This window comes from Rhodamnia argentea, chromosome 3 (genome assembly GCF_020921035.1).
Source record: "Rhodamnia argentea isolate NSW1041297 chromosome 3, ASM2092103v1, whole genome shotgun sequence".
Lineage (NCBI taxonomy): Eukaryota > Viridiplantae > Streptophyta > Magnoliopsida > Myrtales > Myrtaceae > Rhodamnia > Rhodamnia argentea.
The window spans coordinates 11,822,615-11,887,811 of record NC_063152.1 but is presented as its reverse complement, the minus strand read 5'-3'; the positions used below and the strand labels follow the sequence as shown (position 1 = coordinate 11,887,811).

The 65,197-nt window shown below is 37.5% G+C and overlaps 4 protein-coding genes and 1 long non-coding RNA gene across 12 annotated transcripts in view; 2 read left to right on the top strand and 3 right to left on the bottom strand.

The window, feature by feature from the left end:
- Positions 1–17,199: 17,199 nt before the first annotated feature.
- Positions 17,200–19,185, bottom strand: LOC115753767 (CBL-interacting protein kinase 5). The gene has a single exon (XM_030692558.2). The coding sequence runs from the start codon at positions 18,776–18,778 to the stop codon at positions 17,420–17,422; it is 1,359 nt and encodes a 452-aa protein (XP_030548418.1). The 5' UTR covers positions 18,779–19,185; the 3' UTR covers positions 17,200–17,419.
- Positions 19,186–21,585: 2,400 nt separating this feature from the next.
- Positions 21,586–32,557, bottom strand: LOC115753775 (E3 ubiquitin-protein ligase BRE1-like 1). Of its 2 annotated transcripts, XM_030692578.2 has the most exons (19): positions 32,381–32,557; positions 32,122–32,283; positions 31,906–31,999; positions 31,421–31,651; positions 31,136–31,297; positions 28,319–28,512; positions 28,155–28,238; positions 27,955–28,074; positions 27,674–27,860; positions 27,418–27,578; positions 27,266–27,337; positions 26,161–26,237; positions 25,101–25,295; positions 24,621–24,693; positions 24,356–24,442; positions 22,939–23,076; positions 22,653–22,855; positions 22,413–22,575; positions 21,586–22,052 (listed from the first exon to the last, which is right to left on the bottom strand). In XM_030692578.2, exons 1-19 carry the CDS (start codon positions 32,405–32,407, stop codon positions 21,921–21,923), a joined length of 2,562 nt encoding a protein of 853 aa, XP_030548438.1. In that variant the 5' UTR covers positions 32,408–32,557; the 3' UTR covers positions 21,586–21,920. The 2 variants fall into 2 exon arrangements, with proteins under 2 accessions (XP_030548438.1, XP_048131814.1); XM_048275857.1 differs by lacking the exons at positions 31,906–31,999; positions 32,122–32,283; positions 32,381–32,557 and having other exon boundaries at positions 31,136–31,301; positions 31,421–31,615.
- A 2,163-nt stretch (positions 32,558–34,720) lies between these two features.
- LOC115753774 (U3 small nucleolar RNA-associated protein 21 homolog) lies at positions 34,721–53,729 on the top strand. 3 transcript variants are annotated; one of them, XM_030692576.2, is made up of 19 exons: positions 34,721–34,936; positions 35,057–35,084; positions 35,602–35,702; positions 37,407–37,610; positions 39,183–39,426; positions 39,655–39,830; positions 40,559–40,641; positions 40,817–40,889; positions 41,308–41,373; positions 48,405–48,447; positions 48,993–49,132; positions 49,924–50,136; positions 50,898–50,982; positions 51,191–51,485; positions 51,704–51,965; positions 52,136–52,352; positions 52,457–52,686; positions 52,967–53,116; positions 53,537–53,729. In XM_030692576.2, the coding sequence occupies exons 1-18, from the start codon at positions 34,811–34,813 to the stop codon at positions 53,114–53,116; spliced, it is 2,736 nt and encodes a 911-aa protein (XP_030548436.1). In that variant the 5' UTR covers positions 34,721–34,810; the 3' UTR covers positions 53,537–53,729. The 3 variants fall into 3 exon arrangements, with proteins under 3 accessions (XP_030548436.1, XP_030548434.1, XP_030548435.1); XM_030692574.2 differs by lacking the exon at positions 53,537–53,729 and adding an exon at positions 53,252–53,424; XM_030692575.2 differs by lacking the exon at positions 53,537–53,729 and adding an exon at positions 53,231–53,424.
- A 3,512-nt stretch (positions 53,730–57,241) lies between these two features.
- On the bottom strand, positions 57,242–62,946 carry LOC115753758 (protein MALE DISCOVERER 2). 5 transcript variants are annotated; one of them, XM_048276550.1, is made up of 14 exons: positions 62,478–62,946; positions 61,974–62,308; positions 61,504–61,636; positions 61,287–61,358; positions 60,455–60,598; positions 60,229–60,372; positions 60,003–60,104; positions 59,859–59,914; positions 59,314–59,775; positions 58,896–59,086; positions 58,626–58,758; positions 58,381–58,538; positions 58,084–58,272; positions 57,242–57,951 (listed from the first exon to the last, which is right to left on the bottom strand). In XM_048276550.1, exons 2-14 carry the CDS (start codon positions 62,074–62,076, stop codon positions 57,691–57,693), a joined length of 2,148 nt encoding a protein of 715 aa, XP_048132507.1. In that variant the 5' UTR covers positions 62,077–62,308; positions 62,478–62,946; the 3' UTR covers positions 57,242–57,690. The 5 variants fall into 5 exon arrangements, with proteins under 5 accessions (XP_048132507.1, XP_048132509.1, XP_048132508.1 ...); XM_048276552.1 differs by having other exon boundaries at positions 60,003–60,089; XM_048276551.1 differs by having other exon boundaries at positions 57,243–57,951; positions 59,859–59,920; positions 60,003–60,089; positions 62,478–62,943.
- The window catches only part of LOC125314413, a 9,802-nt gene continuing 7,334 nt past the window's right edge, over positions 62,730–65,197 (top strand). The window contains exon 1 of the long non-coding RNA XR_007197910.1: positions 62,730–62,847. This is a non-coding gene — a long non-coding RNA (uncharacterized LOC125314413). The remainder of the gene's footprint in view (positions 62,848–65,197) is intronic.

Sequence of the window (65,197 nt, the reverse complement as noted above, 5' to 3'; positions counted from 1 at the left end):
CGCCAACATATCTAGTTGGATCTACCTTCACTCAAAAGTTTAAGCCGATGAGATATGGAACAACTATGATATATTAACAATTCCACACCACACCAATTCTCTAATGCGGTAGAAGTCCGATACCTTCACCATGGGAAGAGGAAACCCAAGTCCGAGCTCGTTAACATATCCAGTTGGACCTACCTTCACTTAAAAGCTTAAGCCAACGAGTTATGGGATAATTAGGAGATATTAGTCGCTATACACCACATCAACTATCCGGAATGATCGTCATGTTTAGTTTATCACGAACTTGTTCTATTAGATTATGCAACAACACTTGCAATTGTGCAGGGAATAGGAAAAAAAAAAACGAAAAGAAAAGAAAAGGAGATACGACCAATTCTCGAGTGAGACGAGAGATAGATGGGTCGGTAACCGGCTTTATCCTATCTGGTTTCAAAGTGGGAACTGGTCTTACCTTAGAATTGATCATCCTATCTTTCTCCAACCCCAACTTTGTTGGGTTTCATTCATTTTCAAACACGGACCGAATACAGGAATTTGTTAGAAGAATCAAAGTACAACTAGTTACAAAGCCACGCAACATAGATATATGCGTTTTATCTATTTATATTAGTATTTCTACATGTTATTCAAAATATATTAGCTTATAACTGTTGTCAATTATGATATCGAGGATGTTGTCGCTCAAAACTTTATGAATGTGTTGCACCACCTTCCCTCTGCAAGTGTGCATAAATACTGGAAAAGAAAAAGTTCTATAAAGTTGAACACACAGAAGAAAAGGAAATGCTTAAAGTTAAAACCTGAAAGGTATCATGCGAGTGTTTACAACTAACAATATGGTTAAAACGGATATCCGATTTAAGAAAAAAAAGATTCGGAAGAGTGTGAATTTTATAGCATATTTGCAACATTAAGTTTATTTTAGCAAATACACGAACAATGACACGTAAACATCTCATTCGCAGAGTATAAACTAAAATAAAACAACATAACTATTAATAAGTTATGCTTAATCGTTTCCCCTATTATGTTATTAGATCGAGTGAAACTTTATCACTTAAAGCGGTAGGTGTACTTTACATATTATGTTTATTTTTTACAGGGTGGAATACTTTATGTTTTTATCTTGCTAGTTTATTTTCTTAAATTGCATCTTTTAATTTCTTATTTTATTAATTTTTAATATTATCTTTACATAAAGCAAGTTCATTTGTTAACTAAGTTTTATCATGTAATTAGATTTGACATATTTTCCGTTAGATATAGTTCGATAGGAAAATTGTTTATATTTTGTTTCGTTTGCATATTCTTTTATAAGTATAACTTTTAATTGTACTTTAATTGATTTCATGGTAATAGTTCAATCAATCAATCAAATACGCAAGTAGGAGTTGTTTATTACGGTGTATTGTGTTGTTTCTGTAATATTTTGGGGTTTGATAAAATCGTTTAGTTTTAAATAGTTATGTGGTGTTATCTCAATAGTGACATGATGAGTTATACTTCTCAGTTTACTTTAACTTCAAACAAAATGAACATTTTTTTTGCACCTGAATTATTTTTAAATCAAGGCCATGTTTGTTTCGTGAAAAATGAATTTTTTAAAAAATAATTTCTACAAAAAAGTCACTCATTTCGCTTGAAATAATTAGCCAACGAATATTCATTATCAACAACAATTTGTATCTAAACATATTTTTTATTCATATTGTTAAACAATACAATTAATGTCAATTTCCAAGATTATGTTTTAAAAAATATTTTCCAGATCATTCATTTTCCTCGAACAATTTATATCTAAAACTTCCTTTTCTCCTGTACCCTACTTTTGAGTCAAACTAATCACCCTACCCAAAGACATATCAAATTTTAAATGTTCATTTTTCAATAGTAATTTTTTCAATACTTCTTCGGCACTGTATTCGAGTTGCAATCTTGTGAATAATCACCACTCCCACATAATTTGACGTAAAATTTTTTTCCAAAAAAAAAAACTCTTTTAACGAGTGTCCGAGAGTATCTAAATTAGAAAATTTTGTTGTTATTAATGCGCAGTTTATCTCATGTGCAATAATTAGATTATTTAAAGTTACATATGCAACAAATACTTTCAAAACACTCTTTAACATAGTCCATTTTAAAATGTCCGCGCTACTGTCTCTTTCCTCTATTGGGCAATTTTTTTATTATCTCCAGTCCTTTCATTCTCTTCGAATTGGGCAACAGTCAAAACTAGAAAATATTGTCGAAAGGGCCAAAAAAAACAAAATCGGTCATGCAATAAAAGGTGGTAGTACGACGAACGAAGGGAGCGGTGACTGTTAATCCCGTGAGTGCGTTGACTCGGGAGGAGTTTTAAACATGAGCGGCGTGTGATTACGCGGTGATTGCGAAAAAAAGTTTCTTCCCGAGTTTGAACGGCACGGGAGGATTATGTGACTAATCAATTTCTTAATACGTCTCACACGTTTAAAGGGTCATTGACAGTTCAGTACATCGGTAAACAAAGTAATTTTATCGAATCGAACTATCTCGGTAAAATCTAACATTTTCCCACATAAGCATGACGTGCAAATTGCCGGAAAAATAATGCTAACTATAGCCAAAGTTTGGATGGTTCTTCCCGGGTCTTTCATCGTTGGATCGAAAAGTAATAGATCTCGACCTTTCAAATTGAAATTTGTTGAATGGTTGAGATCTACCTCATTTCAATCCAATGTTTCGACCAAAAAAAAAGAAAAAGAAAAAAGGGTTGAAGGTGAAAGTTTCAGGAGGCACGCGGTCTTCTAAGGACCATATACTTAGCTGTCAATTCCTCAATTATATACTCTTAAAATGTAAAACTCGGATTACACGTTGGTAGCTTAAAATGCTCCTTTGCTTCAGATTACCGAGAGAGCATATATAGTTTAGTATAAGGCAAACTAAGGTTATCTTCTAAAACATTGTTTACTCTAGCGTTAACTAAGACCCGTTCTTTTATTCCGGAAAAAAAAGAACATAATTCTGTTTGCAAATGTAAATTGAATTTTTGTTCCTAGGAATAAATTTCTATTCCTAGGAACATAAACAAGAAGAAAAAAAAAACTAATTTCTTTGTTCTCGTAAATAAAATTAGAAACGATATCATTTTAGAAAGAGTCTACCGCCGGTCACTGTCCCCTTCCCCCTGCCGGATCTCTTTTTTTTTTTCTTTTTCTATTTCGGGAATAGAAATTTTATGTAGTTATCAAACGCATTCTTCCGCTCAGAAACAGTTTCCTGGAAAGAATAAAAAAAATCATTTCCGATCAGAAATTGTTTCCGGGAACATAAACATTACCAAATAGGCTCTAAGTAGATTTTCATTCTTGGCTCACCATTTTAGTGAGATTCTTCTATGTGCTCGGGTTTTACATACTTACTTATCCCTGATAAGAATAAGTAAGGAAAGCTAAGAATAATTCAATGGAAATAAAAAGAGGACAAACTACAAATTGGCCAAAATCATAATTTTCCTATTTTAACAAGAGTAATTTGAGATGTCGCCCCAACCAAAAGTCAACCATACGCCCTTATAAAACCTAAAAGAGTCAACAGAATACTTTATTTTTTATTTTATTTTACATACTTGATCATTTGTCATATGCAGCGACCTTGACTAACTAAACCAAAGGGCAAGCTCATCCGCTCCAAGTCAAAGAGCCCCTCCTTGTAAGTCAGCCGATGCTTCTGAAGGACAGTTTTGAAGCGCCTTCCTTTACTTCCGGAGATGATCCGCTACGTGATCGATATGGATTTTCCCGTGAATGCAGGTCACATGGATAGAATCGCACAAAATTTGCACCGATTCGTTTTTGTCATTTCTCGTGATTTTTCCATAGAATCCACATTTTGCCTTACAACCTCAACTGCTATACACATTAGGTGCTTGATTTTCCCGTGTGAGATTTTGTGGGACCACCGTTAACTGTTCTAAAAACTTAAACTGTTAGATGAAACTGTGATTTAGTATTTAAATATTTTAACACTCACCCTCACACTTAGTCTGTTCTTTTTGCCTAGTACTAACTAAGCGTGGATATTGGCCTCGAAAGATTTGAGTTTAGGACGGTTGTTTAATTATTTGCTTAACGCATTAGAAGGGAAAAGTAAATCCAATTTAGATCAAATTAATTACTCTATGCAACTTAGGTTGCAAGGCGTAGAGTCGGCAAAGACAGAATAAGACCCTCAATCATCGATTGAAAGATGTAAAACTATATTAAAACAATAGAAAGCAGAGAAGAAAAATAATTAGGTTTAGCAAATAATTTAACAACAATTGGTGGTCTCTAGGTGGGCCGTATTCAGACAATAGCCGCGAAGATTTGGGGTCAATTGGCTCGAGAAAAGCTTAATAATCTTTATCTAATTATCGAATGCTTTTCAAAATTTAACGTCGTCTTTTGAAGTATACTAAATACGGGGTAAACGTGTTTATCTTTCTCGTCCAAAATCTTAATTCAAATTATAGTACTTGTGCATTTTCAAGGCCACCCAAAAAACATAGACATGTATTTTCGATCACAATCGGAAAATACCGGACGACTTTCCTTAGTGCATCCCATATCAAAATACTTCATTTTATTCTCTAAATCGATCTTCGAGCTAGATTGATTGATGAAACGGAGAAAATTAGCGAGTAACGACACATGGAGCTTTTTCAGGCCAATGCACACTCTTTACTCTTTGAGATTTATGTCCACTCTTCAAATGAACCATTTGTGCAAGCAAGACTTTAGAGGAGGGTTGATCGTACCGATTTTGTTTTTACACCTTGTGTTGTTTCTAGCTTGACTAGAAAAGAAAAGTTCATTTCCACAAATCCAAAGAGTCGCTAAACGTAGTCAATATATTTTGTCTGAATGAACTTAAAACAGACATACGTTATTGTCAAAAATAAGAAAATGATTGATAGCATTGGAAAAAAAAGAAGAGAATGATAGATGTAATGGGAGATAACCACATATATACAAAGGGCATATAAACTTCACATGACCAGTAATGTGAGATATTTTAACGGTCTCTGAAATTTAACAAATGAGAGGCCGCACATATGAAATAAACCGGGGTAGTACCCGACTCTGATATCACTATCGGAAGTTCAACCCAACTCTAATACCATGATAGAAACTCAAACCCTAGGTGAAGAAAGATAACATGTATATATATATAAAAGAAAAAACCCTGAGTTGCACGTTTATCATTGCTCCCCGCAATGTATTTTTCATAATCCAAAAGTTCAACAAAAAAAAAAACTTAAATTTATAGGTGTTGAGAACCACATATACACAAAGGGAATATAAACTTCATGCGACAAGTAGTGTGAGATACTTTAACACTCTCCGAAATTTGACAAATGAGGAGCAACACGTATGAAATAAACTGGGGCATATCCCGACTTTAATATCATGATAGAAACTCCTACCTCAGGTGAATGAAGGTCACATGTGTATAGAAAATCATATAACTATCGTAAATAGACGATTTGATAAATTAAAAACAATCATCCCCATTAAGAATTATCTCAGATATCGAGTTAACTCCTCGTTCATCAGCCTAAGTTTTTAGCTTTCATATAAATGCTATTTCTCCTTAGAAAGCACCAAATCACGTCGAAGTGGATTTGAGAAGCTATAGCCGAAGTCATCTCCTCCCATCCTGACCGCACCCAACACACAAAAAGTCCACTATACCTGCCCCCATCACATGGCGGTTGTCTCGTTTCCCTTCTTTCTTCTTCTCAATCCAACCTGCCCACGTTCCCACCTTAAATTAATCAAATCTGTTTGAATTCTATTAAATCAATGGCGGGATCAACCAACCCACATGAGTCCAAAACCGAAATTCCAAGGGAATGACACCTAACACACTTCACGGTGTTCACAGACATTCTAGTACGACATCATGAATCTGAAACCCTAGCCACAAAGTGGTGTCCCATCTATCAATCTGTCTTCGCATCTGAATTGGAAATCGTGATTAGTTTTTGTTAGTTACTTTTGAATTGATATCATAAAAAATCTCGAGCCCCTACATATGTAATATCAATTAAACTAGCACATCTATAATAAATTCACCCTTCATTAATTTCTATTAAATTTTTCCGTCAAATTGTTAAGCTAAATGATACATGACAATTGACAAATGTACAAATTTGAGATTTTTATATCTCGTTTGTCATAAGTGTATCGATTTAGAGTTCTTGATCGTATAAATCCAATTTAACGAAAATTAACATAAAATAAATTTATCATAAGTGCATCAATTTGAAATTTTTAGTATTAAAAAAATTAATTTAAAATAAATTTATTGTAATTATATGAACTTAAAATTTTTTGTGATCTATTTTTTTTTCTCCTATGCATGGTATGGTTTAGTGGGTGGCAGTTTTGCTTTAATCCCTGCAGCTTTTTGGGGTGGGGAATCGGGTCATTAGTTAAATGAAGGCTGGGACTCTTTCGGGACTAAACTTGAGACAACTGGATTGCACTTTGGGGAATCGGAATTTTGCTGAGATGTGATGTGGTATGTGTACTTGAATTTGGAATTGGCCGTTGGGAATGTGAACATGTTTACTTTGGAAAGTTCGTTCACTCAAAACTCCTGCAATCCGCTTCGAATCTGTTTATGTCATTCTATCTGGTGAAAGGATCGTGGATCCTCCGACCCTACTGGAAGGGTGTCCTTTCAAGGCTAGTGCATTTTAGACGGTCCATATAGTTTTCATCTTTGTTTTTTCTTTTCTTTCCTTTACTTACTCTTCCTTTGCTTCTTCTCTCTCCCAATGGCAACACAAAGTCTTGGCAGTTGCCACAAGGTCCCCAGCCTCAATCGATTCGAAATTTTGGATTTTGGGTTTGCTTGAGGCTTCGCTCACCACTCGTGTAGCGGTTGCGACCACCACAACTGCGAGCGGCGTTGGCGGTGTAGTGTGGGGGCGAGATGGGCACAACGGTGGCAAGGAGAGAGAAGGAGGGAGGATAGGTTAACTGAAGAGTTTTGAGATAATTTCTCTAAATTGGGATATTTTGATCATTTTTGGGTAATTTATAGCAAGGATCCAAATACAACAAATATAGTAAGGTGAAGGTTTCGGTCCTCTTTCTTGTTGCTTGTCCAGTGGCAAATTATAATCTTCACCATACCATGTGTGGAGGGCGATATATTTGACCCCATTCTCATTCCAAAACATACATTTAGGAGATTTCATTTGCTTTTTAAGAGGCGGAGCGATTAGATTTTTACGGGAATGGTTCAAATTGTCATCTCTATCGCGTTCATATGCATCGGATACACGTAGGACTAGCTCAAACACCAAAGAGGATACAAAGCTAGCCACTTCATTTCTTCGTTGATACTTCCTGCCCTTTCTTTCTTGGCCAATTGCATCATGAGCCGGTAATCCCTGCTCTTCTCCTTCTAAATATCCAAACTAAGAAGGCAAAATAAAACAAATGGTCCCTGAATTTTAACTCAATGTGCACCACAACCCATGAACTTTTAGTTTGACCAATATGGTCCCTGAACTTGAATAAATATAAGGACTATATTGAACATGTTCATTTAGTTCGGAGACTAAGTTGAACATGTTTCAAAAGTTCATGGACCATATTTATCAAATTAAAAATTCAGGGACCACATTGTACTTTAGATTAAAGTTCAAAAATCATATTGGTCAAATTAAAAGTTCATTGACCATATTATACATTAGGTCAAAGTTTAGGGACCATTTATGTCATTATTCTAACTAAGAAATAACAAAACGGTTGAAAAAAATTGGTGAAAAAGTCAAAAGCTCATAGAAAATTTGAGGTAATGAGAAAAATGACAAAAAAGAACAAAAAATGACTGTTAAGTCTAATAAGTAGCAAAGAAATTCAAAACACTAAAGAAATATTTAAAAGCCATATTCAAGAAATGAGTAATTACATCTAATTATACAAAATCAAGACTCATTAAGTTATAAGAAATGACACAAGGAATAGAAATTGCTGGGAATTGAAATAGAAGTACCAAAAGATCCATCAAGCTTCACGGAATAAAAAGTAGCAATCAACAGAAAAAGCCGAGCAAAAGCCAAAAAGTGCATGAAAATCCAAGAAACTACCTCCGAAATAAATGTTCGAAAAAATAATTAAGAAAAATGAATTAAACTTTAAGGCATGAAAATTCTCTATTTAAGGAATTATTTGTCTCACATGATTACCAATGTTTATTGGGAAAAATCTTTCAGGATACAATAAAGTCTTAAAATGAAATACTAGATACGATTATGATATTTCTCCAAAGACTCTAAATAATAAACAATTATAGAATAAATTTTTTATTTTAAGAAAGAAAAGGAAATTGAAAAGTGAAAATTAATGAACTAGAAACGTTGAATTTATACTAGTGAAATATTAAGATCCAACAATCCTTTGAGATTGCATCCTTTTGAAAGTATATTGTGAATAGACATGTTTCAAAATGACACAACTTTTCATGTTTTAAAAACTATAAATTCGAATTTTAAGAAAATGACCGTTGATTAATGAAAGTGTTAAGTGCATCAAAATCACACGATTATGGGTACCGTAGCACTTACCCCATTGATCAAAGTAGAATATGTGCAAAATCTAAATTAACAGAAAAATCATTTCCTAATGCTAAAGGAAATTCGAATTTATTAGATTTGGTGCATAGCGACATATATGAACTTAATGGCATGTTAACTCATGGTAGTAAAAATTATTTCATGAATTTTTGTGGATGACTGTAGTAGGCATTTATATGTTTATCTCCCAAAATTAAAATATAAAACACGAATCTTGTTAAAAAAAAATATAAGGATAAAGTAGAAAGTCAAGTAGAAAAAAAAACGAAGAATATTTAGATAGAGGCGAACAATATCTTTTAATTGAATTTTCATGGTATCATTCATCAAGTTTCATCACCATACGTTTCACAACAAAATGGTTTGACTGAAAGAAAAAATAGGTTTTTAGGAGAAATAATTAATTGTATGCTTTCAAATTCAAAACTACCAATTAATCTATGGGGAGGAGAGGCATATTACATAGTATCATATTCTAAGTGAACAAAACTTGTTCCTAAAGCTATTAAAAGTGTCGTTCTTAGATATACTAAAAAGAAAATAACTTATGTGCTTCTTGATTTAGAGGCCAATGTCATTGTGGAATCAAAGAGATGTCGAATTCTTTTGAGAGTAAATATCTTATAGATTTTGAAATTATTGAAGATTATATTCAAACACAAGATATAGATAATTCAAATACCATAAAAACACAATACATTTTCATGAGAAATAAATAAATGATTCTAAAGACATATATGGATGTAGGAGAAGTAGTAGAGCATGAAAATTGAAAGATTTAGGTCCATATTTTACTACTCATATTTTCCTTATTGAAGGAGACAATAATAATAACGTGACAAAAAAAAAATGCCCTTCGGCATTAAATCTAGAATATGATTTTAAAAGTTCGAATAATATTATGTCTTCTAGATATGCTTCTTTTTGAAAAAAAAACTATAAATGATTAAATGAAATTAATTATGTCAAATAATACTTGGTTATTAGCAATTTATCAAAATGATCTAAATCAATTGGATGCAAAGGGGTTTCAGGAGAAAATATATACAGGCAAAAAGAAGGGATATATTTGATATATATGCTCCTGTAGCACACATTACACTATTCAAATTCTTTTGCGTTAGGCTTTATTTATTTTGCGAAAAATGAGTTACTTGAATAACATTTTCGTAAAAATAATCGCTTATATTGCTAACAAAAATAAATAATTGAAAAAATATTTTCATTACCCACGCAAATGTTTAACCACAATTTGGTGTCGGTAATAAAAATATTTTTCATTCACTAATCATTTCAAACGATAGATGTGATCATTTTTAGGAAAATATTTTTCAATTCACTCATTTTCCATGAAACAAACGGAGCCTTCACATCCATTTATCATCTTTGCGTTCATTAATTGGAAGTCAAAATTACCTTCTAAAATGAGATTTAAATTTACATTGAACAACCATAGGACTTTGTTCTTCCTAGAAATGAAAGGCAGATATGTAAATTGGTTTAATCTATTTGTAGGCTTAAGCAAACACCTAAATAATGGCATGAAAAATTCGATTAACTTATATTGTCTAATGATTTCAAATATAATAGTGCCGATATTTCACTAAAGTGTATGGTGCTTTAGTTTGCTTATATATTTATGATATGCTTATTTCTTTTCTTTCTTAAAATATAGCATGTATTCTCTAATTGTTTCTTTTTTAGGGTCGTTGGAATTGCTACTTAGTATTCTTTTTCTGAGACTTTATTGTGTGCATAGGATTTTTGGTAATAACAATTAGCAATCTTGCTGAAGAAATAATTTCTTAGAATCGGAAATTCTAACAGAATCACTTTTTCGAATCAGAATTGTTGTCATGTAAGCCCTTATACACTTACAACAAAGAATCGATAGGACAGACAAACCAATGTCAGTCACACGAGGTCATATTAATGTGATTTAGACATAGCGTCTCAGTCTGTGAAATCTAAATGCAATTACAAATCGTCCACACTAAATTTCTCAACTCTGCTTTCATTCGTAATCGCCTAAAACATCGCAAACTCGCTTCGATCAAGAAAAGCATCCTTACCTGTAGCATCGACTGCTCAAACTTGAGCAAATCAATAGGGGAGACGATCTCGAAGGCCGAAATCTGCGAAAGAGTCGATCATAACTATTACGCAAGTTCTTCCGTAACGGTACTTGAAAAACTCGGGTGGGCAGAGACAAATTCGACGTGGCTATGGAGGCGGCAGAGCTTAGCTACGACGACGGTTCTGCAAAAGAGGGAATTCAGCCGGGATACTCTCTATGAACTCTCTGCAATTACATAAATTATGCTATGGTTTTGGTGATTCTCAATTGACGCTTGAAGGCGAGCAGCGAATGACTTCCGGAACTGTAGTCGAACTAGATTCTTCGGACTCTCAGGTCTTTCGAGGAGACGGAGCGACGGCCAATTCTCAAGGAGAAAATGCGTAGCATTGGCGATGATGGATGCGCGTCCTATCCCTGACAGCCAACTGCGATCGAGATGGAGTCATGGCGGCATGGGGGCGGCAGAAGCGACGGAGAACCGGAGGCACCGTGACACAGAGCCAAGGACGTCCGCCCAAGGAGAACAGCAGTTAGAGGCAATCTCCTAGAAGAAATTGTGTATCCTTTGACGTGGATTCACCATCAGTAGATATCTTGTTTAGTGGGCTGAAGACACGAACTTGATAGATTGTTTGTAAAACAAACGAAGAGATGTCTTCTCTCACTTTGATGGTTACTCTTTAGCAGTTATTTCAAAGGGATGCAACTTCGAAGGTCATATTTGGTCAGATATGTAATGTTTCTGTTGAATATTTACAACTTCGTCTTCCATTTTTTTTTTCGTTTTTTTCTTTCAAGAGAAATACAACCACTCTTTTCAATTGTTTTCTAGACAAATCTTGGAGAAATATCAGAATTGCTATCTACTATTCTCATTGAGACTTTGTTATATCCTGAAGGATATTTACCGGAAATCATTAGTAACGTTTGGGCCAAATAAATCCTTAAAGGAAGTGTTATCACGTCTCAAAGTCTGATTTCGTTATTCATCCCATTCGCTAAATTTCCCAACAATTTTAAGGATTTAACAATCCAATCGGCCGTAGTTTCGAAAGAGTGCAGAGCGTGCTTCGTTCTGCTATGCTTCAAAGCTGAAGCGACTGGATCTCGCTCGAGACTTTTCGATTGGTCCTTGCTCCGATATTCGGCGATAACCGATGGTTCTGTCGTCGATGCAGTAGCCAATCTGTCAACGAGGTCCAAGCATTGCTGCATTTCTGACTGCTGTGTGTTGCAAGATTTGACCATAATTGTGGTTGGATGGGACGCCTTACTTTCCATTTATTCCTCAGAGAAGGTTGTGGGGTATCACTATCAATGTGTTGGCATTGCTTATTTAATGTTACAATCGGTCGAGCGGATAAGTAGGTACTGCGTACGGATGTTGATTTCTCGTTTAGAGTGTCGTCTATTTTGTGAAGTGAGATTTAAAGTGCAGAAATTGGAAATGGGGTGAGTGGCATAGCTTCGTGTCGGTGCATTGGCCGCTAAGCCAATTGGCGTTTGTTAGGATCTTCACTTGTGAATTTCGAGTTCGATGCTCAATTTCTCATGTTCTTGTTGCCTGAGTTTCACTCCGACCCCATGTTTATGCTAAAGGAGGATGAAATTACTCTTATATACTTGGATTCTCTGCCTAATCTAGGAGAGCTTACTGGTCTGGATTCAAAGTGGGCTTCCAAGTCTTCAACATTGATGTCACAGCATTTACTTGCAGCAGCAGATAGGTATGACCTTGATGGACTCAAGCTGCTACGTCAATGTGAGGCCAATCTTTGTCAAGATGTTGCCATAAATGCCGTAGCAACTACCTTGGCATTGGGCAGAGCAACACAAATGCTTTTCAGTTGAAAGTCGCGTCTCAGATTTGTGGCAACGCCTGAGAATCTGAGGGCTGTGATGCAAACGGACGGTTTCGAGTACTTGAAGGAGAGCTGTCCCCTCAGTCTTGACCGAACTCTTGGAATGTGTGGCAAGAGCAAATGAGCAATCAGTAATCGTTTCCAATGGTCAGAATCCACAGCAAGGAAGGTCTTGTTGTTATGAAGGTCCGAGTGAATGAAACTAAAATGTGGCACTGTGTCTATATATATATATTGGCAGTGTTATATTTAAAATGTGGGCAAAGTAGATGCTATTTTGGGAATTAAAGTTAAAAAAAAAAATAGTGGGAGTTACTCTTTGAGCCAAAGTGATTACATTAAAAAGATGTTAAATAAATTTAAACATCTTGATTTTGAAAAAATGAATATTCCATTTGATACTAATATTTAATTAAATTATAATACTGGTAGAGCAGTAGCACAACTTGAATATAATAGTGCTATAGGGTCTTGGATGTATGCGATGCATTCTACAAGATCCGATAGTATTTTTTCCGTATGTAATTTGAGTATATATACTAATAATCAAGATATAGAACATTGGAATGCTATTACCAGAATTTTTGGTTATCTTAATAGAACAAAAAATTTGGGACTGCTCTGTAACAATTATCCAGCTATATTAGAAGGATACACAAATGCTAGTTAGATTCTAGTATGAGAGATAAATATTCCATTTTTTTATGGATCTTCACATTAGGTGGATGGGTTGTATCCTAGGCGAGTAAGAAACAAACATGCATAACTCACTCAACGATGGAATTGGAATTCATTGCTTTAGTGGCAACTGAAAAAGAGGCTGAGTGGATTAAAAATTTGCTAATGGGCATCAAATTATAGCCTAGTCCTATGCCTCCTAGTTCTATTCATTATGACATTTAGGCTATTTTGGCAAGAGCTTATAGTAGCACTTACAATAAAAAGTCTAGACATATTAATATAAGGCGTGAATAGGTGAAACAGTTGATCCAGGATGGTACCATAACAATTGTTTAAGTGAGGTCAAGCAAGATTCTGGCCAATCCCTTTACAATGATTCTACCAAGAGAGATGGTAAAGATAATTAAAAAGAAATGGGGCTGAAACCCTTTACTTAAAATCACCGGTAATGGTAACTTGACCTAATACCAGTATATCATTAGTTATAAGGTTTAATGAGTAAAAACAAGTTATTGAAAGTGGTTGTTTGATGCTGACACTAGCTCGGACATGAGAAGTCAATATCGTCTGTTATGCTTAGAGGCTGAATTATATTCTTAATGAAGTATAGTACTATTTAGCAATGAGTTTATTAGTAACATAAACACGTGGTAAATACTTTACCTATATGGGCTTATGAGTGTTGCCGCCTCTTACGAAAGCTAGGGTTGCTTTCTAGAGAGCTCATGAAATAGGTATAAGCACAAGGTCATAATAGTGCTGAGCAAATATAAACTTCTCGTTGAAACAATAAATTAGTATATGCGTGGTATATCCGATTCTATTATATAGAGTTTGTCACTTTTATAGAATTTTGAGATGCTTGCACTAAATGAAGGTTTAACTCAAAGAAGACCTTCATTTATGTATATTAATCCGATGAAATTTTTGCTGTATTTTTTGAGAAATTTTATTTTGTTATTTTGTTTTACAAACAAAGTGGAAGATTGTTGGTAGTTCGTTTGTAAAACAAACGAAGATGTGTGTTCTCCCACTTTGATGGTTACTCTTTAGCGATTATTTTAGAGGAATGCAACTTTGAAAGGTCATATCTGTTCAGCTATGAAGAGTTGTGTTCTTCTTAGAATAACGTGTTTGTTCACAAAGGTTTTCACTATTATATATATTCAGTGTTTATGTTGAATATTTACAACTTAATCTTCCTTTTTTGATTTTTCTTTCAAGAGAAATACAACCACTATTTCCAATTGTTTCTTAAAGAGATCTTAAAGAAATATCAGAATTGCTATTTACTATTCTCATTGAGACTTTGTTGTAATCTGGAGGATATTTGCTGGAAACCATTAGCAACGTTGTAGGGCAAATAAATCCTTAAAGAGAGTTTTATCAGGCCTCAAAGTCCGATTCTGTTATTCATCCCATTCGATAAATTTCCCAACATACACAAACCAAAAAATCAATGATTTATCTAGGCTAATTTTTTTTTACATGAAATAAATTTTAAGTGAAAGAATCTATTGATCAAATTTGACTACAAAATCCAGCACCACCTCAAGAGAAAATTAGATTAGAAACCATATAATAATAACCGAAAAGAAATATCTTTTCCAATCTATGTGATAGATTTAACGATGTATATGTGCAAGCGTATGTGATCGTATATAGACAAGTCGTAATGCGGGCGTTTCTATGGTACAGCACAGCTTTATGACATGGAACTTTACTAAGTACAAATACGTTTTACGGCTACATATTCAAGGCACTTCGTTGCGATCAAATTTCAAGTATCGTAATTGCACGATACGATGGTATACCTTGAAAATCTCTCGTGCACCGCCACATTAACGAATGTCCGCTCTGCGTGCATCAATCGCATGATGAGAAGCTAATGACCGGAAGAAGAAATATGTAGACAAACTAGGAAAACTTTGCCGAATCAAATATGGAAATGATCATGACGGACATAAGTTCGAGACATAATGTTAACAGTTAAAGAACTACCCATTAAAAAATTTAGGTGGAATGGATTAGAGCTAGCTAGTAAATCGATTAGCGTAATAAGTTAATCTAATTTTCAGTATATCTGCGCCCCCAAAAAAAAATCGTTCACTTTGCAAATCCATAACGAGTTGAACACCGGATTGCAAAATTGTTGGAAAATTAAAATGGAAGCCCAGTTTGATGTTGGGCTTCAACATTTTGATTGAGATTGTACAAATTGATCATCATCTAGATAGTTATCCTCATGTGACATCAACATATTGCCATAGGTGTTTAATCAAAGTGAGATCCTTTAGAAAAAATTGTGACTTGCATACAATATGTTAGAATGTCCACTTCTAAATTTTGGGTAGAACTTAACTTTGATACCATGTTAAAATGTCCAACTAAAAGGATTAAGTTATAAATGCATGGAGACCGAATGAATATAAAAAGCATATAAATCCCTTAGGTATGTGTTTATACTGTAGCACTCTGCATATAAACCTTGTAAACAAGCAATGTTACCTCAACTAAAAAGCTTAAGTTTATGATAGCCTTTAACACTTTTTTTATTCTATTATAGGGCATCATAGTCATTTTTCTTTTGCGGTATGGTGACAGGATAATTACCAAAAAAATCATGAACCTACTGTTTGGATGTTAATTCAATGGTGAATTTTTCAATTTGACAAATTAAGTCCTAAACATTTTGACAATTCACAAATGCTGAAAATCGTTGAAGTGGAATATCGGCAATCCTACATGGCATGGTTAGTGTTGATATGGATAATTTGTTGCAATTTCTGAAAATAATTATTTTGATAGTTTTTTCCTTTTCTTATATAATCTTGATATATTTTTTTTATTTCCTTTCGCCGACCACGGGCAAGGGTTGTGACACCCTTGTCGACCTATGGCGAGGGCAACTCTCGCTTGTGGCCATCGATCGGCAGAAGAAGATAGAGTAAAAAAAGAAAAATTAAAGGATAGAAAAGAAAGGGAAAAAAAAAGAAGAAAAAAAGGATAAAAGTAAAAAGAATAGAAAATTTTAAATAATTATAAAAATCATCCATGTCAACTGGTCGTTCTACGTAAAAGGACTAGCGTCCATCCTACTTAGCAATTTTCGATCAAAATTAGCTGGAAGAACTACATTGACAAATCGTCACAAAGTTTATGTCTAAATTGGCCAAATTAAAGAAGTTAGGAAGGAATTGGACTCCTTATAATAGGTTTTACGAATTTTCTAGTAATTTTCCCGTTTGGTGACACGGGGTTCGATAACTTGCTAAATTCGGTATTGCTAGTATTTTTCCAGCATTTGGCATTTCGTGTTCTCGACATTCATTTGAGCTTTGCTACGATAGAAGACTGTAAGAAGTTCAGGAGAGAAACTTAAACCCTTCAATAGGTTCTTTTAGAAAAGTCATTTATGTGCTTGGCATCAAAAGCGATTGTACACGCCATAAAAAAAAAAATGTTAGAAGAGGATTTTTAGGAAACTTGGTTAATTGATTTCTTTCACCAATTATTTCACAAAATACGAGCGACTTTCAATCTTTGGCAAGATCATTGCAACAGCAAGGAAACTATGGCTCCATTTATTTCACAAAAAATAGATGATTTGAAAAATATTTTTTTTTCGAAAAATGACCGCTTGTATCGCCTAAAATAATTAGTCGATGAAAAATATTTCTATCGTTGACAATAATTTATGTCTAATAATTTTGAAAAATGATGAAAATATTTATTTTTTTCATTCATTTTGTGAGCGATACAAACGATAATTTTTAAGATTTCAAATTATTCATTTTTCGCGAAATAAATAGAGCCTATATGCGAATTTCCAGGACCAGTTACTAGCTGACATTTGCCAGGGGATGAATGAAATAATTTTGTTAAATTAGGCATTCAAGTGAATGCCATATGGAAATTATGATGCGTAAAAGATCGATAAAAAGCCGAGCGAAAGCAAATAATCACATAAGTTTGCATAAACTTGGGTGTTAGAACTCAAAAAGCCCCTGGTGTTTGACCCCCAATATAGAGTTCCATTTTGCCATAATAATCTACAAAAAAATGGTTGAGAGAGAGAGAGAGAGAGAGAGAGAGAGAGAGAGACCTGGTTCATTTTCCTTGTTAGAGCAACTAATTAGCTCATCTGAGTAGAAGAGAAAGAAAGAAAATCTAAGCAGGTTGAGACTGTTGTGGCATACTTCCATGCCAGACCCACACAACATCCTTCAAGGAAGGCTTCAAGTCATGGTCACAGAACTCCTTGTACTCCAATGTGTCCCCTGCTGTTTTCTTGACTTCCACAACTGAAAAGCTTGGCGTGACCTCGAAGAACTCTGCGTCTATGGCCAGCTGCCCTTTCCTCCCTTCCTTGTTCCCTTGCAGCTTCACCACCCCATTGTTCTTCTCGAACTTGAATTGCTCCGTCGACGCCAGCTGCTCGAACTTGGACATGATCGCCGACACCGGCTGCGTGCTTGTGAACCGTGCCTCAGGCCTCTGGTCCGCGTACTTCTCGAATAGGTTGGACAGGTCGAATCCTTGCGAGAGGGATATGATGTCGAAAGCGTTGAAGCTGGCCGGCCTGAGCGGGCTCATGGGCGGTTTTGCTGCCGTCTTCTCCGATTCGGGATCTGGATCCAACGGCTCGAATGCGGCCTGGATGTCCTTCATTGTTGAGCTGCTATCGACCCGAGGGGACGGTGGGGGCTCGAACCGCTTGAACCCCTTCTTGAACCAACTATTGTTCATGATTTTGTCCACAGTGATCCTCGTGCTGGGGTTGGGGTCAAGAATTTTGGAGAGCAGCTTCCTGACTTCATGAGGGAACCAATGAGGGCACCTGAAGTCCCCCTTGCTAATCTTCCTGTACATCTCCATGAGGTTGGCATCATGGAATGGAAGAAACCCCGCCATGAGAACGAACAACACGACGCCGCACGACCAGATGTCGGCCTTGGCCCCGTCGTAGCCCTTCTTGTTGATGACCTCCGGGGCCACGTAGGCTGGGGTCCCGCATGTCGTGTGGAGCAGCCCGTCCTGCCTCCGGGACTCCCACAGAGCGCTCAGCCCAAAATCGGTCACCTTTAGGTTGCCATTCTCGTCGAGGAGGAGGTTCTCGGGCTTGAGGTCACGGTGGTAGACCCCGCGGCTGTGGCAAAAGTCGACGGCCTCGATCAATTGCTGGAAGTATTTCCGGGCAAGGTCCTCCTTGAGCTTCCCCTTGGCCACCTTGTTGAAGAGCTCCCCGCCCTTGACGTACTCCATCGCGAAGTAAATCTTGGTCTTGCTCGCCATGACCTCATAGAGCTGCACAACGTTGGGGTGCCTCACAAGGCGCATCACGGAGATCTCGCGCTTGATCTGGTCGATCAGGCCGACCCTCAGCACCTTCTCCTTGTCGATGATCTTGATCGCCACGTTCTGCCCGGTCTTCAGGTTCCGCCCATGGTAGACCTTCGCGAACGTGCCCTGGCCTAGCATCCGCCCGAGCTCATACCGATGCATCAACGTCGCACCTTTCTTCTCCATCCTCTATCTCTCCCTATTCTCTCTTCAAATCCAAGACCCAATCAGAAAGATGACACCAATGTCAGGATGAGGATCTATTGAATTGGAACCAAAGCCACTGTCCTGGCTCCATTTTGATGACTCTTCCCCTTCATCTAGGTCAAGGAGGAATCGCCAAATAATTTCCCAGGAAAAAATGGAGAGGGAAAGGGCAGAATTGTGGGGGGGACCAAGGGACTTCGAACCTTGCCAAAAGGCAGGTTACAGAGACAATCTTTATTTATTGTTGTTTTAAGAAGCTAGGACAAAATTTCTAATGAACAGAACACCAGACTTGTTAGCAAATTAAAACCTAAGATTAGCAAATTGTGGGTGCTCCACTTCTTCCACAGGAAATCGTTGGGTGATTTCTCAGGATTCTAAACATAGCAATCGATGTGTCAAATGGTTGTGCCTTAATTTAGAGAATGTAAATGGCTGTTAATTTACTTGCAGTGTTGGCTTTCATAAATTCTAGGAAATTCTAAGCTCAGCCAGACCATTCACCTAAACAAAAAGAAGAAAGTAAGGAAGAGAAAGCAAATCACAAGGAAGAATGTAGAGGCAATATGTGGACAGCACTTGGAAGATGATACAGTTTGAGTAGTAGAATATAAGTAGTGGTGGAGAAGAGCTTTGGAAATGGCTCCTGTTATTACAGGGACTGGAATATAGACAGAAAACTCCAAATTCAAGCTGTGAGAGAGAGAGAACCAAAAGTTGGAGGGAAAATCGCAATATCGACTTTATGACTTGATTGCACTTTTTTTGATAAATTTCTAGTTGATAGCACTCTTTAGAAATTGAGTACTTTACAAGTTTTAGGATTTTTAATGTACTTATCACAATTTTTTTCTACTTAATTGTCCTTATTGACTCATAGTTGGACTGTGACCAAATGTTCGAGAGATAATAATTGGAAAATATAAGTTAACACCACTTTTGGACTTATAGATATCCACCACTTGTAGAGCTTTGGAAGATGACAATCGGCTTATTGGGTCTTCGAAACTTACTGACTAGATATATTCGCCTCTATTCAGTTCCTGCCCAACTTATAGAGAGATCGAAGAGCAGTTTGTGCTTACAAATTAACGTGCAAATTGAATAGAAACTTACTGACTAAATGAGGAGGCTATATTTGTTATATTCAAGCTTTCATCTAATAGCTTAAGCTTTTAAAATAGTTGGTTGTGGTCCCATTAAACCTTTCAATATTCGTTGAAATTCGCTAAATTGTAAGTGGGCATTTGGGAAATTTGATGTATCAATCAAGTGTATATTTTGGATGAAATGAGTTCTTATTTCCAATGGATTTTTCTTTTCATAATCCAGTAGTATGGCCTGACAATAATTTCCAGTAAGCTCCTCCTAAAGCTCCTAGAAAGACCCACATGGCCGTGGATTGGTGGCGGGAGATCCTCCAAAACTGGCTCAACCAATGGGTGTCAAATGACAGGGCCAATCAACGTCGTTTTCCTAGGTTCGAACCAACCACTCCAATCGATGAGGTCATGTTCCCATCAATTGGGCGGCGCCAGGTCGCGCCACGGCGCATGTCGTGGTGGGCACGTGGTGAGATCTAAGTGGTGGGACGGACCGTAGAAGTTGGAGCCACAAGTATAGGCTTTTGCGACTCTGGTGATGTATCGACTTCAGAAAGCTTGGATCCAACGCCTTGCACAGTGACGGATACCAACCCGTCCCGGGTCCCTGCAGCTGCAATGTTCCCCTTCAAACTTTGTTTGGTTTGGTTGATCATCATGAGAAGGAGATTTGGATGGTGGTAATGCCAGTGTACAGCATCGCTTGGGAAAGCTTCACGGCCTGGCGGTCAGCATAACAATAACGACATTTGTCGATATGCCGCCGCCTATTTACTAAGATCATCATAGATTATTAATGCGTGCATTCCATTATCACATAAATATTCCCCCATGGCACACCTAGAGTATGAGGCCGGAAATTGCAGAGGGACAGGACCCGAAGCGGTGACTGCTACAAGAATGGAATATTCCTAAGCATTCGCTTCGGAAAGAATTTGGCACAATTCGACGTGTGAGTTTTGTTAACGAGTGTTGTCGGATGCGTGTTGAATCTTATTTAATGTCTGCTAAGACATATTTCAAAATTGTGTCCATATTTTGGAAGAGTAATTATTACCAGTGAGAGAGAGACACCCAAGCCTCATGCAGAATACGAGACTGTCTTGGGAACATTCCTTTCGGGAGAAGCATATGATCAACCAATTCGTTACAGATTGTATCAAAGTGGTTCGTAAATTATGGTTATACCCAATGAAACAACGTGCTTCATGAGCATTGCTGACCGCGAAATGATCACTCCCCTGAGGGGTTATACCTCCGGATCATTCGAAATGATTTTGAGGTAGAGCCTATGTGAAATAAGTCGATCCACACGCTCGCGCGTGCGCACAAGTTGGTTGCAATCTATAGATGCATCGCTCGTCTTGTTTGGTTTTAATGTCAATGGAATCTGATCCTCTTTTATTTTCGTTCAATCAAGTCCTTGATTTGTACAATTGGTCCTCTAAATTTATGTCCAACTATCAAATGATCACAAAATTAGCAAACAACCCGCCTGAAAAGGGAGAAAAAAAACCCCTATTTCGACAGTATTAGTTACAACTGGAATACGAAGTAATAGAGCACACAAATTAAAAAAATTTCGGAGAACTTGATTGCGCAATATAAAACTTAAGGGAAGGGAATCCAAGCTACTATTGACAATGATGAATGTACTATCCCTTCCTCTCTCTCCAAACATGCCTGTTTCTGCTCTGGTGTCTGACTTAAAATTAACCACGGTTACACATCGCAATAATCGCAGTCAATCCCACATTAGATAGATCCTGAAGGTAATGAATTTAAAAAGTGAATGTGCTCAAGGAAGCCAAAAGACCAGCTCTGGTCCTAACGGTGAGAACCAAAAGAAGCAATGGTGCTCAGCAAGAATGAGCAATTTAGCAGTTAGATATTTACAAGAACTTGCCAAAACAAGACAAGTGACCGAGCAAACTTCTGGTATCGCCTTCTTGGGTATTCAAGCGGTTACGGATCATTCACTACAATAGTTTTTGCAGCGCAAGTCTCCCAATGCTGTGTCAGAAATAAACAGGCTTGACGTCGTTAGGCCCGAAACTAGCCCCACAGGATGGGCATTTGCGATGACGAGTTTCTGTTAAGTTCTGAATGCAGGTGTTACAGAATAGGTGATAGCATTTCGTGATGACAACCTGAGGATTTAAAAACAAATATCAAAAGTAAGATTTCAAATGCAGCAGGATAGGGGATGGAACTTCCTGCAACAAAAGAAGATGGCAAACTCTTTTTGGGCATATCCCAGTCCTAGAGCCCACTTATAGAGTTAACATACTCTACAGTCTAGAGATGGGGTTAGATTGACAAAACACTCGCTTCCAGCTACTAATCAAAAGCAATGTAAGAGTACAGAGATTATAAAGATTGATAACGACACTGTTGTGGCAGATTACACCTACAATTTTTTCAGTATGAATCATAAACTTTTAACCTTTTATTCTCATTAACATGTCAGCTGGATTATTCTTCATTGCGATTATGGACCAAAAATTTACCTCTTTAGGCCGGTCACGGCAAATGCTGCACTTAAGGATTTCTCTGTATCCTCTAAGTTCCTCTTGAAGCTTTTCCACAACTGGGGTCACTTTCTGTGCTTGAAGATGTATAGCCTTTCTCCTAACAACTTCTAATTCTTCCTCTAGTCTCTTCTTGTTGAACCTGATCATGCCATCAGAAGATGGAGTTAAGATAACCAGCATGCTGAAAATGATGATGGACACAGCGCAGTTCATTACCGTTCCCTTTCAAGCTCCACCTGGAGCTCTCCCGCAGTCCCTCGACTTCTGTCAACTTTTAATTGAAGCTCCTCCAGCGACTCCCTTATTTGGTGAGACAGTTTTCTAACATCTGACAATCTCTTTTGGGTATTATCCAGGGCATTTGAGCCTTGCAATCGATCCTCTGCAAGCTTCTGAACCTTTTCTGTACAAATATTCAGCTGCAAAACAGGCATCCTTAGATTCTTTGATCATTTGATGCATGCCCCAATAAGAGATGCCACTGTAATGCTTGAAGAAGTACCTGATCTTCTACCCTCACAACCTTCATGTTCAAAAAATCAACAGATGCATTGGCCAACTGAATCTCCCTCACTAAAGTTTGCTTTTCTGCCAATATAGAATCTCTCCCCTGGCGTGCCCTAACACCCTCCAACACAAGCTAAAATAGACCAGAAAACAAGAAAAAATTAGAGCAGGTGTAAAGACGAGTACCCATTCGATAAATATTTGAAGCCAATCAGGAATACATAGTTGAAAAAAAAATCAGGAACACATAGGCTTGTAGCCTTATACAACATTGTACATATTTGTGGCAAGTTTTAATTCTCAGCTTCAGCTTCCTGTCAAGTTAAGATCATCGTTCAACGCATTGTTAAGCTGATCAGATAAACCAAAGCAATGAGCAACTAAGATGTTAAATTTAATCGTTTTGTCATGGTGGGCTGATCTATCATATGCTCAGATGGGCCAAAAGGCTTCTTCAGCATGTTTGGCGGCATGGAAGCTTTTCAGAGTAACGAATACAAAGAAGATGAAGATTTCTAGGCCGCAAACAAAAGAATGCTGACTGAATACGGATCTTCCAAGCAGGCGAGTACAAGCACTGTTCCTAACGCAACCAAAAACACAGCAGAGAAAAAAAAAAAAAAACATTGATATGGCTGTTTTCCAAGTAGAAGATGGTCCATGAATCAGTAATTATTTATTCCGAGTCCCAGTGAACTTTTTTAGTAGTTATGTGACAGCTAAAGCTGAGTTTGGGATAACTCCAGCTTTCACAAAGAGCATTGGAAGCACGTGCTATGAATAAAAGTAGTTGATTATTGATACTCTCTTTTCAGCAGAAGGTAATCTGCTGCTTGAAGTCCATTAAAAAACGAAATGTAGTCAAATGTAGCAGCTACTGAGCACCATCTAAACTGCCATCAGTGGTGGACTGACATTAGAGAAGAATGTGCCACTTAAATTGGCTAGCCTTCTAAACTAATTTGTAAGCATGGAATCACTAGTAGAGATTCATGATTCATGAATGAAACATGACAGCAGGTTTGGACATTGTATTTGTCTGTGCTTGGGTTTGACCCAGAAATTTATTGTTGTTACTTAGATTGCTCGATTTTTTTGAGGTTTCACACATGCAACATCAATTATTCCTTCCCTCCCTCCCTGACATAGCCAATCAATGACGCCCTGGTTATGCCAAACACAACTCTCTCTCTCAACTACTCGAAGTCATCAAACAACAGCATGATTGTTGAAAGTGTCCCACCAGATAAGGGGAGAGAATCCTCTATTTCTAAGCGAGGATTACTTACCAACAAGCATGCAAGTTAACTAACACTTAAAATATCAATTCATGATTAAAAAATGCATGAAAAATACAAGCCCCGAAAGTGTGCACGAGACATAACACACAGAAATTCAGACAGATTATTCACCTTTATATTGTAGTCATCTCTCTCGGCAATCTGCTGCAACAAATGCTGGTTTTGAGTTTGCATATCATCATATTCCTGTCCAATTGACTGAGGAAGAGAAAATCTCAGACAAACAAAAAATAAGAAGAAAAGTAATCATTACTGCGTACACTCAGTGCAAGTGAGACCATCTAATCCAGGGGCTCACACACACCAAGTGCTTGCATCCCGTGCATAGTTTTTTCAAGAAAAATATCGATTTCTAATTTAGCAAAATTAACTTAACCTCGATTTCTGATAAATACGCCTCGTTTTCTTCATTTTTGGACTTCAATACATCAGCAAGCTGAGAAATCTCCCTGAAACCATTAGATCGACATTACAAATTATCACATTCACCTGGACATTATTATTTGTAACAACTAAAGCAAGATCTTAGACAAAGTTGCAGATGGTCATATTCAGTGCAAAAGAAAGGTAACCTCTACTTAAGGTTAGACAAGAATCATTTGTTGTTTACAATGTTCAGCATGCAATCACTCAAAACCCTGAAATCTGAGACATATCTGAGGCTTGTTCAACTGTACATTAACCTGCTGAATATGCAGCAAGCAACCTCATAATATATCTGAAGGTGATTATGTACCGATGAACACAATTGAAACAATTGTCATAATCAGACAATCATGTAAGATAAAGCAGATGGTTAGTAATTCAGGTGGTACTAGGAAGATAAAAAGTATTCCATGACACCAAAAAGCAAAACCTTTTGGAAGCTTCCAATTTCTGTCTCAGGTCAGCAATTTCAGCTTCTGCAGCAGCAAGTGTCTGCTGGGACAATGCCTCAGCTTCAATTGCAGTCTTGACACGTAATTCTAAGTGGTGCTCATTTAGAGAGGACTTCAGGCTCTCAATTTGAGCCCATGCCTTGTATTCTGAATCCTTGGCTTCTGCTACTACCCTGCAGCAAAATAAAAATATTAAGGCATCAGATACCGTCTGAAAGCAGTAGTGAATCTGTCAGTGGGTGCAGCAAATTCAGGATAAGCAAGTTTATAAAAAGTGAATGTCAAATATAATTCTGCTTCTTTCACCATTGTCCTCTACTGTTTGTGCAAAAGAAATAAAGATAAGAATTGACAGTCAGTTTTAGCCTTTTTCAACATTACTATGTCTGCTTATTTCCCCTTTTCCTTGTATTTATTCAGTTTTAGGCTTGAGCATGTTTATCAATCCTTAACTTTGGGCCTCTTTGTTCACTTCAAATGGATATTTGTTTTCTAAGATTAGCATGTAAAAAAATGGTCAAAGATTATAATATAGTCATGTGGGCTCAAAATTCAAAATTTTGTAGGGTCAATTTATCCAATCAAGGAATTTCTATAATTATGACTAACAAATTGTTTGGGAGGTGTCAATTTGAGGAACAGCCTGTCCAGAAGCACAGACATTTCATGGTCTGGCACTTCCTGTAACTAATAGCTGAAGCTGCTCAATGGGCACTCTTTTATGAATTTGAAACTTGGCAAAAGAAAAAAAGAAGGACACTGCTTAAACAACAAATGCAAAACCCAACTCACACACGAACCATTCCTCACAAAATTTATCAAGCGTACTATTGAAAAAATAAACAAAAGATATGAAGTTGAACATTTAACGTAAAATACATATTTCAATGCTGACTCAATTCATCATAAGAATGAGAAAGGAGAAGGAAGAAAGAAATCTTAAAGATAAAATTAGTCGTAGTGTTGCACATTAAAGAAGTCCAATGCACAGATATGCAATGAAATAGAAAATAGATGTTTGCCCTGTAAAGTCTTAACCTTGAATCAGTGGATTCACGTCTATACATTTCCAAAATTAGCTTCAGCTCCAGAATACTTCCCTCCACATCTTGAACCTGCATTGAGATTAGATGCTTACAGACTGTTAAAAGTTCATATTTCAGAGTAACATTGAAGAAATGCAAATTTATGGTACTATGCAGTAATGATGTCTATTTTCTCCAAGAGGCTTTTTTCTGCAGGAGGTTAATCAAGTCACCTATGTGCTCGCCTTTGTAAATCAAAGACAGTTGCATGAATATAGGATCTGCTAATATAAAAAATTAGGTTTTTCCTTTTCAGTAAACTGCAGTTCCAGCAGTCACCAGTGAAGCAGAAACCCTATCTCTGGCAATTTTTTTGGCAGAGTTCATTCATAGATGAAGGCATAGCAAGAACCTTAGGAAACACGTCTCTTAATGTGATCAGTTCCGGTAATTGCAGCATCAACATCCCAAGGGTGACATAAAAGGGGAAAAGTCATCCAACAGTTGAATGGAATCAACACACCACATAGTCTGACTCAGAAAGCCTTCCACTCGGTTGGGAGTATGTCAGAACTATCGCTTGCTGATAATTGCTTTGATAATATAATGCTAGCAATAGTCCAAGGAACAATATGAAGGGCCTGTTTCTTAACACTTACAAATAAGCAAAAAGTACTTTTTCTCCCACCAAAATTTAAAATATTATCCAGTTTTCAGAAGGATATAAAAAATTACATGCGAATCTTTGCATCAACAATTGACTGTGTGAACGTTTTAGGAGTTTCGAATGTTAAAAAAAATGCAAAAGATCGTGAGGTACAATATTTGGATTAAGCAAAAGCAAAAACTAAAAGTCTATCTAGACACACCTGATGTAAATGACCATCAGCTTGATTTGACTATTGACAATTAGATGCTTCTTTCCAAAAAGGGAGATGCAAAATAAAATAAAATAAAAATCTCAACTAGCAACCTCTCGGACTCTCTGAGGAAGATGACTTGCACCTTCCTTAGAAATCTCATGTCCACTAGTTTTGGTGCATAAACTGTACGAGAAAGAACAGGAAAAAACAGTAAAATAAGTAAACACAAATTGAATGAACAGAGAAGCACCATACCACAGTTTGCAACTTTTCTATTTCAGCAACTTCACTAGCAGATCTCCCAGATAATCTTTCACATTCTTTTACCTGTTTGAAAAGATAGAACAATTTTTAGCACCCTTGCTGCACCAAACAGAATTTGGAAATAATGCAAATATGATAACTACCATCCTGTCAAGAGCATGAGAAAAACACTGCACATCAGCTCGAAGCGAATGAATGTTCACAGCAGCCTCTTTGTACTTGCTCAATTCACTTTGCATTGCTCCCATTTCTTCTGGGAATGAAGAGACCAAAGCTCTAAAGTCATTGATAACCTCTTGTCTTCCTAAAAGGGTCATATAAAATGAATCAAGAATGAGTCTATGAGTTCATATATATACAGTACCATAGATCAAGATGACATGCGAGATCATCAACAACCTGCTTCTTTTGGTGCCTCTTTCAGTTTAGTTTCAATAATGTTTCTATCCTCCATCTGCTTTTTTACTTCTGCCTCCAGCTCGATCATCCTTGAATCAGCAACTGCAGAACATCTTTTGTAAGCATCAATTATGTCAGTTTTTATACCCAATTCCAATTCCCTCCAGAAAAGACCCCCTCTCTCCATCTGCAATTTCCGAAAAGAAAGGTACATAAGTTCTGTAAACAAATCCTTGCAAAAAAAAAAAAAAAACACAATGGAAAAGAAATTACTTTACAACCTGCAGTTTCTCGTACAAGGCCTGATAGCGCAAAACTTCTGATTTAGATATCTCCAATTGGTCTTTCAGGGACATGAAGGTTTGAGACAAGGAAACGCACTTCAAGTTCTTTATCTTATTCTATCCATATAAACACAATACATGAGAAATTCTTTAGATAGAAAAAAGGAATTTCACTTGGGACTGATGTAGAAGCTGACCTGCAATGTCGGCAGCTGTTGCAGTATCTTCACTCGTTCTTCATAAAGGGCTTTTAACTCTTCCAGTTGAGATGCTGCTTGGTCCTGATGAGCCTCAATCAAGTCAGCTACTCAGCTATTCAAATTAAGCTAGAAGAGACTCGGGGAAAAAAAAGGTAGCCAACCTGTAGCTCCTTGAGAATGGACTCCATCTCTTGAAGATCCCTCTGTTTATCTCTAACTTTGTCACTTGGAGTATGCTTATTTCCAAAGTTCAAAACAGGGAAAGACACCCCTTTTATTGAATCCTTTGTAACTTTAAGAGTAGCCAGCTTATTATGACTTTCTTCCAACTCAGAAATGGTGCTCTCCAATTCCCCTGTATAAAAGAAGGTTTAAAACCAAAGCATGAGATTCATGTAAATCTTTTATCGATTCAGATGAGAATTTAGCCATTGGACAAGCTTAATGTTTTGTTCAGGAAGAAAGCACATCAGGAAAACAGTGAGGGCCCTCGTTAATAACCAAGTCGTCTGGACAAGGCGCAGAAATAGTGAAAATGCTATTTGTTGCTAATTGTTTCTAAGCTTCATTTAAGTTTTGTCATAATCAAAAGGATAAAAATACCGATCCCCTGTATTTTAACAATGACGACACCCTCAGGAACTAAGATTTCTTCATGCGTCTAAGCTACATTAGCAACTAAAAAAGTGTTCAATCTACTGCAGATCAGAATAACAAGAAGGCGTTAGGAAGTACAAGTGACAAGTTGAGTAATGATTTCAATGGACACTAGATATTCATCAGAAAAACCAGGCTGTAGATTCAGAATTCAGAAGTCCAGTGTCTATAAACCAGAAGAGCAAATTGAAAAAAGAAGATCGGATACCCAGTCTTTATAACCAGACGCGTGAATTCAAACCAGAAGATCTAATCAATTAATGACAGGAAACCCACCAAATGTAACAGGAAGCCCGCATAAAGGTCTCAAACTTAATTTCTCCAATGGACAGCTTCAAGACAACCAGAATTCGAAGTTCGTACACTTGAACTGATCAGTGATGAAACCCAAAAAGAAAATATCCTAGAGATTAGTGCCGCCAAAGTTTCACTTAGGTACAAATAAATGACACATGCTCATCAGAATCAAATTAAGAACGACCAACTCTTGCTATCCACATTGAGATACTCTTATGGAACACAATCTGATCTCATTACTTGCTAGTATGATAAAGACTGTGACACCACTGTAAACAAATTCTAGAGAGCAGTAACCTAGTGATCCTTTGAGGGCCTAGGCCTCCTCGAAGCAATAAGTTGCTTACCACACCCTTCCTCGTCTCTGGGTCTCCACCCCATATGAACAGCAAGATAACCACGTGAGTTTGTGATTCAGCCCACGCAACTGATCAAATCAACATTTTTAAGCATATTAAATTATCGAGGCTTTGCTGAAGAGGAACTGTTGCTTCAATTCATAACTCAAATAAGAGTCCTAAATCAATTAGGATTCTTCTCCGACTTAAATATATAGTCTTATATGGCAGGTTTCTAATTGTGGTAGAATTTCAAAACAATTCTGCTTCCTAACTAAAGCAGATAATCATCATTCCAGATTCCGTTCTAACTAGGATGGTTGTTTTTTATTTAGGTTTCCCATTTCGACTAGCAGTAGCATTATTTGGACGAGTCTCTACGTATGGTTGTAATTCTTTCTTTCAGTAGAGTCGATGAATTCTTGAGGTTTGCAAAAATCTTTGCTTTTTAATTTTGTCATGCAATTCTTTTCTTAATTGTGTTGCTTAAGAAAGCCTAGGTGTGATACTTAGAAAGTTCTGCTTTTGATGCCTGACTACAATCTACTCCTTTTGAGCTATTGTTAGTTGCAATTGTCTCTTTGAATCGTCTAGCAAATCAGATTCACTAAATTGGTTTTTTTGTCCTACATTATTGAACGACGAGTCCCGAAGTAGAAAGCTCGCGTTTATCTTGCGAAGAATAACTCCAAATAACTAAGTTTGTTTAGGCATCAAACTTAGGACTTTTTAAGCATCACTAGCAAGAGAAGTATTGCATCACCCAATTCAAAAGCAATAAAATTGCTAAATTTCGATAATCAACATCTACTTTCGAGTCAATAGTATTATACCATATACGCGAACTCTTCTTAAATCCTACACCAAGTTAATTATCATATTCCAAGTACAGACAAAAACTTAATGATATGCAAATAAAAAACTCAAACCTTACTAGATGATACTGCTAATTCCCTAATCCTTATAGAACTCTTATTTGAGTTGTTGGTCGATGCAATGACCCATCTTCATTGCAACGTGGCAATAGCATTACTTTTTTTGGCCACAAAAAAACTTACATGATCTTGAGGGCTGCATCAGTCGATTGTTGAGGAGAGTTGACCTCCTGGTCATCAACAAAGTCGAATTGGTTTTGAAGATATGGATTCTGAAACCCAAGGAGTAAAGGTATAGCTTAAACCCAAACCCAATCCCCTTCTTTCTGTCCTCGCTCTCTAGGATCTATGTTTACCCTCTAGTAGTCAATATTGGTGTCAAGTTTAAGCTCAAGGTGATGGGTGGAGGGAAAGTACGTAAATACAAGATCTAACGAAACCCCATGGACAAGTGACGGGATACTTAACACTTCTTCTCATGGGCAAACCGTAGTGACAACAAAATGTGTAATTGACGAACGGGGAACCTCACAGGCAACATAAAATTGGGGCAGATCGTGGCTCCAATACTATGCTACAAAAAAAATCCTTCTTTGCATGAATTTAGGGCATATGACCAGCCAGGCATCACCTAAGTGGTGCGGTTTGAGCTAGAAATAAACGTGATGATACTGTAATGACATAGATAACAACTAAATAGGGAAAAAAACAGATATTCGAGAAACATAATGACAAAACAGAATACTAGATTTGCCATGTAATATTACATTTCATCTGAATTAAATGTTCAAGCAAGAATTGCCATGGGTACCTTTCAGACGTTTAAGCTCAGCCTTGTTTTTCGCATCAATATCTCGATGGCTCTGCAACTCCCTTGCCAAAACCCTGTGCTTCAAATGAATTTCACCAAGAAACACTCTTGAATTCTTCAATTGCACCGCCAAATCCATGGATGTCCTCTGTCTACATGAATCTAACAAAGGGAAGAAACCTGTGTCAATTTTTTGGGGCTAGAGAAGTACAAGAATAAGGAAGACACTGACGTACATCCCCAGTAAAAGGCCAGAAAAAACATACAAAAATACTCTATAAGTACCATCTTGGGGAAGTTCATCCAAAACAGCAGAATGCACCCTCTCCTTCTCATGATAAAGGCCATCAATAGCCAATGCTATATTACGTAATATTGTCTTCACATTCTTCTCTGAAGCTATTTGTGGATCATCATGTGGATAATTTAAACAGCTATCAACGGAGGAACTTCCGGTCACACCTGTCTCTGTGATTTGGCTAAGAAAAATGTCCTCGAGCAACAGGTGATCCTCATCTAATACCAGCATGGAAGACAATTTAACAAGTATCGAATATGAGATGCAAGCAGGAGACATCAGGGGTCATCATAACTGGAGAAGAGAACCTTTCCCTAAGTCGCGTATTATTGCATTTCGAATGCTTTATATGCATCGACAACAATGGACTACCAACAAAATTGTGAAAACATATCACCTAGTTGTAACTGACAAACAAAAGCATCCATCTCATCAACAATATAGCATCAACGGACAACGACATCATCCAAACCTTTTGAATTAGACGGGCTTTCAACATTCCGACCAACGGCGGCTCTGCCCGCCTCTCTCACACCAACCGAACATAATTCCAAATCACTAACAAGCTGTCATACAACAAAATGAAGTCCATGATCACATTCAAGAACAATAGCACAGCCCACCCAAAAAAAAGAAAAGAAAAGAGAACCCGAAAACCCTAAGTGAAAGAGAAGATAGACAAGGCAACCTCTTCCCAAGACCTTTTGGCTACTTCGAGCCTAGAATCGTACCCAAGCTGCTTCTCCGTCAGCTGCGACAACTTGCTCTCGAGAGCGACATGCTCGACCTTCTGCGACTCCAACTTCTGCACGAGCTTCTGATTTTGGTACTGAAGGACAGCGATGTCCCGCTACACCGCGAATCCGGAGCAAACAACATTTGAGTTCACGCCACAACAGGTAAAACGTGATCAAGACAAACCAAACAATGGCGCAGCAAAGCGTTACCTTAAAATACAGTTCAGGCGACCCCATAGAAGCTGAAAAGACTGAAACTTGGACGAAGAAGAAGGCGGAGGAGGCGGCGGAGGAGGCGGAGGCCGAGGGCGGAGCGAGCGCGCGCGCGAGAGAGAGAGAGATGGCGAGTATGATCAAGAGGGGCTCGCAGGCTCCTCAGTCATCATTTCTCCCATTCTCCGTTCAACTTATCTAAGTATAATACATGTAAGTAATTCAATCCTAACGCTAGCTAATCCGGATTAATTATTATCCAATATCAATATAAAAGAAATAGTCATTTAGAAAAAAAAAAAAAAAAAGAGAAACATAGGCTCGATGTTCTTAATATTTTCATTTTTCGTAAGTAATTCGATGACCGGAGTTGTATAACATTGCAAAAAGGTAACTTTTCCATTTTTCACTAATCATACATCTACGTAACACGTGTGAGTATGAGACGAGATTAAAATGTGCAATATGATTAGGCCTTGTCACGCATTGCACGAGATTTCTTTAAATCATCATATTTATTATCCAATGAAATAAATCGATTGTTTGACATAGACATATTCTATTGAAAACTACATATATTTTAAATATACAATCATGTAAATAGATGATATAGGCGTAAGTTGATTTTTATGACCAATTCACTCTTGTGAAACTTATGGGTTAAAACATGGCAACGAGATAAATAAAAGTTTTAACTTTTTGGAACGTAACCAAAGCTTACATTTGTTGATTGGTTCAATTAAGTGCTAAACATTTTCTAAAAACGTAACTAGCTCCTTTCAATAAACGGTACCCAAAATTAACTATATGCCACTCACAAATTGCCTACGTGACATTCTTAAATTGCAACTTTCAACATAAATTTTGGAACTCAATTACATTTTTACCAAAAAATTTAGGACTTAATTGTATCAATTGAGTAGTGTATGACTCTGATTGCATATTTTCTTTTTTAGAGAATGTTTTAGAATTTGTTAAGGTTTGAGAATTATGATAGCATTCCACACGTATGGTTTAGAACTAGAGGTACAATTCATGTAGAAAAACTTGTAAACTCATAAAAACTATTCATTCACGGTGGTGGTTTTCAACTCAATTCGAGGTCGAATCCTCAACTTTTATGCAAACTATAAACAAAGATGAGAGGGTTTGGATCTAATTAGGTCCTAAAACTATTTTGTCTGGATTACGGGACGTAAAATTCGAGAGCCGGGGATGCGGGAAAGAAAAATATTTTCGTTCAACTTAGGAGGATGACAGTGAAAAAAGTAGACTTTACGTCAATTTCAATTGGTTACTACTAAATAGGTAGATATAGTAGCATCTCATGCTTGGAGTGAGTCATCGGAGTTTCGACTCTAGAGGTATTAACTTATGCTTTGTACAATGTCTTATAACCGACTTGCCGGTGTCGTATCCCTAGTTACAAGACACCATGTGTGAATGTCTACATTATTTATATTCAAAGCCACAAAAAAAAAAAGGTGAATACAGGAAAAATAAGATGTTAGAAAGAAATTAGGGAAGAAGTATAAAAAACTCTCAATATATCTTAGCTTTGATTGCTAATGAAAATACAACGCGAGACAAGATGACTTACTACCTCATTTTTCCTGGGATATGAATCGATTCTAACATTCATGTTTGTGATTTTTTGGTGATTAAAAAAATTAGTTTGAGATATATTTATCACATATTTATCAATTTGTAGTTTTTTGTGAAATTAATTCTTTACTTTATTAGTAAACATATGTGTTTTATATATTGTGTATTAATAGTCTACCTATAATATTTAGGAATCTTATTATGTGTGGATTTTGTGCGATTCTTGTTGCTACTAAGATAATGGTGACTTAATCATATGTATAATTAGAGATTTCGTGAATTTTACTAGCAATATTGTTAGAACTTTTGAATTTATTGAGTTAGATTAAAAGAAGATTTTAAAAAGGAAAATCAAACCCGAGTATAACAAGCTTAGGCTCGGCACGTAAAACGACACGACCCTTTAGCCATTACTAGCTGGTTATTCTCTACACTTGCTAAAAATAAAGTACATTGATAGTCCTAACATTTATTGAAAAATTATAGGCGAGTCCTAAAAAGTTCAGATAGCGCAATTAAATACTAAAACTCATTGAATTGATATAATTAAGTTAGTCGATTAACTCTATTTGATTTAGTGAATGAAAAATGCTGAACTGATTTTTATAGTGCGATTCAAAGTAAAATGCAAATGTCCTGACAAAAAAACAAAAATAAAAAAAAATACAAATGCTGAAAAAGAAAAAGAAAAAAGCACAGTCGGAGTTCATTACCGAATTCATTGCCTTAAACCCTAAACCCTCGCCCCTAACGACTAACGTTCCAATTTGTGTTCTTCCGCCAACATCACCTCCTCTGTGCATTTCTCTCCTCGTGGGAACGATGGGAATCTTCGAGCCATACAGAGCAATCGGATACATAACCGCCGGCGTCCCCTTCTCCGTCCAGCGGCTCGGCACCGAGACCTTCGTCACCGTCAGCGTCGGCAAGGCTTTTCAAGTGTACAATGTAAGGGGCAAAAACTTTCGGCGCTTCGCACAACGTTCGCGGTTTCATGTTATGATTGGTGTTGCCCTGTTGATTTGACTCGTCCCCTTTTTCCCTCTTCTCTGGTTTTGATGCTTGCAGTGCGCGAAGCTGAGCTTGGTGCTTGTTGGTGAGTATCTTCCTCTAGTTAACATCGGGTGACTGCGTGTGATCATGTGTCTCTTTCGCATGCAAGTGTGGGCTTGGGTTGAGCTGACCTCTCTGTTCTCCGTTTCAATTCACTTCCTTTGTGTTGCAAAAGCTGTCTTTTTTTTTTTTTGCCCTTGGGTCAAGCTCTTTGGGAAATGGCGTGTGCATGGTGATTTTTAAGCTACTTCAATGCCTCTTTACATTTCTGGTTTGGGGGTTTTGAAGTTGTTTTTATGTTGGCATTCACAATCTCTTTAGGTTGGAAGGAATTAGCAGTGCCCGTTTGGGGAGTATTACTGCCCCTTTCTAATGCTCTCATGTTGAATTTTTTATAATGACAGTTTCATGGGCTGGGTTGTCTATAGTATGCTTGATGACGCTTTCTGATTGTGTTTCTTCCCCTTAAACAAATGGCGATTTCCTTTATTTCTTGTTGCTTTTCATTTTCTGGCACTTTCTTCAGTCAAGTAACAATTGGATGAACATTTTTTCTGAAGGTCCCCAATTGCCAAAGAAAATACGGGCTCTCGCATCCTATCGAGAATACACTTTTGCTGCTTATGGACATGACATTGGCGTATTTAAGCGTGCTCACCAGGTTTGTCACTGAACGGCTTGTTAGAAGAGATTCGCAAATAAAAGATTATTCATGGTGTTCTCCTACACTGCAATGCGATGTTAGATTGGGGCAACCTTTTTCATTTTCCTTCCAAAATTATTGATAAATTGAACTGGGATAAATTGTGCACATGATGAAAGTAATGTTAGATGTGACAAAATCTTTAACATGAATAGTGAAGGAAGTTAACTGCGTAGATTTGCGACTAAACAAATGGAATGACCTCAACTTTCATTCTTTGAGGAGTTATTGTGATATAGCATATGCTATGACCGAAACTCTCTTGTAAAGTGCTTTGCCTTTGTACATTTTTGGAAGATGTTTATCAATTGGTGTCATTTGGTAGGTTGTCTAGCTAGTGGAACTCATATCTTTCCAGTTTATTAGTCTTTGTCTAGTTTGATGACAAGTGATCAACAGTGATGAGATTATAGATTCATGGTTCTTGGTTTTTCTTAGTGTGCCCATGGCATGTGAACTTTGGGATACTATTGATGGCAGTGCTTATGAATGATAGTGCTTGTTAGGGTGGTAGTGGCGTTATGAATAAGGAATTCGCAATCAGGGACAAAATCAAGTTTGAAGGGGAAAAACCAATGGGCTTTTGGTGGCGATTATCCGGTTGCAGATTTGTGTATGTAGCAGTGGCTATGAGAGCGGGATTGTCTTATGGTGCATTCGTGCAGTAAAATGTGTTCATTTTGTACTTTGTTAGCAGTAGTTGTTGATGGAAGACAATATCTTTTAAACTTCCTAGCCTCCAGAATTGATCAAATTCGACCTGGTTTTACTGAAATGGATGCACTCGTTGGATCAAGTACGCATCTTAGTCATGTCATTAATTTTTTATCCAGCCACAGCCTTGGAAATTTGCTTTTGAGTTTGTTGGTCCTGATGATGTGCTCATGGTTGCATATGGCTTTTCCATGAGCACATAAATCTATCTAGGGATGTCGTGTTCTTGTGTATTTGCAGGGGCATATGCCTCCATCAATGCCATATCCAATGTTGTTAATTGTGCTAGGTGCTCCTAGGGCACATAGAATCCCTAACACCCGAGGTGCTAGCTACCAAACCGCGCTAGGATGTTTGCTAGTGTTATCTTTCAAGGCTCTTTTTTATACTCTATTTTATCCTGCTGTGCCTGAAGCATTTTAAATTTGTTTGTCAGCTCCTTTTACCAGCTTGGTATCATTTTCTTAAAAGGCCTTCAAGTCATTGTTCCCACTCTGATATTTTGAGTTGGAACAGGTTTAAATGTCCGTGTCAAGAGATTTTATAGTTATTGTTTAGTCGAATGCGATAGGACTAGCAATAAATAGATAATTTTGGTTAACATGTTAAGAACTTTTATCTCAGATTCTATGCATGTTCTTGAATGGTCCAATGTGGATAACATAAAGACATATTGATGGTTAATGTTGGCTAGAGTTTATATATCTGTGTGAAGCAGATTAGTAATAGTAGAATAAGATGTTTGGCTTATCAACAAAAAAAAAAAAATCGTAAAGAATATGATGTTTGAACTACTCATTAAAAGATTGGTATGGGGTTGCGAGATAATGGGACCTAAGTGCACTTGCCTGGATCGCTAATTAAAGATATTGCCAGAGAACATGTTGTGTTTTTCTTTTATCATATGCAAGAGCACTTTGTCTATCTAATTGTATGCTTTAATTACAGGTAGCAACTTGGAGCAGGCATACTGCTAAGGTTTGTTTGCTGCTGTTGTTTGGAGAACACATATTGAGTGTAGATGTTGATGGCAATGTGTACATATGGGCGTTCAAAGGAATGAATGAGAACCTTTCACCAGTGGGACACATCTTGTTGGATAGCAATTTTAGTCCTAGCTGTATAATGCATCCAGATACTTACTTAAACAAGGTGAATATCCTCTTTGCCTCAAGAACTTTTCCGTTCATATATGACAGAGATTGATGTTTGAGCATGAATGTACTTGCTGATGAAAGAAGATTCCCAAATAAAATGGCGACAATGTTTAAATATGGCCTTTTCTTGTCCTTTTCCTTTGTCATACACCTGTAATTAATTTGGAAAGTTTCTCCATTTATTTCCAGTATAAAAGAGTTAGAAGTTACAGATAAGCTGAAAAACGAAGCAACAATAGATGCAAACAGCGAAATTACTTATTGTTTGCTTTGTTTTCTCCCAAGCCATTAATGCTCGGTAACAATTGATGGAAAAGTTGAAATTACCCATCATGAAAATGAGTACATGTCTAATTACCTGTGCTACTTGGCCATAGTCTTGATGCAGTACAATCCTTTTACCATTTACTTTTTTGAAATTTATAAAGCTAGACATATTGGTTACTTGAGAATGTACTACTATACCTGTATTTAATGAGAATGGATTTGTGCATCTGTAATTAGCTCTTGATAGCAAGATCCAGCCAAAGGATGCTAGCTTTCGAACACGTTATTTGAAAAAATTAAGCTGTTGAGGGGAAAAAGTAATCCAGGGGTCCCACCCTGAACGGCTACGGACTATTCTGGGTAAAAGGTTTTAACACGGTTTACCCTTAGGTATATTGACTAGATACAGTAATACAGATTGATAAGAGGAATTTGTGATGTTGAAAGCAGCATGGTCCACATGTCAGCAGCTCAACTTTTTGAACATGAGTAGTATTTCTATATCTGGGAATATGAAAATGACAAGAACGGGGTAAGCGAGGCTAGTACAAATAAAGAATAGGTAGAACATTTACTAGCCCAGAAATTAGGGGAAATAAGATGTAGTACGCATAGTTGTTAAGATCGACATCCTACTTAGACTGTTAGTTGACTGAATGATCCGATCCTAATATCTGATAGGTATTCTTAACATCCTAGAAATACCGGCAGTGGGATGCTTGACATGAATACTTGTGTGAAATCAACTGATTATTTGTTTGTTAAGACCAACAAGTTTGAATAAGTGTTGCTGTAAAGTTCTTATCATTCCTCAATCTATTTACTTGTGTGCAACCCACTAGTTATGTCTTTGCTGAGTGCTCATAAAAGCCGTACATCAGATACCTCTATGTTCTCCATCTCTGATTTTTAGTAAAATCCTCTTGTAATAACTTGAAACTCAAATGAAGTCTGAGTATGTAATTTTGTAATATTGAATGATAGAATGGATATGATCATACCATCCTATGAAATTTGTCAATTTGGATTGCTACATGAATACCCTACCTAAGATCTGGGATTGTTTCTTAAGTTTTGAACTGTAGGGTGGTAAGATTCTAAATCCTGATTGGATTTTAATGACACTTGGCACTAGTGCAAGCATGCTGCCTGCGAGAGTGCTAAACCTATTTGTTTGTAAGTTAAGCCAAATCTAGGTGGTAATTTAGCAAAGTAAACGGGTACCAGAAGTTGTGAATGCTTAACAGCCATGTTCACATTTTCAATGTCTCTGGGCCAAACTAAGAAAGCTTGGAAACAGGTTATTCTAGGATGCCAGGAAGGGCCTCTGCAGCTTTGGAACTTAAGTACTAAGACAAAGCTCTTTGAGTTCAAGGGGTGGAACTCATCTATTAGCAGTTGTGTTTCATCACCTGCTTTAGATGTTGTTGCAGTTGGCTGTGCTGATGGCAAGATTCACATTCACAATATCCGCTATGATGAAGAATTGGTTACATTTTCACATTCGATGAGAGGTTCCGTGACTGCCTTATCTTTCAGCACAGGTATCATTCATGTTGTTACTTCGTCTTCATCAAGTATTGATATATTTCCTTCTATAAATCTGGATGTCTTCCAAATTCAAAGGTGCTTCTACGCTGGCCACGCTTGATTTCGTCTCCAGAAACTCTTCATTATCAATTATGTAACCTCCTGTGGCTCTTATACGTTAGAAGGAACTCATCTGTGGATTTGGCAGTTCGTTTGTGCTTACATCTATATTCCTCCTTTAGATGGGCAGCCTCTTCTAGCTTCTGGTAGTTCATCTGGTGTTGTCAGCATATGGAATCTCGAGAAAAGAAGGCTCCAGTCGGTCATTAGAGATGCTCATGACGGTTCAATAATTTCTCTCCACTTCTTTGCCAATGAGCCTGTGCTAATGAGTTCATCTACAGATAACTCGATTAAGGTAAGATTTTCACTGGCAATGTTGGGTAATTAATATGACTTTTAAATCTCTTTATTGATCTAAATAGTAGTTGGGAAGTTTATGCGTCTGTGGCCTCTTTTTTGCTTCCCTGACCTGATTTGCAAGTACTTTTCCTCCCTATATTCTGCTATGTTTGAGTTCACGTGAGACAGATAAATATCTGTAGTTGTTAGAGCTCTTTTTTTGTCTCATGTAACAGAATAAATTTAGAGCTGATATTTCTTGATGACGTACGATCTGGAATAGACATCAGTTTGCAAATATAGTCTGCCACTAGGTAGTTTGTTTTCCTGAAAAGTCTTTGTTCGTTTGTTGGTTTAATTACACTTAACCATCTAAGATCAGCCTATGGAACTATGGAAAATCATTTGGCAATCTTGTCTTTGTTTAGGGTAACTCTGACCTTGTGTGTTTTATTGCAATTAAGCCTAATAGGGTCGGTCTGATCGGTCAGCAGATGGCAACTATTGAAAATCATTCGGCCTTTTTCTTTGACTATGTAGGATAGCTCTAGCCCTTATTGAGTAATAAGTGGTGCAAAAGTGGCATAATCTTTTTCACCTTCCACTGGTGATAATCTTCGTGGATAACCTGACAGAACCTGGTCTTTCTATGAATACTGCGGGTTGAAGTTTATATTAAATTGTGTTATCTTGATATTAGTACTGATTTCTCTTTTCATACAATAAATCACTGTGTTTGAATAGATGTGGATTTTCGACACAAGTGACGGAGATCCTCGTCTATTACGCTTTCGGAGTGGTCATAGTGCTCCTCCACTTTGCATAAGGTAATAATTTTCTTTCTTTTATTTATTGTTTATTTTAAGAGAAATTCAGTATTGTGCATTACTGTATCATTTCATTTTTCCGGGATCAGAAGTGAGAAGAACGATATGCCTGCTAATATGTATTGTTTGGAGTTTGTTTCGTCTGAGAATCACCAATCATGATTTATATCTGCAGGTTCTACGCTAATGGTAGGCATATACTATCGGCTGGTCAGGATCGTGCCTTCCGGCTTTTCTCGGTTGTCCAGGTCCGTTTTAAGACATCATTCTTTTTTTAATGGATTACTGATACTTTAACATGGTCATATTTGTTTGCTTTCCTCCATAAAGAATGCATTCTTTTATCCCTTTATTGAGTAGTGGTTATGATCTCTTCTGATGGATTTAGTTTCCATCTCACTTTTTTATTTTTTGGAACTAAAAGCACTTTTACCTTTTAAAATTGAATTTCAAGAAAATAGTTTTGGAGTGCTCTGTCAGCTGTCATCAATTTCCAGAATTGTTGAAACCCTTAGCTCTCTGATTCCTAAACAACCTGAGTTCCTTTTATGTAGAATATAAGATTGTGGCACTGAATATTACATTTGAATAGCTGATAGTATGGTTTGAATTTTCCTATTCTTTTACTTATTTGTTGTTTGGTGTTCGTTTCCATTGCAAGAGCAGGATCAGCAAAGTCGAGAGCTATCTCAGCGTCATGTATCCAAGCGAGCAAAAAAACTGAAGTTAAAGGTATTGTCTAGGTTGACAGTCACGTCATCATATGCCTGTTTCATTTCCTTCTCTAGACTCATTTCTTTCAATATTCACCAATTAGGAACAACATATTCCAATTTCCCTGCCATGTATATTGCTTTGCTGCTCTTTCTGGAAGGGCGGGAGTATTTTATATATCTGTTTTACCATAGATGTGAAGGAGCAAACCAATCACTTCTTTATTAAGTGGTTCGCTTGCTGTGGAGAGTATCCATCTTCCTGTTTGAATTTTGATAAAAATTCCTAGCTTAACTGGTTTGATATACCACATGTCTATTACAAGTGGTAAATTTGACACTACGATGCTTATCTGGAAGGATAGTCCCAGCTTATGGAGAGTACATATTGTCTATCATTTTAAGTTAAGAGTGTCTTTCCATTGAAGCTAAATAGAAGGCATATCGGATGCTAACCTGGTTTGTACTGTTGTCAATCAACCTTACCTACATTTATTTGTGATTTGGTTGTAAGAGCATCTGATCTCACTTCATACGGCTGTGGTTTAAGACAATTAAATTTCTAAAATGTATTCACCCCCCCTTCCCTCCTCCTCCTCCTCCTCCTCTAAGGCAAGTTGCTCTAAGTTGCCAGATAAGGTTCAGGTCCGAGAAGGCGTGGGTTCAAATCCCACTGTTCAAAAAACAACCCTCTGTGATAATTCTCTAGAAGTATTTTTTGCCTGTACAAAGTTTGTTCTTTTCACCCATACCTCTTCCCTCTCTTCTTCTTCTTCAATTCTTCTGATTTCTCTATTCTCTTACCTCTTATACCCTCCCTTCCCCATGCTTACAGAACAATAGTTAAGTTGTTTTCCCCACAGCTTTTCAAATCGTGAGTCAGAAGTAGTTTCTGAAAACAAAACAAAGAATGTATCTAACATGTATGTTCCCGCGCGAATTTCAGTAATCACTTGTTCTGATTCTACATTTATTTTGAGCCAAAAGAGAACTTTTTGGTGGAATAGTCATGTTATGTAGAATAGCTTACTCTCAATAGTTACATACAAGTCTATGGAACACAGAAAGGCAGGATGCCCATGATGCATACGTGTGGGATGAACCAAATCCTCATTGAATTTGATTTTTCCATTAGAGGGGAATTTATCTCACTTGTCGGTAGTGTCCTTTATCCAATTGCATCGTTGATGATTGTAATTGACATGGTAATCATCTTCCGATTTATTTTTGTTGAGAGAAAAAACTAAACTGAATGCTTGGTTAGGTCAATGTGACCCCAAGCTATCTATTTATAATAAAGTCAAAAGGCTAAGAATTACAATATTGCCCTTATTGCTGCTATTCAGAAAATAATAAAGAAAATAGACAAATATGCCCTCATGGGCCAAATATTCTCAACACTCCCCCTCAAGTTGGAGCATAAATCACACATGCCCAACTTGACTAAAATAGGATGAAACGATTTACTCCGTAGTCCTTTGGTGAATACATCGACAAGTTGATCATCGGACTATACGAAGGGCATACAAATTAATCCACTTTCCAACTTCTCCTTGATAAAGTGTCTGACAATCTCCACATGTTTTGTACGGTCATGTTGTACAGGATTGTGAACAATACTAATGGCGGCCTTATTATCACAATATAGCATCATAAGAAGATGAACAGATATACCAAGATCTTCAAGTAATCCTTTAAGCCATAACGACTCACAAACTTCTTGTGCCATCGCACGAAACTCTACTTCAGCACTAGACCGAGCAACCACGTTACGCTTTTTGCTGCGCCAAGTCACAAGATTCCCTCCTAAGAAAGTACAATACTCAAAAATAGACTTCCGCTCCGGAGATCCAGCCCAATCAGCATCTGTATAAGCTTCAATCTTCAAGCCATCATGAGGAGATAAAAGAATCCCTTTCCCGGGAGCAGATTTCAAATACCGAAGGATCCGAAGAACAACATTCATATGAGTAGAATGTGGATCATGCAGAAACTTACTCATCGGGCTTACGGCAAAAGCAATATCGGGTCGGGTGTGGGACAAATAAATCAACTTGCCCACTAACCGTTGATAACAACCCTTATCCACTGGATCAACATCTTTTTCTCGTAGACGAGTATTGGCCTCAATAGGCGTATCAAAAGGGTGACATCCAATAACCCAACCTCTCACAAAAGATCAAGGACATACTTCCTTTGGGATAGAAATATACCCTTTGAAGATCGAGCAACTTCAATCCCAAGAAAGTACCGCAGCTTTCCAAGATCTTTTATCTCGAACTCTTGTCCGAGAAACTTCTTCAACCGACCGATCTCATCACTATCATTCCCCGTGACAACAATGTCATCTACATAGACAATGAGAATAGTAATTTTAGCACCTGATTTCTTCACAAACAAAGTGTGATCAGCATTGCTTTGTTTCTACCCAACAGAGACCATAGCTCTCTGAAACCTACCAAACCAGGCTCGAGGTGATCGCTTTAAACCATCAACCGCACGTTTCAGCTTGCACGCTTTACCTTGAGTTTTGTCACAAGAAAAACTTGGAGTAATCTCCATATGTACCTCCTCTTCTAACTCTCCATGAAGAAAGACATTCTTTACATCTAACTACCGAAGATCCCATCCCCAGTTAATAGCACACGAAAGTAGTACTCGAACAGTATTCACTTGGCAACATGAGCAAAGGTTTCTTGATAGTCAATTCCAAAAGTCCGAGTAAATCCCTTTGCCACTAACCGTGCTTTATATCCGTCCACAACACCATCCATTTTTTTGTTTGACTACAAACACCCACTTACATTCTACTGGTTGTTTCCCGGGAGGAAGAACAACAAGATCCCACGTGTCATTTTTCTTCAAAGCATACATCTCTTCCACCATTGCTGCCGTCCACTTCTCATCCGCAAAAGCTTCCCGCCAATTTTGTGGAATAGAAATAGAAAATATAGAAGACACAAAAGTACGATAAGAGCTAGACAAAGAGTCATATGAGACAAATTGGGATATAGGGTGTTGAGTACAAGTTTTAGTACCCTTTCGAAGTGCAATAGGAAGATCAGAAGAAGAAACCATACCGGGAGTAGTAGAATCCGGATCGGGAGATGATGATTGAATAGGCAATGTGTCAATGGTCTTAACCTGCTTGTTGGTAGTGGGCTCCCTACGACGATACGTCTTTAATGTCTTGCTACTATCTATAGTTTGCCTAACGGGAGTGGGAGTAGACTCCCCCTGAAGTGGTTGTTTTGTTATCTCCTCGTGTTCTTGTACTATCCTCGTGTTGCATTGTTCTCCTCTTGAGAAGAAGAACACTCTTGGGAAGGAGGAGAGTCATCAGAGACTATCGGAGAAGAAATGTAAGTAATATCCATAGGAACATTCAGAGTAGGGAACACCTCTACACTAGGACACTCCCCACGAAGAGGTGGAGCTGAATAATATGAATTAGACTCGTGAAAAACCACATCCATGGATACGACGGTGCGCCTAGAAGGAGGATGATAACACTTATAACCTTTTGAGTAGGTGAATATCTAAGAAAAATGCAACGGAGACCACGGGGTTCCAACTTACTCTTAGAGGTGGTGTTACGAGCATAACAAACACAACCAGAAATTTTTGGGGTAAGAATAAAAGTTGATGATCCTCGCAAAACATCAATAGGTGCGCGAAAATCAAGAATTCTTGTAGGCATCCGATTTATTAAATAGGTAGCGGTTAATATAGCATCACTCCAATACTTGAGTGGGACATGAAGGGAAAACATAAGAGACCTAGCAACTTCTAGCAAATGTCGGTTCTTTCTTTTGGCAACACCATTTTGTGCAAGGGTATCGACACAACTAGTTTGATGAATAATGCTATGATCAGAGAGATACCATTGAAACCGACCCTCGGTGTATTCGGTGCCATTGCCATTGCGAAGAATTTTCAAAGTGGCATTGAACCGAGTCCGGATCATTTTGTGAAAATTTTGAAAATAGTGAAAAACGACACTCTTATATTTCAACAAATAAACCAAAGTTGTACGAGAATAACAATCAATAAAAATGACAAACCATCGGTGACCGGAAATAGAAGTATGCCGGGAAGGACCCCACACATCAATATGAATCACATGAAAAGGGAAATGACTTCTATTATTTGAAGATGAATATGTTGAACGGGTTTGTTTAGCCGTAACATAGGCTTCACAAAAAAACTCGTCTTTATTACAAGCTAAAACGAGACTAGGAAAAACTTTTTCTAAAGTTCTTAAAGGGGGGTGACCTAATCTGCAATGCTACCGATGAAGATCCGTCAATGCCGAATTAACTTGATGAGGCGTAGAAGACAAAGTTTAAGTAGAAATCCCACTACCCTCGAGCAGATAAAAACCACCTTCCAATCTACCATGTCCAATCTCCGTCTCCGTTACCGGATCCTGGAAAGCACAATAAGAAGGAAAAAAAGTCACTTTATAGTTTAAGTCTCGAGTAAGACTACTGATAGAAAGGAGATTAGTGGAGAATGATGGAATATGTAAAACAGAAGACAAGGGAAGAGTGGAGGAACAATTGATAACCCCTTTTCTAGCAATGGAAGAGATGGTTCCATCAGCTAATCGAGCTTTGTCTCTACCAGAAGTAGGGGTATATTGACGAAAGAGACCGGAAGAACCCGTCATGTGATCCGTAGCACTTGTATCAATAATCCATGGGCTGGAAACAACAGATGTATTAAACCCCCAAGTAAGATACCTAAAGTGGCTAGGTTTGAAGCAAAAGGAGAAGATGAATTGGCAACCATAGAGGAGGCAGCATCAGTAGAAGCTTTTAGTAGACGTCGAAATGCTTGAAGTTCTTCCCGGGATAAACCTATATCGGTAGTAGGTGCAGCAGGAACAATTTCAATATGATTTGCCTTTCTTTGTGCCCTTTTTGCCTCAAAATCTGCAGGTTTTCCATGTAATTTCCAGCATGTAGCTTTAGTATGATATGGCCTATGACAATGTTGACACTTGATCACTTTCTTAGAGGCATCATCAGAATGAAAGAATGAACTAGATTTGGCAATAGTGCCAACACCGGTTTGTAGAGCGGATCGATCAACAGAGGAATGAAGCATTGCTACCCTACGGCTTTCTTCAGAGTGAACTAGGGCATAGGATTGTTCCGGAGTAGGGAATGGAGAACAGCTAAGAACTTGAACACGTATCTGATCATATTCAACATTTAATCCTGCCAAGAAATCATAAACTCTGATCTTGTCCACATGCCTCTTGTAGGCAGCAATGTCTGCATCATTTGTTGGATGATAATCAACATAATGATCTAGCTCTTGCCACAAACTCCGAAGCTCAACATAATATTGAGATATAGTCATCTCCTTCCGAGTGGTGTCATGACCCTTTTTCCGAAGTTCATACACCCGTGCGTCATTCGCGAGTTGACCATAAGTATCCCTTGTAGCCGTCTAGATTTGTGCCGCAGTATCAAGAAGCAAATATCCTTTTCCAATATGTGGCTGCATTGAGTTAAGCAAAAAGGACATTATCAAAGAGTCATTCGAGATCCACTTTTCTTGAGTAGTACCCGATGTAGTCGGCATTGAAGTGCCATTGATATGTCCCGTAAACCCACGGCTTGCAATGGTCAAGAATGTCGATCGAGACCATATCAAATAATTTGTGCCGTCAAGTTTCACAGGAATCGCGGCAAAAGTAATATAATGTGTACGACCATCTCCGGTAGGTGTAGAACCCGAACCCTCGGACATTATGTCTTAGAAGTTGATTTGAAAAGCGTGAAAGGAATAATCAAACCACCAAAAAACTTGGAACGAAGTCCTCTGGTAGTAGTTTGAATTTGTCCTCCAAAAATCAGCCAAATCAGATCAAGGGAAGGCAAAAAATCAATTTTTCAGGGTTTTGAAAACCAAAAAAAAAATTGATAATTCTGATTTTTCCCACAGAATCTGAAAAAAATATGGTAGTCCATGAACTACGGTACTTTGGTCTTTGCAACGAGATAACCGTAGGCCCGCAAAGAAGGCGAAACAATCTCAAATAAGAAGATCCAAAAAATCGCAGAAGAGGATGAACCACCTATCGCAAACCGCAAAGAAGCTTTAATTTATCTCATAGAGGTGAGATTTAGGGCGGACACCATATTCAAAGAATCACCTCATGAGTGCTGCCCTATGCTGTGAAAGAAGGCAAAGAAAAAGTGAGAAAGAACTGCAGTGGGAGAGGGTGAAGGCAAGAAGGGAGAGAGAGAAGAACGCTTGCGCAGAGAAGAGATTAGGGTTAGGGTTTCAGTTCAGCCACGGCTCTGATATCATGTTGAGAGAAGAAACTAAACTGAATGCTTGGTTAGGTTAATGTGACCCCAAGCTATCTATTTATAATAAAGTCAAAAAGCTAAGAATTACAATATTGCCCTTATTGCTACTATTCAGAAAATAATAAAGAAAATAGACAAATATGCCCTCATGAGCCAAATATTCTCAACAATTTTTTGGAAACGAAGCTGTTGGAGAAAACCTATAAAATGGGCCAATGAACTTATTATTGTATATTCTGTTTTTGACAACCAGAAGGTAGTTTCAAAGCTTGTTCCTAGCAAGCATTGTGTTTCAACATGATTTGATTATTTCAATTGTCGGCAATCTTTATGTCATAAGTGCGCTTTTGGTTGGCGGGTCCTTATTGCGGTTGACAGCTGGACTTGTTCCCTAGGAGTTTGCTCTTAATAAACCTTTTAAGTACGTATATAATGTGTAAAGATCAGCTTGAGTTTGCAGAACTTTTACAGGCATATTCCTGTTTCTTCGTTCTTATTCCTGCATTTCTAATTCTGTCTTTGCATCCGTGCTAAAACAATATTAAGGTTATCCCAAGCACTCTTGACGCTATTCTCATTGAACTTTGTCAACATGCTCAGTTGAAAACGAATTTTCCAGGGTTTTTCAAGTTCTGTTAGTAAGTACTTAAGTACCATTCTAATTCATATCTATGTTTTGTCTTTCTTAAACGTTGATATCTTTGATTGGCTTCCATTGCAGGAAGAAGAGATAAAGCTGAAGCCTGTTATAGCATTTGATGTTGGTAAGGATTTTTGTGCTAGGAACTTGCATGCGCTTTAGAATCACGACCAAATGAGCTATTATTATTTGGTTTGATGATTCAATCTATCCATTCCAACGTTTTAGTCAAGGTTAAAATATGTTCTCTTCTAATACATAATACTACAATGCCTAGGTTTTTGAAACTGGTATGTTGGGCCTTTTAGGCCCACATTCCTACAATCATGCATCTTGCAATGTGAATTTGAGGGGGGAAAACCTTTTTGATGTCAATTTGTCCATTCTCTAAGTGAAGATGTGGCAGTCTGAAATTTGCAACGGAAACAAACAAGGGGCAGATTTCTGAAAAGTGGCATAGAAGATGCAGAAATTAGAGGAAAATTGTAACTCTTCCTTAATCATGTGTCTCTTTCAAAATTTAATTTATGTCGAACATAGACAACTTCTTATTTGGATGAGCATGAAATCACAGAAATGTACAATAAATGTGTAGAGCACATCTTTTTTGAGCTGTTTGTATATCGTGCATTCTGATTTTCGCCATTGCACGTTATGCTTGGATTTCAGCTGAAATTAGGGAGCGGGACTGGTGCAATGTGGTGACAAGTCATATGGATACTCTGCAGGCATATGTATGGAGACTTCAAAATTTTGTCATAGGCGAGCATATTCTGAGACCATGCCCTGACAACCCCACACCTGTTAAGGTATAATTTCTGATTTTTCACACAGTACAGCTTTAGCATTATATGAAACATTCAACTCCTTAGCCTGAAGTGTCACCCACTGGGTAAGAATACTTAATGTAGAAGCTGCAATCGTTTAGAAAACTACGCTTTACAAACCTGAGTTCACATCATCAGTTTTCCATCCTAAGTTTGCAAAAATTTGTTTTTCCTTCTTGATAAAGATGTTATTGGTTTTAATCAGTCTAGCTATTTAACTATGCATCTCATCTCACTTTTTATTCGTACATTCTTGATAGTTCATGATGTCTATAGATTAGAGGAATGGGGAGAAATAAGATACGACAGTGTCAAAGAGAGTATGTGATCTTTTATTCGGCTTTGGGCATGTTCCGACTTCAGATAGTCTTGCGATGTTTTCCTTTGTTTTTTTCTTTTCTTCTCTATGCTGTTTTCCTTGTACAGTTCTGCTATACTTGAATTTTTGTTTTGATAAAATCCTCTGTTACCTATTGAAGAAAGAGTAGGTGCAGAGAGAGGGAGTGCGCTAGTGAACTAAGCTAGCATGGCCAAAAGATTCCACTTAGCAGATTGTTTTATATGGTTATAAGAGCATCTTTAGCCTTTGCAGTCACGGTGCTGAACAATGTAGGTGAAGTGTTAGTGAATAATTTGGGACAAAATGTTTTAATTTGTGAAAAACAGAATGCAAATTGTTAGTTATTTATTGTATTCTTTCCGTACATCTATGGTTGTTACTCGTTTGGCAAATACATGTTAAAGTTATGTTTGACAAACATATCTTTTGACAGGCTTGCACGATTAGTGCATGTGGAAATTTTGCCATTTTGGGAACAGCAGGTGGTTGGATTGAGCGATTCAACCTTCAATCAGGAATAAGTCGAGGAAGTTACATAGACCAGTTAGAAGAAACAAACCGTGCCCATGATGGTGCAGTGGTTGGAGTGGCTTGTGATTCCACAAATACTCTCATGATAAGTGCTGGTTATGCTGGGGACATTAAGGTTTGTAAATTAATCCAAACATATAATTACTATATCCTTAATTATTTTTTTCTTACTTGCGTTTCACAGGACAGGAGTCCAGCCTGTTATTTGTGGCATCTTTGATTTACCAACGTAATTCTGATGTATACTCAAGTACTTCTTGTTGTAAATCTTAGTTTTTACTTTTCATAATGTACTTTACTGCTCACTGGATTTTGTTTAGACAGAGTGGGAGGGAAGGAGGCAATTTTAAACTATAGTAAGGGATAATATTCTCGATGATGAATTGTATTCTCTCTATAATGTGAATAATCGATTAAACATGAGAGTCCTGCCTGGAAAAGTGGAGCCAATAGTACTAGGATTTCGAAACTCTGCGTAAATATGCATGAGGACTCTAAAAGTAAACTTGCTGGATCTGATAAATTGTAACTTGTATTTATTACTATGCTCTTGCATCACTTCTAAAGACATGTTTCTTTTGGAATTGAGGAGTGTTGTTTGGTTGATTGAGAAAACCTTTTTAAAAATGAGGGAAATCTTATTTTCAGGTATCTTGATGCTCTTGCTCACTTTTTGTCCATTTTTAGAAAGGTGTTATAGTTATCCTTTTTATACTTTAAAGAGATGTGTTAAATATTGCTTTTATACTTAGAAAGGATGTGTATGGCCCACCCCAATAGTTGGTAAGGCTCAGTTGTCATTAACGTGCTTGAGATCTTTCTGAGATTAGATTCAATAAGATGTAAATCTGATTCCTAGAATTATTTGTAGTGCAGGTCTGGGATTTCAAAGGACGTGAATTGAAATCTAGATGGGAAATTGGCTCTTCTTTGGTAAAAATTTCTTACCATCGTTTGAATGGTAATTAATGCTCTAGCACTGCCCTATCCACTCCCCTCTCTTCTTTCACTGTGGGTGCAATTGCCTTTCCATTTATGCTACTCACACTATACACATGCATGTATAATTGCGTAAGCAGTGGCACATTAAACTATATTTATAGCGAAAAGAAAGGATTCTATTATCCTTGTAACTGTAATGGTCTACTTTATCTTGATAAATCTTGCAGGTCTTTTGGCTACGGCTGCAGATGATTTTGTTATTCGTCTTTTTGATGTTGTCGCCTTGAGAATGGTCCGAAAGTTTGAAGGTCATTCAGATCGAATTACAGATTTGTGCTTTAGCGACGATGGGAAATGGCTCTTGTCTTCCAGTATGGATGGCAGTCTAAGGATTTGGGATATTATTTTAGCTAGACAAGTTGATGCAGTATATGTCGATGTCTCCATCACAGCATTATCTCTGTCGCCAAATATGGATATTTTAGCCACGACACATGTTGATCAAAATGGGGTCTATCTCTGGTAAGTTGTTAGTGCATCTCTAATTTTCAATTAGTCATATACTTATGTTCATTGTTTGGAGTCACATTGGTTCAAGTATTTATTTAGAATTGGTCAAGGCGCACCTAAGGAATAATGAAGCCTTAAGAATATGGTTTCTAGAGATTAATTATGTTAAGGAGATATTGTGTTCTTTTGTATGTAGACAAACTGATGAGAGACTGACTTTGATTGACCAGGGTTAACCAATCAATGTTTTCTGGAGATTCTGACATCAATTTGTATGCAAGTGGGAAAGAAGTTGTGACCGTTAAGTTGCCATCAGTATCATCAGGGGAAGGTTCTGAAGCTGAAGAATCTAATGAACCTGCTATTAGACATTCAGAGTCTAAAGATGTCCCTTCCTTCCTGCCTTTGCTTGAGCAAATTCCAGATCTAGTTACCCTCTCCCTATTGCCAAAGAGCCAGTGGCAGAGCTTGATTAATCTAGACATTATAAAGGTCCCCTCTCTCATGTTTTTGTTTTATCATCGGTCATAACCTTCTCTATAAAAGATTTGTTTCATTTACCTCTCCATTGTTTTTTGTTTTTTCAATCTCTGTAAGATTGTCCTACAATCGTAATGGGGACCAGTTGGTGACTTTCTTCGCTCATCTTATTTAATTTGTAGGTTCGCAATAAGCCAGTTGAGCCACCCAAGAAACCTGAGAAAGCTCCCTTCTTTTTGCCCTCTATTCCATCTCTTTCTGGAGAAATACTATTTAAGCCAAGTGAGACTTCTGCTGAGGGAGACAGGAAAGCTAATGAAGACAAATCTAAGATAACACCTGAAGTGCCGTCATCGCAGTTTCTGCGACTTCTTCATTCATGTTCAGAGGCCAAAAACTGTAAGTGTCACTCCTTAGGAAAATCTCAGCATTTACACCTGTGCTAAAAGTATCATCTGAGACTCCTGTGCTAATTCAACATTTCTGGATTTGACATTTTGCAGTTTCTCCTTTTACCGCCTACATCAAAGGGTTATCTCCCTCAACTTTGGATTTGGAACTTCGGATGCTTCAGATAATAGATGACAATGACGCAGATGATGATGATCTACAAGATGTTGACGAGAGACAAGAGTTGCTTTCAATTGAATTACTTATGGATTACTTTATACATGAAATATCTTGCAGGAGTAATTTTGAGTTTGTACAAGCTCTAGTCAGGTTGTTTTTGAAGGTAATCCTTTCAACTTGTCATTTTTGAAGTATAGATCTCTGTTACAGGAATGTGCTGAATGAACCACTGATTATGATGGCAATATTAGGACAGAAGGACTGCCAATACCTTTTGGCTTAGTCTGGTGCCTCAAGAGTCTCCAGTGCCCATTATTAATGAAAAGATGCAGATTTGACTATCAGTTGATAATATGCCATTGATTTTTAGTACAAGAAAAAGCATAATTGCTTCCCTAAAGTTGGTAATGTGACTTTTGATGTCTCATATTCTGTTCTGCCAGATACATGGGGAGACAATTAGACGCCAGTCAGTATTGCAGAATAAAGCGAAGGTCCTTTTGGAGACTCAATGCTCTGTATGGCAGGGAGTGGATAAGTTATTTCAAGGTGCTAGATGCATGCTTGCTTTTCTTAGCAACTCACAGTTTTAGGTATTAAACATATCACCCATTTGTTCCCTCTTCTTGCTTTGATATTAGGCCATTTTTCATACCGGAAACTTGATAATGTATTGTTTTTACCTAGTTATGATTTTTTAACTGGAGTTACTTTTATGTACATTATAGCAAGGGGAAGATGTAGATGGAAAAAAGTAGCTGGATCTACACTGAGGCGTGAGTGGTGAGTTTAAATGTTGGACGAGTTCCTCTTAGAGCTATAAATTTGCTCATTCTTTAACTGAGCAATCATCCTGTATCACTTCTTTCAGAAAATTTTAAAGGAAACCTTTTCTTGAGCCCTTTCTATTGTGATGGTCTTATGCTATTTGATCATATACATATGTCGATGAATGTGTCACAACTATTTCTCTTTTCTGAATTTTCCTGGTACTTTTTATTTTAATCCTCCAGGCTTCTGGTCAGGAGTTTCTATTATTTGGTCTAGACGCGCGGGTTTTAAACCTGGACTAGACTAGCTAGTTCAATCAGTTCGAACCGGGAACTGGTTGGTAATTTGGTCCCGTTATTCACCTTATCACGGCATTCGTGATTACGTGCGAATCACATTGGATTTCATACCGAACCAGACCGGTTCGAAAATCAAGTGGGTACTGAAATTATTTACCATCTGGGCTTGAGGTTATATCGGGCTGGAATTGAGTTGTTCCTCACTTGCTTGGCCCAATTGATATTGTAGCAAAATAAACAGCAATGCTGCAGGCGACTCAACAATTGGAACTGCTTGATCAAAATCGCCTTTGAGTCTGCCATATGCACAAAACATTATTTGTGCATGATTACATCGCTCTAATGTTGGGTTTTAGTCTCAGATGTTATCTCTGCTGTTTAAGATTACCAACGACGTTAATGAGCCAACATCTATTTTTGGTTACTTGCCAACGCATTTGAAGTTATTTTTGTTCAAAATTATCTGATGTATCAATTATTTTCATATTAAAGTACCAAATAATTTTAGTTACTCATGAACTTTTTATTCCTGCTTGGTTTTGGAAATTACCAAACATCTTGAAAGTTACATGTTTACCAACAATGTTAACAATTCTCCCACAGTTATTTTTGTGGCTTATTAGCACTTTTCAAGTTACTAATTTTATTTCTAGTTACTATGCTTGGGAGTGACCGATGTACCAAGATTTGTCAACATTAATATACCAATTAATTGTAATAATTTTGCAACTAAATATTGGAACTTTTCCGTACTTAACAAGATAAAAGAGCTGACGAGTGATTAAATATGGTATCTTTATTTGACGAATGTTGGTAAGTCAATCAAATCAAGATCAATGATCTTGAATAAAAGCTAGTAACTTGAAAGGTAAAAATCAATGGCAAGCCACAAAAATAAGTGTCGGTAGATTATTATAGTCGTTGGCAATCTTGTAAGTATGAGGGAAAATGCTGGTACTAATTCCAAATATAGCAAGATAATAAGTTGGTCAGTGACTAAAATTAGTTGGTATTTTAATCTAATGAATGTTGGAACGTCAAGCAAGTTAAGGTTGGTAATTTTGAATAGAATTGAGTAATTTGAAAGGCACTGATATGCCACCAAAATAAATGTTGAAACATTATTCAAATAGTTGAAATATATATAGAAATGTTTGTAGTTTTGAGATAAATAGTTGATATGTTAGGCTCCGTTCGTTTCGTGGAAAACAATTTTCAAGAAAATGTTTTTCGGTTCATTTTCGTGTTTCAATCAAACACCAGAAAATATTGTTATTTTCCAGGAAAATGACTTCTTGGAAAACATTTTCCGAGAACACCTCATTTTCCGAGGAACGAATGGAGCCCTAATGTGACAGATATTAGTACTTCAGTCAATTCATGGAAGATAATTTTGAATAATATTTTGTAAATGCATTGGTAAGACACAAAAATAAATGTAGGTAGATTTTTAAAATAAGTGGAAATGTTCGAAGTATAAATAACTATTGATACTTTTTAGGGTTAATACCATGAAAAACCCTAAACCGGTACACCCGTGACAAATTTACCCTAAATTATTTTTTTTACCACGAAAAACCCCAAACCGGTACACCCGTGACAAATTTACCTCAAACTATTTTTTTTACCACCAAAAACCCTAAACTGGTATATACGTGACAAATTTACCATAAACTAATTCTTTCAACCACGAAATACCCTAAACTGGTACACATGTGACAAATTTACCCTAGTTAAATTGATTTAATATCACGAAAAATCTCAAATTGATAAATCTGTGACAAGCGGATGGTCAAAACTCCATACCGGTATACCCGTCAACCGTCACGTGTCACCAAATCAATAGTTTGATGATTAAATTTAACGAAAATTAACGGAGGGTAAATTTGTCACATGTGTACCGGTTTAGGGTAAATTTGTCACAAGTATACCAGTTTGGAGTTTTATGTGATCAAAAAAATAATTTGGGGTAAATTTGTCACAAGTGTACCGATTTGGGGTTTTCCGTGGTATTAACCCTACTTTTTAAAATGAGCAAATATGTTTTGGCCCAAATCTGGCTAGGGCATGGCAAAACCCTCCTCCCCCCCGAAAGAAATAAAATAAAATAAAAGAAAAAATAAAATTAATAAAAAATGTTAAAATGTTATTAAGAAATTATCTACATCGGCGTTGGCCATACCATGTAGGACGGTCGGCATCCATGTCAACGATTTTCGGCCAAAATTGAAGAATTAAGTCCTTCCCTCCCGAGAAAATATAGCTTTGATGGCGAGTCCGTAAATGTTTAGAGCTGTGAAGGATAAAAAGATAAACAAAAAGATAGCTTTTGAAAGGGGCTAACATTTGCTAAATTATTCCCAACTGCAAAATTTTGCGCATTTATTTGTCACTCTTACTCGTAGGGGCGAAAACCGTCCAAGAGGATATAATTGATTCCTTATATTGAGAAAAAGCATTCTGTATATAGAGCCCATCTTTTGACAAAAGTACAAAAAAAAGTCATGAACATATGACACCGATACAAATTCATTTATGAACTTTTCAATTGGACCAATTAAGCTAATCTGACCAAAATGCTGACATGGACGTCGGTCGTTCTACGTGGTATGGCTGGCGTAGATATGAATAGTTTTAATTTTTTTTTTATGATTTTTATTGATTTTCCTTTCTTTTTTTTCCTTAGCCTCTTCAATTTGCCGGTTGTTGGCCCCGCCATAGGCCATGGCCAGCAAGACCGGCCTCACCCGGGCGAGGGAGAGTGTCAATGAGGCCACCACTCACCAAATCTAGCTAGGCCGACCCTCGCCTAGGCCAAGTCAACCTCATCGGGCATTGCCTGGGTGAGGATTGGCCTCACACCTCACAGGGCAAGGCAAGGCAAGGCAAGCCCTGCCTAGGCAAGTGTTGACATTGCATTATCGAACCTTGCCCAAGCTAGGGCGAGGCTGACTAGGCCTAGGCAAAGGTCGGCCACGCTAGATCTAGAAGTGGGGCCTTACTTGCGGGGAAGAAAAAAATAAAGGAAAAAAAATTATAAAGAAAAAAATTAAGAATGTTGACGTTAATGCCAGCCGTGCCATGTAGGATAGTCAACGCCCATGTCAGCAAAATTTTTCGGCTTAAAGAGAATAGATAGACCAAATTGGTACTAAAGTAAAAAGATTTATGATTAAATTAATCCAATTGAAACGTTTAGAAATGAATTGGTACCAATGAAATCGATTTATAACTCTTTTTGATACTTTTATCTTTATCTTTATCTAAAAGTCTTGAAAAAATTTTAAATGCTTTCGACCGTCCACGCAATTAATCATAGGTTTGACTAATATGAGTGTCTCAATCTTTGTCCATAAATACCTTTGTAATACTTTGTACTAAAGTGTTTATTTGAGTATAAATTGTCAGTTATCATGAAGTGCTTCAAGATATGAGCATGACTTGCAATTCTTTCCTTTTCCCACACAGAAAGACGTGAGAATGGAGATTGAAGAAAGAAGAAATCCCAAGTTTCAAAACTTCCCCTGCTTCATCTTTTGGTGCAAACAATGTTCAAGTTACAAAGAAAGAAGGTCCAGAACTGAATCCTTCAGTGAATAACTATTTTCTGATGAAGAACACTGGAACTAGAGAAATAAGGGATACTAAAGACCATTTAGGTCTAAAAAACTGTTTTAATACATGGTCGGAAACGGTTCATCATTCAAACAACATTTTTACAACCAGATACAAATCAATTACAATATAGTTGTGAGTCGAAGTTTCTACACTGTTGACGGGGACACCGGAATGACAAGAAATAGAAAATGCAGAAACCCGACAGGTTTTTCGCAAGTTACATTGCCAAGATAAGGAACACATTAGGTATACGTATATGGATGGTAATATATAGCCCGAGCTTGGAGCGCCATTTATGTTGCGGCGGTATCAGAGCATCATGAGTGAACAATCAGAGAGAAAAGTGGAATCACAGAGAGATGTAAAAATTGCAGACAAAACCTTATTTCAATGCCAAATTTTTTGCTTGATCTGAGCACTGGAAGCATAGGTCCGAGAGGTGAAATAAAATCGGCACTGAATAGAAAGAATTGAGGAGCTCAGGTTGCCTCCACGGACAAGATCTCGAGTTCGGCCCACCAAAGGGGAGAGAGTCTAGGGGTCGCTTGGTCTGGCGAAATAGCAATCACATCTCTCAATCTCCCTGTGATCTCCCTCATCGCAGGCCTCTGCCTCGGATCCGGTTTGATGCAATCGATGATGATCTCGCAGATGATGTCGAGCTCGTTATTCTTGAAGTTTTTGAGGGTAGGATCAATGAGGCAGCCTGTGCTCTTCTTATCATACAGATACTGAGAAGCCTGTCAAAATTATTGATCATATTATTATAGCGAAAAACAATGCGCCTGCATATTTGGCCAAAAAGTACATATTCCATTAGAGCACTAGCTTTCCTCACCCACCATTTAATTGTAGAGCAAGCACAAACTTACCCAGTCGACAAGAGGTCCTTGTTCATCCGAATAAAGGGGCTTCCCCGAAATAATTTCAAGCAGCATCACTCCGAAATTATAGACATCTGTCTCCGGATCAGCAGGAGGTGGCAATTCAGAATGTTCCGACTTATCATCTTCATCATTCTTCGAATTCGTTAGAAATCCTGACCAAAACACCTCTGCAACCTGAGATACGATATATTACATAAGTAAATGGAAATGTGATACAGCAAAAAAAAACATTAAAAAAAGAAGGAGGAAATGTAGTGACATTTTTATGGTGTAACATTTTACCTTAGCAGCATAGTCATCTGTCAAGTATATTGATGATGTAGTAAGATGGGTATGTGCCACGGGTGGATTCAGATCGTGATGCATGTAGTGGAGGCAGTAAGCAATTCCCATGACGATCCTCACCCTTGTGATCCAGTCTAGATGTTCCGCTTCTTTAACTAAAAGCCAAAAGATAAAAAAAATATAGTTCAGATTCTTAAATGCCCTCTTGTAACTGACTGATTCAGACAACTGTTGAAGTTTACCGTGGAGATGCTCAGAAAGTTGCCCATTCGGAGCATACTCAAACACCATCATCCTAGTGAACGGTTCGTCCTCCTCACAATAGCCAATGAGGTTGACAAAGTTCTTATGATTCACCCGCGACAGCATATCAATCTAGAATATTTCAAACAATTAGAGATTTAGGAAAGGAAAGCAATACAAGCTCGGTGTGTTGGAATAACCAGTGATTAGACAGTTTCGATTGACTAGATGTCAAGTAAACAATGACATCAACTGGGGAGAGAGCACACCTTTTTCCGGTAAGCTTTCTCTGCACTTGCTGACCAGTCTTTGGAAGAAATTGTGGTAGCTGTGGTAACAGCAATCTCAACCCCACTGGATAATGTTCCCTTATACACGGTGCATGCAGGAGTCGTGCTGACGATATTGCTAAAGTCCTCACAAGCAGCTTCCAGCTCTGACCGATTCAATTTGGGGACCCCTGCATTTCATCAGAAAGGGGGTTCAGTTCTCTGAATAAGGACATTTAGAAGCCTATGTAAGGCATTGGTTGCAGCATAGCAACACCCATCACATTGATATGGATCAATATGAAAAAGGAAAAGACTGTTTCCTAAGTTTGCATCGTGTCTAGAGTGTTAACATTAAACATCAATCTGAAAGAAAACCAAAGATGTCAAAACTTATCGTATTTCATAATGGATTCACCTGTAATAAATGCTTTCTGCAGCTGGCCACTCAATCCAGTCTTCCAAGGACCGATGCTTGCCACTCCTCGTTTTCGGCAGAAGATCAACATGAAGGCGAAAATGATGAGCAAGACGGCCACACTAGGAACTATAATGATGATATATCTCCGTGCTGCTCCAGAAAGTCCACTTGGTGAAGAATCTGTATTAGTAGTTTGGGAGGACTTAGTATTAGGTTCGGATGAGTTCTGAGAGTGAGGGCTCGCAAGTGAAGGCGGTGGGGCCAGTGGTGCAGCAGACTGTTTCTTCTTTCCATCTGGTACAGCTGGGAAAGACCCGCTACTCCGTGTGATAGGAACAGTTGTGATCTCCGAAGGGAGAGATCCAACATCAACAGGGATGGCAGCGAGATTACTTGACTGTTCAAGTAACTTACGGCGTGATGAAAATCCATTCTGCGTGTTTAGGACCATTTCTGGCTCTGCTGTGTCCATACAAATAAGTAAGAGAAATCACATTTTTTTAAAAGAAGAGATTTATGTCTAATGACAGATTTATACACACCAGCAATATCATCAATCAAATTGCCTCTAGGGCCGTGTGGGGAGTCCTTAGCAAACCTGAATCTCAGAAAAAGAGCCAAAAATTACGTTCTAGAAGCAAGACGATGGAATCGCTTAACCCTAACAAAACAAGCCAAATACGTACTGTGGGAATCCCAAGATGTTGAGACAACGCAAAAGAGCTCCTTTCATTGGGCAAAAGAATGAACCTGCCTTATTCAGACGTTTCCACCTGCTCTGCCAAATGCTGCCCAAGATGTGGATTAAAAGAACAAAAAGAGGACAGAAACCTAGAAGATGACTTAGAACTGGAACTCAAGAGTTAATGACTGAGAGAAATACATTGGTAAATGTGGCTACTAGTTTCTTACCAGAGTCCAACTTTTCTATTCAAGCATCCTTTTCCAGCGGTCACGTCGAATGTGAAGTTTTCATCGGACTGAATCTTAGAAGGAACATTTAGCTCCTCCAGCCGCATAAGGATGGTTCCCTCAAGTTTGTTGCCAGCAAGCCACCTACCGTACAAAACAAAAGCCCGTGAAAAATAGTAACACCAATCAAATTGATACGAATCAAATTTTCTGAGGCTATACTCACAAGAATTTTAGAGACACCATCTTGTTTATTTCAGCTGGAATTGTTCCAGTCAAATTATTCCCCCTTAAATCCAATACCTGCAGCATTATAAGGTCTCCAATTTCTACGGGGATGGCACCATAGAAGTGGTTCTGGTAGAGTATTCTGAATGCAAACGGGGAACAAAACATAAAACAAGAAATTTAGAGAGAGAGAGAGTTAATAGGAAATGAAAGCTCTACACCTAGTGTCAGCAAGACATAAGAGGACTGCTATATGTCAATCTCAGTTCATTCCAGCTTGGACCAAAATGGTGCCAAGAAAGTAAAAACTGCATTTAGATTCATTTCCTTCAATCGAACTCAAAATATCACGATGGATGAAGACATTTAGATTCTCAAAACTCCCATAACTTATCAAATAGTATGAAAAGAAATGCAATTTGAATCTCAAGCAGCTTTGGATGGAAAGAAATACGACATCCCCCTAGTAATCCTAAAAAGTACCAGAAAACTGTACATACACTTGTTAGAACACCTGGAACCATCAATATTAGGGTCTATCAGGAGTATTGACAATCATCCTAAAATTCACCAGAAAATGCAGACTAATGCATCAGTTATCAGAATAACAATGAAACTGACAACTTCCTAACACCTCAGTTCGGGCAAGAACTCCCAGCAAATGCAACTTTTGTTTTTAGATAAAAGTGCCTTGCTGTCTGCTGCAATTTCTCCGCATTAACCATAAGTGAACCCATGGGTGGGTCAAATAGACAGAATATAACTGAATTTTGCTTGGATGGATAAATTTTACAGTAATGCCTTCGAAGACATGGAAATGGCCTACTTACAGAGATCGTAATTGACTAAGCTTTCCAAGCTCCGGTGCCAGCAGCCCTTCCAAAGAAAACCCAGTCAGGTCCCTGCAATGGTCGAGCTGAATGAGAGAGTTCATGGTTTATGCAGCTCATGCAATCTTTCAAATCATTGAGTTCGTATGCTGCAAAAAAAAACCAGCTTGAATTGCCCCAAACTTGATCAAAAACTGAATTGCAAGAGGTGACTTACAGCTTTTGAACTTCACCATCCACACAATGAACTCCCAACCATTCACACGGGTCATCATCGTCGGTGGTCCAATTAGCAAGAGCCCCATATGGATCAAGATCCACTTTATCACGGAATTTCAACAGGGCAAATCCTGCATTTGCAATAAAAAACAGGAGCTATATGATACGAAGGGGGGAAAAACTCACTCGAAGCATGTCATCTGTAATCCAGTGAAAACCATTCAGATTATGAAGTGGAACTCGTCGAACAAGTTCTCAGCAAGTCAGAACGGACCTAGCTCTGAATATGGAAATTATCCTTTTTGTTTTCAACCAATATTCGTAACACCACTTGTGTTCGTGTTGGCAATCAAGAACCTTATAGGAGTAGCTACACATGGACGCAACATTTCAAACTTCTCTGATACATTTCTCAGGAATATAGAATCATCATTTGGATAGAAATATAACAAGAGAAATGACAATCACCTTCAGAATTGAGAGACAGACAATGCCGAATTTGCAAACTGAGAATCAAGAAAAGAAAATAACACGGGAGCTGGAATCCAAGTGGGTTCCATCTAGCCCCCATTGCTTGATGAACCAAATGCTGCAATGTTGAAGGCTCTGCAATCTCGCCAGGTTTTCTTCAACAACACCACCACCATCTACAGATTTACAAAACTACGCTACAAACAAATGCAATAACGGGGAAGCTTCCACTTCATTATCACGTCAGGGTCCCTCATTTTTGTACTCTGTAAAATTCTGCTACAAAACCCTGTTAGGAGAAAATTGCATGACCCTCCTCAGAGCTCGCAAATCTGCAAAATGCAAGTGGCATGCAAAAGAAAGGAAGGAACTTTATCAACAAAAAGGAAAAAGTATAAAAAAAAAAAAAAAAAAACAAGAATACCCTCATAACCAAGCAATCCGAAAAATAAAGCAGAGCGAATCTGAGCATAAAGAAATGCCAAAAGGGTGTTCAAGAACTCAACTTTTTCGCAGCTGCTACCTTGAGTTTCTTGATACGAGGAGTGGAGATTTGGTTTGGAATGATAGGACAAAGCAACAACAAAAAGGTTGGAGGAGAAGAAAACAAATTGTGAAATTTAATGTAAAGGAAATGGAGGTAGAGGGTGGTAGGTAATGGGGGGAGATGAGATGAGATGAATCACAAAGGCAGTATAGTATCTGAAAAAAAAAAAAAACTTGCAATGTGATTGATGATGGCGATGAAGAAGATGATAAATTCAAAGAATTTATTTGAACTTTTCGTTTCTCTCGATCACTGCCGTTCTGCTCTTTTACAGGACGCTGATGATCTCAGAGGACACCGTCGTCGTCGACCATCTTTTCTGGCGTCTATCTCTCTCTCTCTCTCAAAGGATGTTTTTTCGCTCAGTTTCTTTTCTTTATTTTGTGATCTCTCTCTCTCTGTCTCTTTCCCCCCAGTTCCCTTCTCTCTCCTCTCTCTTTCTCTCTCTAACTTCTCACCAACCAAACCGGCCACCCCCACAAAAAGTTTGTAATTATCTGTTTCTTCATTTCTGCCATTTTGCTGACGGCTGACGATGGAATTACATTCTTTTCTTATCGTATTCTTGCATTTTCATTGTCCTTGTTTTTTATTTTTTTGTCTTTTTTGGAACAAACATTGTTCTTGTTTATTTGGCTGTTCTTCTAGAGAGAGAGAGAGAGAGATTGCCAGAGCGGTCGATTGGATTGAGTGGCGTTGAGGACCCCCACTTCCGCTGCTTTCGGACACGCTTCTTTCTCTCTCTCTCTCTCTCTCTCTCTCTTAACATTTCGAGCGTGCCTCCCTCTTTGTCTCCCTCACCAGTTTCTCTTCTAAAGGGAAGGAACATGAGATTTTGGGGAACAGCAGTCGTGACTAGACTATGATTAATGAGCAATTAGTAATGTTGCTCAAATAAATTTTTTATGAGTTGGGAAAAGTGGAGCGACAAGGTTTGGGCGGGAAGGCAATCAACACGATTACTTCCTCTCGGGTGTTATCACGAAGATTACAAATCGGCCCTGAAATATTTAGGCCGCGAAGAAGTTGCCAATTAGCATGTTCGCACTCATTATCGAGGTGGGGGGGCTCGGTTCATCTTAAGTTGTTTATCATAAATACAACTTGATATCTTTGATAAAGGGGGTAACGAGCGGGCCGGTGGTACCTCCATGTTATTAAAGCTTACTACTTGGACATCAACAATCAATTCTCCAAAACTTGAAAACTACCTACATTATCTTGACATCATTCTAGAATTCGAAAAGCTATTACCATATCCTGTAGTTAGCTCTTATTCAAGACATGATAACATCAGATATAAAATGAATATAGACTGGATAAAAATATTTCATGTGGGGTTAGGATAAAAATGAATAGAATTTCTTATGTCAATGGTATAAAAACTATTTTCTCGAATAATAAACTTTTTAAGTTGATAAAATAAAAAAATAATTGCATATGAATAATATTCCAATTATAATATAAACATACAATTTAAAATAACAAAATAAAAAATACAAGTAATCCACGCTCTTATTAATTCTTATTTTTTAATATATTTGAAATTATTTCTATCTTATTACACACATATATATTTAGTAATTATTATTTATTACATATTTTAGGTATATTAGTGTAGTCTGTCATTTAATAAAAATTTTAAATAAGGAATGGTGATAGGGAATTAAAAAAGAAATAGAAAAGACAGGAAAAAACAATAATTAACACTTATGAAGTAGAAGAGCCGGATTTTACATGAATAAATTTAAATTTAAAAATGATCTTTCTAATTTTTTTTAAGAATGAGGAGTAAAGATATTTTTTTTAAAAAAAAAAAAAAGGGGAAAAGAAACCCTATCCTCTCCTTCTTTTTCTCCTTCGCAGCTCTAGTTCACATTGAAACTAAATGAAGCTTTTGTCCTTGTTTGGTTCTTGTTGAATCTCCATGAAAATGACTACAGAGTTAAAGCTCCTTCTCATCAACAGCTCTTTAAGTGGCGAGAAAGTTTGAAACTCTATACTTTTTCACAATCGCGAATGTGGACAATCATGCATTTTCTCTTTTACTAAATTTGGCATTTGCTGGCTGATCTATCTCTTTGTCGTTGTAACCCATTTTCATTACATGTCATGGTTAAAACTTGTGGTTTTGGAATGCTTTAATGATCTTTTTTTTGTTGTTGAAGGTTTGGATCATACAATAATCACCGGTTGATTGTTGGATGTTGTCTCCATTTGTGCATTTATCGTTTCCGTACTAGTGAATCGCTAGATGTTCTTGCCATTTTTGTTTGTACATTTTCGAGTTTATTTACACTTTCTACTAATCAATGGACATGATAGAATATCAGACTTTATTAGTGTAATTTACCAAACAATACATACGATATAACAAACTCCTCATATTTTATATCAAATCCTATACAGTCCTATAGCTAGAAATTCAGACAACAAAATGCAATCTTAGATCTTGCTTCAGATATGTTTTGTATCTTAACATGATCTTTTTTGCTTGGTCTCGCACTTTATTCGTGTATTATTTGCGATATATAAAATAAATAGAAAAAAAAAAGGGCAGAGACTTTGGCTTGGTCTCTCTCGTCTGTGAGCGAAGGAAGCGGGGGCATGCCTCACCGGAAGATGACAAAGCTTGCATCACCGGACGGAAAAGGATTTTTAAGAACTCTGACTC

Coding starts and splice junctions, on each gene's coding strand:
- LOC115753758 (XM_048276549.1), bottom strand. CDS start 62,076: ATGGGGGCTAGATGGAACCCACTTGGATTCCAGCTCCCGTGTTATTTT. Junction 59,087..59,313: donor GCAGAAAGCATTTATTACAG/GTGAATCCATTA, acceptor GATGAAATGCAG/GGGTCCCCAAATTGAATCGG. Junction 57,952..58,083: donor AAGGACCTCTTGTCGACTGG/GTAAGTTTGTGC, acceptor TAATTTTGACAG/GCTTCTCAGTATCTGTATGA.
- LOC115753775 (XM_030692578.2), bottom strand. CDS start 32,407: ATGGGGTCGCCTGAACTGTATTTTAAG. Junction 28,075..28,154: donor AACAGCTGCCGACATTGCAG/GTCAGCTTCTAC, acceptor TTATATGGATAG/AATAAGATAAAGAACTTGAA. Junction 27,338..27,417: donor CTCATGCTCTTGACAGGATG/GTAGTTATCATA, acceptor CTTTTCAAACAG/GTAAAAGAATGTGAAAGATT.
- LOC115753767 (XM_030692558.2), bottom strand. CDS start 18,778: ATGGAGAAGAAAGGTGCGACGTTGATGCATCGGTATGAGCTCGGGCGG.
- LOC115753774 (XM_030692576.2), top strand. CDS start 34,811: ATGGGAATCTTCGAGCCATACAGAGCAATCGGATACATAACCGCCGGC. Junction 35,703..37,406: donor TATTTAAGCGTGCTCACCAG/GTTTGTCACTGA, acceptor CTTTAATTACAG/GTAGCAACTTGGAGCAGGCA. Junction 52,353..52,456: donor ATGTTCAGAGGCCAAAAACT/GTAAGTGTCACT, acceptor GACATTTTGCAG/TTTCTCCTTTTACCGCCTAC.